We start from the raw sequence: 71632 nt of genomic DNA, 5'->3' as shown, positions 1-71632 counted from the left end.
GCTGCCTCCGGGGGCCAGTGGCAGCACTGATCTTCCCAGCACTGGGTGCAGGCTGTGCCCAGCACTGGTCTGTCATCTGGCAGGCAGATTGGGGGCCTGCACCCCTGGGAGGACTCACAGCCCTCCCAGGGGTGCAGGTGAGCCCCCAGTCTGCCGGCCTGCTGCATTTTATGTTTCCCTATAGTAACCTATGGGCAAAACAGCAAAACATTGTCAAAACAGCAAAAGTTTCGACGAAATGAAATGGCACAGTGGTTTCAAAATGAAAGAAAACTCTAAATGAAACACTGTTCTGTTGTACTGTCGAAACAGAAGTCGAATCAGAATGGTGCTGTTTTGCACAACCCTACAAAGCAGTACTATCTCACATGAGGTAGCATTGAGAGGTGAACCCCCTCCCTCCCAAAGAAAGCCAGAGGATCATTTTCTCAGCTGGTGTAAGTCTATCAGAAGATTTGACAATGCTCACTGAGAAGAGGTAGAAAATGAATATAAACATGACAATTTTGTGGCAAGGTTTGTACACTACTGTATAAATAATTCTTTTGTTCCTGCCTGATTTTGCATAATTGCAATTTTTACCTGCAGATTTACCTTTAAAATCTCATTGTTGAAGTCTGTTGAGTTTACTGGTATTTTTCTGCTCCCAGACCCACTCATGGAATACTGGCATGCATGGCAAAGGGTGCAAAATAGATTCAGTTCAGCTTAACTACCAAAGCATCTATCAAACACATCATGGTATCAAAGCATTTGAATTCCTCTCTGAATTGTCAGTGCAGATTTAATTAAAGCCAGTGGGAGTTTTATTTGAATAAACTGTACCGTTTACCTTCATATCAGTTGGGATCAAGAAGGCATATTTAAATGGTATCCAATTTTGAACCCATGCTGCAAAAATTTTTTGTTCCCAGCATGCCTCTGCTTCGAGATGTAGCAAGAGGCACATGCAGGTTCATCTAGATGCGCGCAATAGGCTCTCAGTTTGATTTTTAAGACACATTTTTTGGCAACAAGACAAAAGCATTTGATTAGTAATGTGAGAACTTTTATATACCTAAATACATTTGCTGTTATGATAACCACTGCTAATAGCATGCACAATTTGTGTCACTGAGATATAAGCATCCAAGATGAAACCCTCTGTGTACCCATCTAATAAGGGAGTTAAGGGGAACAAAGCAACTCTTCTTCAGTTATCAAAAACTTTTCTGAAGTGTCTGTGTGGTAGACCTATATAGAAAGAAGGTTTGTAGCCAAACTCTTTTTCCAGATTACGTGGTTTTAGGTGAGGAGTTTTGCACAAGAGCAGCAGTTCCCAAATTAAGGGTCATAGCCCCAAGTGGGATCATGATCCCAATGGAAATTTTATTGGAAGAGTCAATCTTATATCAGAAGTGAGATTACGAAGCCAGAAAAATTGAGAACCATTGGACTAGAGATCTCCAGACAGAAAGCCCTAGGGCTGGGGCAGAAACAAGAAAGAATGTGTTTTAGAAGTAAAACTTGAGTGAGACACCAAGAGCAGTCAACAGAAACAGAAGTTTAAAGCCTTAAACTAAATATGAAACCATCACTCCTGGCATAAAAGTATTTCCTAGGAGACTTACAATATTGGTGTAACTACTGGTATTACTTTCCTGCATAAACAAGATCACATATTCAGTTCCTTGTGCGAACAGAACCTCTTGTGAAGCTCTACTTGCAACCCTGAAGAGATTTACCCTCAAGCAGTACAGGTTCCTGAGGCAGCAGATTAACCTCACCAGTGGAAGCCACTGCGACTTCACCAGTGAACCTGAATCAGTATTGTTCTGACTTTGCTCCCTTCCTGTTAGGGTCACAGAGATTTGAACCTGGAGCCACTCAGCCAGCAACAGGCATAAGCTAAGTCCTCAGCAGGAGCCAACCCCTGACTGATGAGGAATCAAGTGACCAGGGGAAACCTATAGGAACAAGTGAGCCCCTGACAGGGGGACTATAAAACCCCTCCTATTTCCTGTGGGATTTGTCCCAACAACATTACTTGTGTGTCTGTTTTTGGATCTGTGCTTTATCCCAGCCTTGCCACAGTCCCTGCCCCTGCTTTGCTTGGGGGTCCCAGCTCTGATCTACCATCCAACCTGATCATGATGCTGCCTCAACCGTTGGCCTGACAACTCAGACTGCAACAGATAGTCTGCCTACAGTAATTTGCTAAGTGATTGTCCGTGGCCTGGTCCTGCTTTTCACTATGCCATTCTGGGACTCTACAGTCCCCCACAACAGGGCAGCATGCAGCAACTTCGAGCTACAGCATCCAGATTTTCTAGAAAACTCTGCTGCCACAGGGAAACTTTACGGTTAGGGCTGCCAGGCTCTGGAATGGGCTCCCAAGGGAGTTGGTGCTCTCCCCTACCTTGACGGGTCTTCAAGAGGAGGTTGGATAGATATCTGGCTGGGGTATTATGATTCCAGCACTCGTTCCTGCCCAGGGCAGGGGGTTGGACTTAATGATCTGTTCAGGTCCCTTCGGACCCTAGAAACTATGAAACCTCCACCATGGTTTAAACTGGCATATGTAAGTGCAGGAGCAGATCTAGGGGTGGTGTGGCTGCACTCCCCTTTGGCTGTGCCCCTCATGAACAGTAATCTCTGCTCACTGGCAGTTCAGCACTGCTTCCGCTGTGAGCTCCACGGGTATGTCTACACATGCATTAACACGCTTTAGTTAATGCATATGACATCTAGTACCTCAATTGTGAGCTAGGAAAATGCACATTTGTCTTAATGCACATTAACTAAAGTTAAAGCACGGTTTTTAAGTGATGCTTAATGTACAATAGCCTAGTTTAATGTGCATTAACTAAATAGCATGTTTTTCAGTGACATTTTAATGCGTATTAAACTAGGCTAATGAGCATTAAAGCACACCTGCAGTCATGCCCCACACCGATGGCCAACCGGGGGGGTTTCCCCCAGCGGCCAGTTGTCGAGCCAGCTTCCAAGGGGTGCTTGGCTGATCTCAGGGGGTAGCACTTCCAGGGGGGTGGCACTCAGGGGGTGGCGCTCAGGGGTTTGGTGCTTAGGGGTGGCACTTCCAGGGGTGCACGACTGATCTCAGGTGGTGCACGTGCACCCATGTGCACCCCTACACGTCGCCAATGCTCTTCAGCTGTGTGGCACATACACAATGCAGTTTCTTCACTGCACACCCTCAAACAGGCATGGTCACACCCCATTGGCTGCCATCCTAGATACACCTATGTACAAGTGTAAAATCCCCCACTTGTATGTAGCCCCACACTTGTACACTTTACAAGTGTATGTAGCCCCACACTTGTAAAACAGGTGAACTGTCTCTGTGAATGGCAGCCTGTTGTCAGTGGGAGAAGAAAGGTGGGGGAACAAGTGGGCACTACTGGCTCTTCTGTAGCCTAAGCCTGAGGAAGAACTAGCTGTGAGTTCCTGCTGGTATGGGAGCAAGGACTGCCAAAGGGTGCCTGTAGATGTGTGGGATGCCTGGTCCAACGTGATGTAATTACAGTACATCAGAGCAGACTTGATTAATCCTGAGAGCCGCTCAAATTAAAGCATCCCCCCAACCCCAGAGCATGTGTAGAGGCACCCAAAGAGCCTTGCCATGGGGAAACCAGAGGCCAAGGCTTAAGAACCGGGGAATTTCCTGACCTGATAGAAAAAAACACTAATCAGCTCAGGCTTAAGAGTGAGAAAGCTCAAAAGGTAAATTTTCCTGTACTGCATTAGTAATGAGTGAAACCACAGGAGGGGAGACTGTGTTAAACTGGAGAGCATAAGGTGTGTTTATAGGCAGATAGGACTGGAAGAGGTCTCCTGGGCCACTGAGTTCAGCCCCCTGTATCTGCAGGCAACTATTTACCTAAAGATTGTTAAAAAAAACAACATTTCAAACACTCACACATCCCTACAAGGCACACAACTAGAAATGCTGGGAAGACCCTATAACAGGGGCAGGCAATTATTTTGGGCAGAGGGCCGCTTACCCAGTTTTGGCAGGCTGTTGAGGGCCGCATGGGTAGCCCCGACCCGTGACAAGTGGCCCACCCCTTGACAGGTGCCCGGCCCCCTGGTCACCAACTTGGGACTAACGTCCCAAGGTCTTGGGACCATTGTCCCAGGGCCAGCACCGGTGGGACCCAAAGCGGGGCACAGGCTGGCAAGGGTCTGTGCAGCCGGGTTGGGCTGCATCAGCAGGAAGTGAGGAGCTGGCCTGGTTCCATAGAACCCCTGCCAGCCGGGACCCCATGCTCCTGCCACCCTGCTCTGGGCCCTGCTGGCACTGGCCCCGGGACATTGGTACGGGCCCCATGCTCCCGCTGGATCCCTGCCAACTCACATCCAATGCCCCCCAGCCCTGTGGCACAGGCGGGGGACAGCACTCAGCCCTGACCCTTGCTCGCCAGCAGGGAAGAAGCTGGTGCTGAGCATGGGGAAAAGTGGCCCCTCACCAGCCCCATGGCCAGCATTCCCTGCTGCAGGCACTCGCAGCCCATGCAGGGCTGTCCGGAGCAGGCACAGGCAGCCCCAGGCAGGCTGCGAGCAGCTGCAGCATGGGGCACTGGCCATGGGGTGGGCGAGGAGACACTTTTCCCCGTGCTCAGCACCAGCTTGTAACCTGCCCCACTGCCCGCCTGGCAATGAGGCCAGGTTACAAGGTGGTGTTGAACATGGGGGTGAGAATGCAGCCCCTCCCCAACCCATGCCCGGCGCCCCATGCTGCAGCTGCTCGCAGCCAGCCTGGGGCTGCCTGTGTCTGTGCCGTGCAGGCTGTGAGTGCCTGCAGCACGGGGCACCGGGCATGGGGTGGGCGAGGGCATACTTTAAGAGCCCAGGGAAATGCTGAGTGCAGGGGGGGAAGCGGCCCCTCATCTGTCCCACGCCTAGTGCTCCATGCTGCAGGCACAGACAGCCCCACGTGGGCTGTGAGCAGCTGCAGCGCGGGGCACCGGACATGGGGCAGGGAGGGGCCGCTTCCCACCCTCACTGCATCCTTCCTTGCCTAGGGTCCTCTCCCCCACTTATCTGAGGTTCCCGTGCTGCCGGGCAGCCACCTGCTCCCAGCCCAGAAACCCCAGCAGGGGGGTGAGGCCGGGTAGGCCCCACTGTTGTGGGAGCCCGCCGGGCTTCCCCTGGGTCCTACTGCCCTTGGCTCCTGTCATTTTTTTACAGGAATCAAGGGCAGAGAAATATTATTTTTCTACATTTTTAGGGGCCCCACAGGCTGGATAGAATGGTCTTGCAGGCCGTATTTTGCCCAACCCTGCCCTATAACATACCATGGGTAAAAGCAGGGGAGACAAGGGTGCTGACAGTGCCCTGCCACTGCAATGGCAAAAGCAACTGGTTAATATGTACATTTGTATACGCAAATGTTTATGTCTATCTGGTAAAGACCCAAATCATTAGAATGAAAGAATGATTAACGCATGCATTCAGGTTCTGGCATTATGAATGCCCCTGTAAATGCTATTAAGTGATCTGATGTTCAAAAACAATCATAAAAACAGTTCCAGCTGGGACCTATTCTGGTTTGGTTTACACTGGAGTAATTTAAAAATCCATAATTATTCTGAATGGAGTCTGGTGATTCACAGCAGCATTTGGACAATTTCTTTGTAATCAAGTCCCAGTCACTTGCCTTCCACATTCACAAAGCAAATTAAATTATAGAAAGGTAGGCAGATTGCCAGCCCTGCTCAGTTCTCTTTGTACTGCTCTGTTGACACATTTGGAGCATGGATTGTCCCTTAATCCCCTGCTGGGGAGGTCCCAAGCACACAGTTACTGTAACTGTCTCCATACAGCTGCTGGCACAGAAAACAAGTTAAGGACAGGAAAGAGTGAGAAGGAGCAATGATCAAACTGTGGGAAAATGTTGGCAACTGCCATGACTTAGAGCGGCATCCAGGAAGATTTACATAAAATGCTCATATTAAGCTGTGGTCACCTATTTCTAAATACTGTAAGGGTGCTTATACACGAGTAGCGAGGCTGCTCCTACATGCTGTAATTACAGCACATTGGAGCAGATTTGATTAGTCAAGTCTGCAGGAGTGTGGGAATTACCATGCTCCAGCACCTCATGTAGCAATGTCCCCACGCTTAAAAATGATGGCAGGGGCACTTTAACTAAAGCTCATTTTAGCTAAAGCACCCCCGCTGCCATTTTTAAGCATGTGGATGCCAATACACAAGCTGCTCTAATTAAAGCACCCTCCCACCCTACTCCTGTATCATGTGTATAAATGCCCTAAGTTCTTTTACATTAAGATGAAATAAGTATCTGAGGCACTTAAGGTTTCTACAACTATGTAGTCTTGCTTGTAGAGCAGGAGTGGGCAAAATACGGCCCACGGGCCAGATCTGGCCTGCAAAGCCATTCTATCCAGCCTGCAGGGCCCCTAAAAAAATGTAGAAAATTAATATTTCTCTGCCCTTGGTTCCTGTCAAAAATGACAGGGACCAAAGGCAGTAGTACCCAGGGGAAGCCCAGCAGGCTCCCATAACAGCGGGGCCCCCTCCGGCTCTGCCCCCCAGCTGGAAGCCCCTACAGGGGTTTCTGGGCTGGGAGCACATGGCTACCCAGCAGCACAGGAACCTCAGGTAAGTGGGGGGGACCCCGGGCAAAAAAGGAGCGTGGGGTAGGGGGGGAAGCAGCCCCTCCCTGCCCCACGCCCGGTGCCCCACACTGCAGCTGCTCGTAGCCCGCATGGGGCTGCCTGTGCCTGTGGGGCTGCCTGCGCCCACCCCTGTTGTAGAGTTTCTACCAGTGGGGCATCTGAAGCACAAATCAGCATAACCGTGGAGTGAGTCTGGCCCTTTGTTCCTTGTCCACTACAAGTCTTAATTCCTCAGAAGCACCAAACTTTACAAGAAACTATTGTACTATAGTGCTAAATTCCATAAGCCCATTCCTTAGTATGCCAAATCCAAAATAGGTTTTGAATACTGGTACCAACTTCTGTGTTATCATCCTATTCCAGGGGTTTTCAATCTCTTTTCATTTGCATACCCCTAAAAAAATTCAAATGGAGGTGCAGAGCCCTTCAAATTGTAACTGTGGATATTCACATACTTTTAGTTGATCATGAGAACTGCATCCGAGAAACCAACTGGCGGCTTCGGCAGTGGTGTCTCGAGGCAGGCTTCGGCTTCCTGGACAATGACCCGCACATCACGACGAGGGACATGATCAGCTGGGATGGGCTTCACCTGTCCCCCAAAGGTAAGCGTGTGTTTTCTTCTAGGTTAGCAGATCTCCTCCGGCGGGCTTTAAACTAGGCTCGTCGGGGGGAGGGGAGTATGAGGGCAGGGGAAGCTGTGGACCACCAAACCATGTGGCACCCACAAGGACAGCCCAGCCTGAAGAAAGAGAGCATTGGAAACCTGAAAGCCATGGGGAGACCAGCACTACAGCACAGGTAAGAAACAAGAAGGTAAGAATCAAAGGGCCCCTTGGGACTCGGAGCGGGGGGGCGGCAAAGGCACCAGTCGCAGGGCTCAAGTGCCTATATACTAATGCTAGGAGCATGGGGAACAAGCAGGATGAACTAGCGCTCCTGCTTGCACTAAACACCTATGACTTAGTGGGGCTAACAGAGACCTGGTGGGATTCATCCCACGACTGGGCGGTACATATTGAGGGCTATAGATTGTACAGAAAGGACAGGTCGGGGAAGAAAGGGGGGGGGTTGCACTTTATGTCAGTGAGCAATATACATCGACCCTCATCAAGACAGAATCCAAGGTTGAGGAAGTAGAAGGATTGTGGGTTAGGCTACATGGGGGGCAAGGAGAAAGGGATTTGGTGGTAGGGGTCTGCTACAGACCCCCATATCAAGGGGAAGAAATAGATGCGGGGCTCCTGAGGCAACTCTCAGAGACCATAAAAGCTAAAGAGGCAGTAGTCATGGGGGACCTAAACTACCCGGACATCTGCTGGGAGTTACAGACAGCAAAGTCCCACCGCTCACGTAGGTTTCTAACCTGTGTACAGGACTTCCACCTGACACAGGAGGTACACGGTCCCACTAGGGGGAATGCCATACTGGATCTGGTATTGGCAACAGGGGATGACATGATAGGGGACCTCCAGATCGGTAGCCATTTGGGGGCAGTGATCACCTAATAATAGAATTCAACATAAGACATTGAGTGGGTAAGGTAACTAGTAGGGTGAAAGTGCTAGACTTTAGGAAAGCTGATCTCAATGAACTCAGGTGATTAGTCAAGGACACACTGCAGAGTAGGAGTTTTGAAGGGATGGGAGCCCAAGAAGGGTGGCTGTGCCTTAAGGAAACGATCCTTCAGGCACAAAGCAAGACGATCCCCGAGCGAGACAAAAGAGGGAAAGGGGCCAGGAGGCTTCCATGGCTGACCAGAGAAATCTAGGGCAGCCTAAGGGACAAAAGGGGAGCACATAAAAAGTGGAAACAAGGTGAGATCACTAAAGACGAATATACCTCCTCTGCTCGTGCTTGTAGGGAGGCAGTTAGGCGGGCCAAAGCTACCAGGGAGCTGAGGATGGTAACCCAAGTAAAAGACAATAAGAAATTGTTTTTTAGATATATAGGGAGTAAAAGGAAGGCCCAGGGAGGAATAGGACCCCTGCAAAATGGGCAGAAACAATTGGTGACGGACAGGGGGGACAAGGCTGAACTCCTCAACTAGTTCTTTGCCTCAGTGTTCCTAAGTGAGGGACACGACAAGTCTCTCACTGGGGTTGTAGAGAGGCAGCAGCAAGGCGCCAGACTTCTGTGCGCAGATCCTGAGATGGTGCAGAGTCACTTGGAAGAACTGGATGCCTTTAAGTCGGCAGGCCCGGATGAGCTCCATCCGAGGGTGCTGAAGGCACTGGCCGACATCATTGCAGAGCCACTGGCGGGAATATTTGAACGCTTGTGGCGCACAGGCCAAGTCCCGGAGGACTGGACAAGGGCTAACGTGGTCCCCATTTTCAAAAAGGGGACGAAGGAGGACCCGGGCAACTATAGGCCAGTCAGTCTCACCTCCATCCTTGGTAAAGTATTTGAAAAAATTATCAAGGCTCACATTTGTGAGAGCCCGGCAGGGCAAATTATGCTGAAGGGAAACCAGCACGGGTTTGTGGCGGGCAGATCGTGCCTGACCAATCTAGTCTCTTTCTATGACCAGGTTACGAAACGCCTGGACACAGGAGGAGGGGTGGATGTCGTATATTTAGACTTCAGGAAGGCCTTCGATACGGTATCCCACCCCATACTGGTGAACAAGTTAAGAGGCTGTGACGTGGATGACTGCACAGTCCGGTGGGTGGCAAATTGGCTAGAGGGTCGCACCCAGAGAGTCGTGGTGGATGGGTCGGTCTCGACCTGGAAGGGTGTGGGCAGTGGGGTCCCGCAGGGTTCGGTCCTTGGACCGATACTCTTTAATGTCTTCATCGGTGACTTGGACGAGGGAGTGAAATGTACTCTGTCCAAGTTTCCAGATGACACAAAGCTATGGGGAGATGTGGACACACCGGAGGGCAGGGAACAGCTGCAGGCAGACCTGGATAGGTTGCACAAGTGGGCAGAAAACAACAGGATGCAGTTCAACAGGGAGAAATGCAAAGTGCTGCACCTAGGGAGGAAAAATGTCCAGCACACCTACAGCCTAGGGAATGACCTGCTGGGTGGCACAGAGGTGGAAAGGGATCTTGGAGTCCTAGTGGACTCCAAGATGAACATGAGTCGGCAGCGTGACGAAGCCATCAAAAAAGCCAATGTCACTTTATCGTGCATCAGCAGATGCATGACGAATAGGTCCAAGGAGGTGATACTTCCCCTCTATCGGGCGCTGGTCAGACTGCAGTTGGCGTACTGCGTGCAATTCTGGGCGTCACACTTCAAGAAGGATGCGGATAACCTGGGCCAGGGTCCAGAGAAGGGCAACTCATATGGTCAAGGGCCTGCAGACCAAGCCCTACAAGGAGAGACTAGAGAAACTGGACCTTTTCAGCCTCTGCAAGAGAAGGTTGAGAGGCGACCTTGTGGCTGCCTATAAGTTCATCATGGGGGCACAGAAGGGAATTGGTGAGTATTTATTCACCAAGGCGCCCCCGAGGGTTACAAGAAACAATGGCCACAAGCTAGCAGAGAGCAGATTTAGATTGGACATTAGGAAGAACTTCTTCACAGTTAGAGTGGCCAAGGTCTGGAATGGGCTCCCAAGGGAGGTGGTACTCTCCCCTACCCTGGGGGTCTTCAAGAGGAGGTTGGATGAGTATCTAGCTGGGGTCATCTAGACCCAGCACTCTTTCCTGCTTATGCAGGGGGTCGGACTCGATGATCTATTGAGGTCCCTTCCGACCCTAACATCTATGAATCTATGAATCATAGTCATCTTTCACAGACCCCTTAGAGATAGTCCATGGACCCTCAGGAGACAGCGGACCACAGGTTGAAAACCACAGTCATATTCTCTACTGGTTATTTTAAGAAACAGATTCAGAGCCTGAATCTCATTTTACTTGTGTTATTGTTACTCCATTATCTTCAGTAAAAACTGTCCTGATTTATGCTGGTGTAAGAATGCAGACTTCTGGTTCTCCACCAACTGGATTCTCCACTTCTCAATAATGAATTTGCTTACATTACAACACATAAACCTTTACAACAGGGTTGGGCAAAATACAGCTTGTGGGCTGGACCCACCATTCTATCCGGCCCACAGGGCCCCTAAAAAATTTAGAAAATTAATATTGATCTGTCCTTGGTTCCTGTCAAAAATGACGAAGGGCAGTAGGACCCAGGGGAAGCCCGGCAGGCTCGCACAACAGCAGGGCTTGCCTGGCCCCACCCCACCAGCTGGAAGCCCCAGCATGGGCTTCTGGCCTGGGACCATGTGAGTGCACCGCGCCGGAACCTCAGACAAGGTTTCAGCACGGTGCACTCACATCCGGGGAGAGCAGGGGAGGACCCCGGGGGAAAGCAGCCCCTCCCCAGCCCCATGGCCAACACTCCCTGCTGCACCAGCGCAGGGCTGTCCTGAGCAGGCACAGGCAGCCCCAAGCGGGCTGTGAGTGGCTGCAGTGTGGGGTGCCAGCCATGGGGCAGGGGAGGGGCTGCTTCCCCCACCCCCATGCTCAGCACCAGCTTCTAACCCACCCCCGCTGCCAGCCTGGGCTCCATGCAGCTCTGGGCCCAGCTGTCAGGGCTGCACATGGCAGCAGCAGCTGCGCCCCCCCCTTCCTTCCCCCCACTTGCGGTGCCAGGCAGTATTTGCTGCTGCTGCATGCCCAGACCTCGCACACTGGGCAGCACAGGGGCAGCAGTGGGAAACACTGCCTGGCATGGCAAGTGGGGGGGCCACAGCTGCTGCCACCATGGCGCAGCCCTGACGGGTGAGCCTGGAGCCAGTGCAAGGCCCAGGCTGGCAGCAGGGGTGGGTTACAAGCTGGTACTGAGCGTGAGGGGATGGAAAATTGGCCCCTCACCCACCCCGTGGCTGGCGCCCCGCACTGCAGCAACTCGCAGCCCACCTGGTGCTGTCTGTGACTGCAGCAGTGAGCGACGGCCATGGGGTGGGGGAGGGGCCGCTTTTCCATGTGCTCTGCACCAGCTCGTTACCTACCGGTGAGCATGGGATCAGGGCTGCATGCAGCCCCCCGCCTGTACTATGGGGTTGGGTGGCACTGAGAGTGAGTGGGTGCACAGGGCCCACACTGTTGCCGTGGGGCCAGTGCCAGCAGGGCCCAGAGCAGGGTGGCAAGGGGTACAGGGCCCCGGCCGGCAGGGACTCTATGGAGCTGGGCCAGCTCCCCACTCTCCCTGCTGGTGCAGCCCACCAGCCTGTGCCCCACTCTGGGCCCCACTGGCGCTGGCCCTGAGACATTGGTCCCAAGATGGTGACCAGGGGGCGGGGCACCTGTCAAGGGGCGGGGCTACTCATGCGGCCCTGGACAGCTTGCCAAAATTGGATAAGTGGCCCTCTGCCTGAAATAATTACCAGCCCCTGCCTTATAATGATATTTGTTTCGTATATTCCTTGCCCACCTCTGACCTGGGGGAAGTCTCATAGAAAAACAATATTGGAGATACTGATTCTCTAGATTGGGTTAATTTGGGGACTTGTTTGTGCATTCCTTCCTTTGTTTTCTGGAGATCTACAGAAGCAGGCAGCCAGTTCGGGGGAGGAGGGGGAAGTGGCTGGGGGACTGTAAGCACACATGGAATAATTTGCTATCCCTACTGCCCTGCTGCACTGTCACCCCATACCTGCCCTGCTGCCACTGGGGGGCAGGGGGAGGAAATAAGTTGCTTATCCATGTCGCAGCGAGAGGGAGGAAGTGGCAGGGAAGCATGTGTCAGTGCATGCCTCCGTGTGTGTGTGTGCATGCACACATGCATGGGCAGAGTGGGGACAGGTTGGAGGCAGGTCCCTTCAGGCTCTGGCCTGGGTACAGCCCCTCACCCCTGGAGGCATGGGGGAGGAATGTGTGCCCCACTCCCAGCTGCCCCCCAATCAGACACACAAACATGCATACACAGAGTACCTGATCTCACTCATTCACACACACATACAGAGAGCCCAGTGAGGCTGAAGGTCATGGACTCCGCACCCAGGGTTGGGGGGGCAGCAGGAGTCTTCCTCTGTCCCACTTGGTGCCCCCACCCTCCCCTCCCCAGCCCCTGAGTGGAGGGCAGCTGCTTCCCCCCAGCACCCCGCTCCAGGTCTTGGTGTCATTCCTTCCTCCTTTCCTGGCTCCCCTGCAATCCCCCCACCTCGCTGCCCAAGCTCCAGTACAAAGAAATAGGAGAAGCTTGGAGCTTTTTTGGCAAGACAGGCCCTGGAGCAACAGTACTGGGGAGGAAAGGGACAGAAGAAATGGCTTGTATCACCCCCAAACAGGAGTTTTCCCCTATCCTCCCCGCCCCCCCCCCCCCTCCAGGCTCATTGCTGGTGTCCTGCTGCATGAAGGACTGCATGAAGGGCTTTCAATCAATGCTTGGGAGGGGTGGGACTTATGGTGCCCCCCAGCCAATCAGAGGCATGTGGGGGTGCTTTGCTCTGCCCTCAAAATGATGGCCCTGACCATGATACTGCCATGAAATCGGAGGCTTCGGCTGTGTTATAGGTGTGTAATCGGCCTCCAGGGCCTGTGAATTTGGAAGGTCCCTAGTCATGGTGCAGACAGACATACTCAAACCCTTTAGAGCAGAAGTCAGCACCTCTTTCTGACTGCGGATCCTAATGACCCCCTTCAGATCAGAGGCAGGAAGGTGGGTGCCAGCAAAAGCATCCACAGCCAAAGCCCCCTGCCACCAAACACTGCCAAAGGCACATGTCTACAGGTCAGATCCAATGGCTACATGGGCTAGATCCAGTCCATAAGCCATAGGTTGCCAACCCCTGCTTTAGAGCTTTCCACTTCAGGTTTTAAGATTCAAAAATAATTTCCCACAAAATATTAACAGCATTACAGGTGACTTGCTTTACTCAATATGTTTACACGCCCCTTAACATTTTTATGAAAGCCAGCAGAAGGAAAGTTGTACATGTGTTATACTTTCATATTTTAATCTCTCTTGTAACTTTTGTCTCCATTACCCTACACAATGGAATTGGAATAATAATTGCAGAGTTACTGCAGATTTGTGGTTCTGAGTTGCTGGGGAGTAGGATATAAATGTCACTTCCCTGATGCCTCTACACCAGGAGTTGGCAACATTTTTGGACAGACTGCCAAAAACACACTTTACTTGTAAGATATTGGTATGCCACTTGCTCACAGTGGGGAGGCTGCAAGGGGCCCAATCCTTGTTGTGGCAGCACAGCCCTGGCCCCTTCCAAGTCATCTGCACCAAGCAAAATGCCTTTGCGTGTCATGCTCTGGCACCCATGCTGATGCTTGCCTACCCCTGCTCTACAATGAATATACATGGAATCTGTATCACTAGACTACAGTAGGTTCCTCCAAAGTGTATTAAGGGCCAGTTCGAAGTGGAGTTCTTTTCTTCTAAGGGTTTTTCAGAGAGATGAGAGGTGTAGGTGGTAGGCCTTATCAAACACATTTTGGGAGAACATTCAAAACAAGGAATTGGAAAGGAAATGACAATAAAGATACTGATTTAAAAAAGGAAGAATAAAGGATCCTCAGCTGCTTCTCTCTTAGATGTGTTGGCTCAGTAGGATTCAAATGGGAGGTGGGGGGAGATAGTAAATATTTTTCCCCTTAAAATGAGTAGATCTGATTCTAAACACATGTACAGGAAGAAGTCCTGTTGAGTAAGAAAGTACTTTGTGTTCATGCACCCATTTTAGTGAAATATATTAGTTGAACTTTACAAGCAATTTCTCTCATATTTAAATTCATGTCTGGCATACAGAATGCTTTTAAGCCAACAATACCATATCTGATATCACCTGCAATGAATTAGCCCATAGGGTAGAAATTTTGCTGGATGTAATAAGGTATATTTCCAGAAAAGGACCTGGAGATGCTGAAAATAATTTTAGAGTGATTTCCTTTGTTTAATAATCACTATAAACCCTTTCTTCAGAAAGGAATAGTTTCCAACTGAGGGTGAAGGCAGTCTGCTATAGTGCAGCCTACCTGTTCTGTTAAGGGAATCATTACTAGTAATGATCATTTTGGAGAATTTTCATGCTTATGAATCACTTAACATATTTGGAGGGAAGGTCACACCTGGAAATGAAATACTTCTTGTTTCAAGAGACGCTTGGGACTGAAAAGTTATCACTATTGCAATCTGCTTTGGGAAAAATTGGAGTTTTTAAAATAATTTCTAATGAATGGTGATTAGCCAAATAAAATCAAAAAATGTTAAATTCTTGTTAGTAGATATAGTATATATATTCTATCTGCTTTTAATATTTTAAAATATTAAGTCATGTTTCTGAGTGCTTGCTGAAACCTCCTAAATAGCTCTTGGGCCATGAAATAAAACATTGTTATTAAAATAAATATACAACCCACAAGAATCCACAGTATTTCATATTTGAATATTTTAAATCTTTACAAATATGCTCTAAAAAGGACTAATAAATACCTTGCTGGACTAAATCATTTTTTATTCTTTTCCTTCTCCAAAATGGTAACAAACAAATGGGAGAAATGGCAGCTATTGGTCAATGGGAATTTTGTCTAAATAGCCAGTTAGATCCATAATATTCAGGGGGATCCATGATCCACCATAAAGTAACAACCTCAGTCTATACTATATTTGTTAATTATACTCAGAGTGAAATTCATCATGCATATAGGGACCTGTAGCAGGAACAGGCTGGATGTGGAAGGTTAGTGGCTCTGTGCTATGAAGACGCCAAGTCTAAGAGTTCAGAAACCAAGGGTCACAAACCAGGAGTCCCGACACTACGGCTAGGGACAGACATTACATATAAACCAGTTTAAGTGATTAGAAACTGGTTTAAACCTGTAACAGAACAGACATTCCATTCACATAAACCAGTTTCAAAATGGCTAAAACCAGTTTGAAATAAACCTGGTTGAATGTAATATCAGACTTAACTGATTTGGGTCAAACTGGTTTATGCAATATCTGTCCTAGACCCCTTGCTGGTTTAAGATAAACTAGACACCCCCAGCATCCTGGCATGCTCTCTGGTCTGGGCGGGCCTCTCTGCTCCATCTGCAGGGCTACCCCCGCCCCTTTGCTCTCTAGCTGGAGCAGGGACCGGCCCTAGCAGACACACCAGCTGGCATGACCCTGTTAAGGCAAAGTGGGCACGAACAGGGGTTAATTCTTCCCTCCTGCTTCTCCGCCCCACTGTGCAGGTCCTGCACTCTGCCAGAAGTGGAGGGAGCCCTACCCCTGCTTCCCCACAGAGTCCAGTGCAAGGTTTCCCCTTTCTGAGTGTGGAGCTGCAGGTGCGGTGAAGAGCTGTGGGGACAGAGGCAGCCAGTGCTGCACTAGGGGTGAGGAGCACAGCCCTGTATAACCTCTAGTGGGCTAGTAGGGGGTGCTCCAGCACTGAGTTGCCCACCTCACTGTGCTCAGCCAAAAACCAAGCCCCGAGTGTCTCCCTTGGGGTGCCTGTGACAGGCCAACCCACTTCCTGAAGCACACCCGCAAGCCTGGGGTAACCACTGCCACCACCCAGACTCCGGTCTCTGTCTGGGCCCTGTGCCACCCAGGATACACAGGTCCTATAGCCCTTGACATTTTGGAGTACTTCTATTAGCCTGAAGGACAGAAAGTAGCCTCCCTCAGTCAACCATGCAAAGGAAGCAAAAAGGTATGCCCAAACACTCTCAAGCATGTACCACAGGGCTTGCTAATAGATATCTTTATTGGGTAGAGAGGGCAGGCTTGGGGAGGAGTGCAAGTCAGAGAAGTATCAACAGAATAACCCTGAGCAAACAGAACCGGCCTGATAGCCATTTGATATGTTTCTAGATAACTGTAAACTACATTTCTAGTTAAGTTTCTAGTAGTTTACTCACTTCTACATCCTGAGAGAGAGAGAGAACGGCAGAGGTTCAAATTTCTGTGTAAATGTCCCAACATGTCTGCCTGTCTTCTTCCTGGAGAGACTCTCTCTTAAACAGCCCCTCTGACCTCGCCCCCTATACCCAGTCAGGGACAAGTGTTATTTGATGCCAGCCAATCAATTTTAAAAATGTTGTCTCTCACCTTGAGAAAGGGCCACCGCCTTAGGACTGCCCTTCCAGGTGAAGGACAGGAAATTTAACAATAGACCTGGCCACAGAAAGAGGGAGATTCCCCCTCCCATAGGGATTTCCTCGGCAACCAGGTTGATAGACACATGAGAGAGAGAGAGAGGAAACAGACTACCCCCAAAGAGAGGAAGGAGGCTGGACTGGGATTCTTTTACACAGCCTGGCTGACTGCTTTTATCCCCAGGGCTCCACGCCACACTACAGCTCCATACTCAGAGGGGAAGCCCCGCACTGGACTCTTCAGGGAAGCAGGGGGTGGGGCTCCCTCCACTCCTGGCAGAGTGTGGGACCTGCACAGCAGGGAAAGGGAGAAGCAGCTGGCTTCAGTGCAGGGCTTCCCCCACTGCAGGTTCAGGCTCAGAAAGCAGAGCTGCGAGGATAAGCCAGACTCCACTTCCTCCCCCTGCGCAGCGCTGGCCGGAGCTGTGCCTGCACTGGGCATGAGCACCCTGACCTCCCCATCTGCCAGGCAGCAGGGGCTGCACACCATGGGGAGGAGGGTGTGGGGGTCCCTATACCCCCTCTCTCACACCCCACACCCTGCCAAGCTGAGCTCTGCACTCCCACTACCCTTCTGGGGGAAGCAGGAGGAGGGGGAAGAGTTCCCCCCAGCATGGAACAGAGCATCCCCTGCCCTGGGGGGCAAGAGTGGGGGAAGAGCCCCCTTCTGGGCAGCATCCCATAGAGTTCCCCCTCCCCACCCCGAAGCAATGGGAGAGAAGCAGGGGGAAGAGTCCTCCTCTGGCACCAGGTAACCTCACAGAGCCCCACTCCCCCCCCCCAGCACCAAACAGGGCCCCCCTTCCAGCTTCACGGTGGTGGGGGAGAGGAAGAAGGGGGAAGAGTCCCCCTCTGGGCGCAGGCAGCCCTGTGTGCCTGGATTGCTCCCGGCTGTTAGGGAGCTGTAGAGGCGGGAATGCGTGGCCTGGCCACAAACCCCCTCCTTAGCTCAGCTTTCCTGTGGAAGGGAGGGCTTCTCTAGCGCTCCCAGGCTTCTGGCTTGAGCCACTGCAGGCATGTGCCAAATGTTTATCCACTTGCAAACCGGTTCACTCTCTGCAGGTTAGACTAACCTGCAAAGACTGAACAATCCAGACTCAGGTTTTTTGAATATCTGTCCCTAGCCTAGGGGCTAGGCAAGATTCAGACTAGGTAATGGTGCAGGCAGGAGCTAGCTAAGGCTCCAAGGCAGGAGCTAGGCAAAGGTTCAAGCTAGGAGCTGCACAGAGAGGCATCTGTAGATTGTTTGAGTAGGCAAGAAATGCTGGAAGGATGACTGCTTATATCCAGGCTGCTTGCAGCCATGCTGGTCATTGGGACAAGCTGGCAGTAACGTGAAGTCAGTTTGGCAACCTGAAGTCAGACCCAAACAGTGAACCAGGGCCAGCAGAGGTCCAACTCAGTCTGCCCATTTCTCTGATTGCTAACAGGGCCATAGTAGCCACACTGCAGCCTTATGCACCACTTTCAACCTTATGCTGCCCCACATGAGAAAGGAGTGCCACTTGGGGAGAGCTGTTTACAGTGCCGTGACAAGGAAGTTTGGCACCTGGGGCAAAGGCCACAGCAGCAGCTCAACCTCACCCCACACACAGATCTGGGGGCACAAGGCCCCCCCCCACCTTGCTTGCCTAGGAGTGCACACAGTGGCAGGAGCTGCCCTTTCTCCTTCCTAGCACCCCCCCGCCAAACAAGCCACTCACATCTCTGTCCTGTGCCCCACCCTAGGACAGGCAGATCCTGTTGGCGCCCCTTCGCTTCAGCACCTGGGGCGGTCACTCCTCTCTCCTTCCCCGCTTGCTACGGCACTGGCTGTTTAGCAGCTACACTCCACGAAGGGCCCTTGATAAAGCCACAGATAGATTAACATGGAAGGAGTTGTTGAAGGAAGCATGAATGCATATCCTACTTATACAGATCCAGTGGCAGAAGAACAAAGAGAGCATGGAGTCTTCAACCACTTTGCCAGTCAGCAAGCAAGGTTGAAATTTGCCCTCTTGATTATTTCCATGGAAATCTTTAAATAACGTCTGATAACTGTCTCTCAGAGGGGAAAGGCAATATATTTCACCCTAACTAAAAATTTACCAGTATTTTAGTTTTAATTAGGATAAATCATCATCCCAACATTTTATAACATAACCAAGGCATGTAGGGAGAAGGAAAATAGCAAAAAGCTCAGCACCACATACTTAGGAAGCTTGCAAACTCCAAGCAAGGAGACAACCTAGCAACACTAAGATTCACTGCATTTGTAGGACCTTCCTGAGCCTACCTGGCAGAACAACATGTATGTCCAGTGTGAGGAAGACCAGTTTATGCAAAGAAGCTGCATCCTACACTGAATGACAGCTCCCATTGCATTGCAGGATGTCTAAAACCAACAAATAGGAACAGCATGGATGTACTTGCTGAAATCATCCCACAGGACATCAAGAGAGCAGTCGCATTTGGAACAGAAAGATCGCAGGTTGAAGACACCGGACATTTGCTATACAGCCACCTGAAATTGTGGGAAAGTTTCTTAGCCACAATGGAACTGTTTAAAGAAAATATACCACAGGCAGCTACACAAATGGAGAGACATGTCACACACATTTTCACACACTTAAAAAGACAATAAAATGACCATAGACATTGCCAAACACCTCTCCGCTGGCTCAGAGAAGTATCAGTCAACTTGGAGACTGTTTAATTTGCCTTTAAACAAGAGTCAGCAGGTCAGCAGACAACATGCAGAATTGTGGTTATGCTAACAGAATAATTCCTATTTCTTTCTCACACATTATTTTGTGTAGATCAAACCAAAATTAAATTTCAAAAACGAGAAAAATTATTTGACAGTTCAGTTGGTGAAGAGATCTATCCTTAAATATAAAAAAGGAAGTTAAGTAGCCAATGCAACTTTTTCAGTCTTTATACCTATTTCCCAATATTTGAAGCCATTCTTAAAACAAAATCCCTAGGCAGCCTATAAGTGTATGGCTAACTATGCCAGTATTATATACAGAGGAGTCGCTGCTATTGTAAGTGTTTCATTTTTCAAATTTGATATTCACTATAAGAGTGAGGTGTGAGTGCCCTCTCCTGTTTGAAACAAAACATCTGAATGCAGATCAAGATTACAAAGCAGGGAAAACTCACCAGTTCACAAATTGTGCATTTATTACGATATATCATTTCAGTCTGTCACTTCCCTGTAAGTTTCCAATTCCAGTCTATAAAAAACACCTACCAAAGTTGGTGGCAACAGTTTATGCTAATGAACTGCAGGATCTTTGAGAGAATTTAAACAAATCAATTAACATTTCTTGTATCTGAGATACAATCCTCTTTCACGTTTACTTATGCAAAATATGTGCCTGAATAGCCCACATACATCTTGTATTCCTTGCAAAAAGCAAGGAAAGGTGACAAAACAGTAGTTACAAATTCACCATTAGCACAATGAGCTAGCATCATGGAATATTTCAAGTAGATTATTTAATTCGTGAGATAATAGAAAGCAGCCCAGCCATTACAGCATGTGCTCCCCACTCCAATAACACTCATAAACCTCTTGCTAACCTTACAAATGCAGTATCATAACAGAAGGACTTCCTAAATTCATTCAGTGCCCCAGACCTGGCCACCCATAACCTGTTGTGATGGTACTCATCATCTGTTGGACTGAATCTTACACTCGATATGACAGTTACGTATAGAAGAACAAGAAAAACGGACACAGGAAGCCTCTAATCCCATTGGGCTGTCTAGAACAAGCACAGACTTCAGAATTTTTTTAGTACTAAGGCCAGTTGTTAACTAAGCTACCCAAACAAGCTGGGGAGGGGAAAGGTATGCTTGGACCAGCTCTCATGCTCCATCAGCCAGCTGGCTGACTTCTGAGAGTGCATACTCCACCCTCTGTAATGCAGGTGCTGCCATTGCTGCAGGATGTACTAAAGATCCTCTAAAAGAACCCAGTAGAAATGTGCACGTCTGGCCCACCTCCACCACACAGCTGATCTGTCTGTGCACAAAAGTCCTGCACAAAAGTCTCAGATTTATACTCTGCTGTATCACCCCCGTGTCTTATTCTATTAGTTTTATGTAGTGCTATGTTGGGCTGTGCAAAATTTTACTGGGTGTTTTGTTTTGAAGATGTTTCGATGCATTTCGAACTTGAAACAGTGAAACTGAAACAAAAGAAAAGCCTTCGAAGCAGCTTCAAAACGAAACAAGGGCACTCAAAACATTTCGAGTTTTGAAACCGGGCTTACTTGGCTTCAGCACTGGTCCCAGCCAGCAGCAACAGCTTCCTGTCATCCGGTGCAGATCCAGGGGCCGTGTCCCCTGGAAGAATTCTGGTTCAGCTCCCAGGATCTGTGTGCCGGATGACAGTATGCTGTTGCTGCCGGCTGTAGCCAGCAGCAGCACCAATCTTCCCGGTGCTTGGCACAGGCTGCACCCAGCACCGGTCCCAGCCAGCAGGTCATCCAGCAGGCAGATCGGGGGCCTGCCTGCAACCCCAGGAGGGCTGCAGGGTTGTGCCAGACTCCTCCCAGAGGTGCGGGCCCCTGATCTGCCTAGCGGATGACAGGAGGCTGCTGCTGCTGCCTTGGACCGGCACTGGGCAAAACCCACACCCAGAGCTGGGAAGATTGGTGCTGCCACTGGCCCCAGGGGGCAGAACCAGCCTCCTGTGATCCAGCAGGCAGATCAGGGGCCCGCACCCCCAGGAGGAGTCCGGCACAGCCCCCGCAGCCCTCCTAGGGGTGCAGGCAGGCCCCGATCTACCTGCCAGATGACAGGAGGCTGCTGCTGCTGACTGGGGCCAGCAGCAGCATGAACCTTCCCGGCGCTGGGTGTGGGCTGTATATACCCACAAGTATACATTTCAAGTATACATTTCACTTGAAGTAAAATTATGAAAAGGGATGATTATACAGATCTCTGAATAAAGGAAGCATGCTCACATGGTTCCCATCCCTCAGTTTCAACTGCACCCCTTCAAAGCTCTTATCTGGTTTCAACCTGTTCAACTCACCTCTTGAAAGTAAGGTAACAAGATAACAAACAACGAAGAAGCATCATACAGCATCCAAAAGCCTTCCAGTACAGCACCATTTGTGCAAAATAATGACTTCACCAAGATGTCAACATCAACCGTGAAAGGAAGGTGCTAAATGTCTGCCAAGGAATTGCATTTATTTGTAAATATTTTACTGGGATAGTGAAATGCTATTGCAATTTAAAATAGTATCAGAAAAAATTGTCATGCACAAATGGTTAAGACTAGTCATACTTGGAGAAGCTAACTTCATGAGAGGCAAATAATGATTTTGAAAAAATCTTTTAAATATTCACTAATTTGCCTTTATCAAGACAGTTCCTTGGATAGCTTCTTTTACATAACTTTGGTTTTAGGAGACTCAGCTACATCCACCAACCATTTACACTGCAAACCCATAAGTTCAAAATCCTGACTGTGGCAGTCCACTCTGCCCATGAAAACTCTGCTAATCTTAATATAAGGTTGACCCCATCAACCTTACTAAAACCCACACAGGTTCTTCAAACAGTTAGCAGAAGTTTCCATATCATAGGTCCAAGTTCTCAATGGGGACTTCAATCACCTTGACATCTGCTGGGAGGGCAATACAGCAGTGCACAGGCAATCCAGGACATTTTGGAGTGTTGGAGACAACTCCCTTGTGTAAGTGTTGAAGAGGCTAGGTAGGAAGCCATGTTCTTCTTGACCTGCTCCTCACAAACAGGGAAGAATTGGTGGGAGATATGGAACTTGATGGCAATTTGGGCAGAAGTGACCATGAGATGATTGAGTTCAGGATCCTGACAAAAGGAAGAAAGGAGAGCAGCAGAGTAAGGATGCTGGACTTCAGAAAAGCAGACTTTGACTCACTCACAGAACTGATGGGCAGGATCCCCTGGGAGGCCAGTCTGAGGAGGGAAAGGAATCCAGGACAGCTGGTTGTATTTTAAAGAAGCCTAACTAAGGGTGCAGGAAGGAACCATCATGAAGAGTAGGAAGACTAGCAAGTATGTCAGAAGATCAGCTTGACTTATCAGGGAACTCTTCAATGAACATAAACACAAAAAGGAAATTAACAAGAAATGGAAACTTGGACAAAAGACTAGGGAAGAATATTGCTCAGGCAGGGATGAAATCAGGAAGGCGAAAGTGCATTTGGAGTTGCAGCTAGCAAGGGGTATGCGAGGTAACAAGAAGGGTTTCTACAAGTATGTCAGCAACAAGAGGAAGATCAGGAAAAGTTTGGGTCCTTTACTGAATGAGGGAGGCATCCTAGTGACAAATGATGTGGAAAAGGCTGAAGTACTCAGTAACTTTTACCTCAATCTTCACAGGCAAGGGCAGCTGCTCCCAGACTACTGCACCCACCAGCACAGTTTGGGGAGAAGGTATGCAGCCAACAGTGGCAAAGTACCTGGTTAGGGACTATTTAGAAAAGTTGAACATGTACAAGCTCATGTGTCTGGATGCAATGCACACAAGGGTGCTGAGGGAGTTAGCTGATGTGATTGCAGAGCCACTTGCCATTATCTTTAAAACTTCATGGAGACCAAGAAAGGTCCTGGATGATTGGAAAAGGGCAAATATAGTATCCATTCTGAAGAAAGGGAAGGAACATCCAGGGAACTACAGACTGGTCAGTCTCACTTCAGTCCCTGGAAAAATCATGGAACAGGTCCTCAAGGTATCCATTTTTAAGCACTCAGAGGAGAAGAGGTTGATTAGGAATAGTCAGCATGAATTCACCAAGAGCAAGTCATGCCTGACCAACCAGATTGCCTTCTATGACAAAATGACTGCACTGTAGATGTGAGAAGAGCAGTAGATGTGATATACCTTGACTTTAGCAATGCTTTTGATTTGGTTCCCCACAACATGCTTGAAAGCAAGTTAGTACAGGTTGGATAAATGGACTGTAAGGTCAATAGAAAACTGGCTCAATTGTCAGGCTCAGGTAATAATAAATGGCTTGCTGCCTATTTGGCAGCTGGTATCAAATGGAGTGCCTGAGGGGTTGGTCCTGGGGCTAGTTGTGTTCAAAATCTTCATCAGTGATCTGGAAGATGAGATGGAGTGCACCCTCAGCAAGTTTGCAGATGACACCAAACTAGCAGGGGGCAGGGAATAGTAAATATGTTGGGGAGTAGGGCTAACATTCAGAGTGACCTAGACAAATTGAAGGACTGGACTAAAAGAAATCTCTTGAAGTTCAATAAGGAGAAGTGCCAAGTCCTGCAACAGGATGGAACAACCCCATGTATAGGTATAGGCTGGGAACTTGCTGGAAAAGCAGCAGCTCTGTAGAAAAGGACCTAGGGTTTATAGTGGACAACAAACTGAATAAGCCAACAGTGTGTACTTATTGCTAAAAAAATCTAATGGCATACTGGGCTGTATTAGTAGAAGTGTTACCAGTAGATCAAGAGACATGATTATTTCCCTCTATTTGGCACTTGGGTGGTCACATCTGGAGTACTGTGTTCAGTTTTGGGGCCCCCACTATAGAAAGGGCGTGGACAAATTGGAAAGAGTCCAGTGGAAGGCAACAAAAATGACTACAGGAGTGGGACACATGACTTACAAAGAGAGGCTGAGGGAACTGGGATTATTTAGTCTGAAGAAAGGAAGACTGAGTTGCGATTTGATAGCAGCCTTCAACAACCTGAAGGCTGGTTCCCACCCCAGAGAGAATGGACCTACACTGTTCTCAGCGGTGGCAGATGACAGAACAAGGAGCAATAGTCTAAAGGTAGATCAAGGGAAGTTTAAATTAGATATCAGGAAAAACTCTCTCACTACGAGGGTAGTAAAGCAGATTACCCAAAGAGATTGTGGAATCGCCATCCTTGGAGGTTTTAAGATTCAGAGAGACAAAGCCTTGGCTGGGATGATATAGTTGAGGATGGTCCTGTTTTGAGCAGGGGGTTGGACTAGATGACCTCCTGAGGTCCCTTCCAACCCTAATTTTCTATGACTCTATCATTCTATAATATATTTGACATTGATTTGTGTGCTTCAGGGATCAACCAGAGGAAGTCTCCTTAGAAATTCCATAAAACCCTGTTTCTGTCTACCTAGCTCTTTAGCATAATACATCGTACTTCATAGATTTCATAGATTTCATAGACATTAGGGCTGGAAGGGACCTCGGAAGATCATCGAGTCCAGCCCCCCGCCCAAAGGGCAGGACGTCAGCTGGGGTCATAGGATCCCAGCAAGATAAGCATCCAGTTTCATCTTGAAGGTGTTCAATGTAGGCGCTTGAACAACCTCCGGCGGCAGGCTGTTCCAGACCTTGGGGGCTCGGACAATAAAGAAATTCTTCCTTATGTCCAGCCTGAAATGATCTTGTAGTAGTTTGTGACCATTCGTCCTCGTCATCCCTTGGGGCGCTCTGGTGAACAAACGTTCCCCTAGATACTGGTGATCACCCCTGATAAACTTGTAGGTGGCCATCAGATCACCCCTGAGCCTGCGCTTTTCCAGGCTAAAGAGCCCCAGGGCTCTCAGCCTGTCATCGTAGGGTCTGCTTCCCTGACCCCTGATCATGCGTGTGGCTCTTCTCTGGACTCTCTCAAGCTTCTCCACATCCTTTTTGAATTGTGGAGCCCAAAACTGGACGCAGTACTCCAGCTGCGGCCTCACTAAGGCCGAGTACAGGGGGAGAATGACGTCCCGGGATTTGCTTGAGAAGCATCTACGGATGCAAGCCAGCGTTTTGGTCGCTTTACTAGCCGCAGCATCGCACTGCAGGCTCATGTTCATCTTGTGGTCAATGATGACCCCCAAGTCTCTTTCTTCCATAGTGCTAGCCAACATAGCACTGCCGAGCCTATAAGGATGCTGCGGGTTTTTCTTCCCAAGGTGGAGAACCTTGCATTTATCGGCGTTGAACACCATCAGATTCTCATCCGCCCACTTGCTGAGCCTGTCCAGGTCAACCTGGATCACCCGCCTGTCTTCTGGCGTGGATGCTTTGCCCCAAAGTTTGGTGTCATCGGCGAACTTGGCCAGTCCGCTTCTGACTCCAGTGTCCACATCGTTAATGAAGATGTTGAACAGTATGGGTCCAAGGACAGAGCCCTGGGGGACCCCACTGGTCACAGGACACCACGATGAGTGACTTCCATCAATTACTACCCTCTGGGTCCACGATGAGTGACTTCCTTTCTCTGCTGTCCATAAGTAAAAATAAGCACAGGAAAGATAAATAATCCACCAACTGATTCCTAAAAGGACCCTATTTTGCATAATACAAATGAATCTGAGATAACTGGGATCTTAAGTGACCTACTTGAAAAATAAGCAGCATAGTGTAGATGGCTTTGATGTGGCCTACAATGAGATATAGATAGTGGAAGAGTAGCTTGCATGACTCAGGTTTGGTTAGGACAATCTCCAAGTCAACCTAAATAACAGTAAAGACATACATTTAGATAAGCTTTATTAATGATTTGCCCATTTATAAACTGTTTGGGTTATTCATAGTAAACCAAACAGGATTCACCTACCTAAAATAAATGTATTTTGCCCTCCTATAAACAGCTGTGGTTATGTACAATGCAGTAAGACATGACTAAACTAATTTTGAAAACAATACGCCTTAGCCTTCGCTTTTCTACAAAAGACCATCCCTGTCAAAAGCAAGCTTTTGCCAAAGGTCTAACACAGTGGTGGGCAATCATTTTGACTAGAGGACCGCTTAATGAGTTTTAGTGAGCTGTCAAGGGCCACAAGGGTACCCCTTTCCCCGCCCCCCATTGACAGGTGCCCTGCTCCCTGGTCACCATCTTAGGACCACAAGTGCCACCCCTAACTGCTGAATTTTGCTACTGGAAGTCCTTCCTCTTGCCCCTAGAAGTTCTCCTTTTGGGAAGGGGGATTGCCATCTTGGAACTGAAAAAAACCCCAAATTATATACTAAAAATCAAACATCTATTATTATGTATTTTAATTTTATTTTTTTTAATATTTTTTATCCTTATTTGTGTGCGTTTGTGTAGCATATGTAGAGGCGATTGCATAATAGCCCAAAATGAAGTCTTACTCTTATATATTATGGGAGGGATGTGGAGAGGTTATGGATGGGTAGGTATAGGGTTTGTGGGGGACTGTAGGTGTATGTTTGTGGGTGTGTGTGGATGTGGATGTGGGGGAAGGTGTGGGGAATGTGTGGAGTTTATGGGGGTGCATGGGTAGGTGTGGGTGTGTGTGGGGGTGTGGGTAGGTGGGTATGGGGTTTGTGGGGACTATGGGTGTGTGTGTATGAGGGAGGGTGTGGATGTGTGTGTGGAAGTGTGGGGTGCGAAGGGATGTGGTGATGGGGTCTGTGGGGGGCTGTGTGTGTGTGGAGGGGGAGGGTGGCTTTGGGGTGTGGCTATGGGGTGTGCGTGGGGGTGTGTGGGTGCATGTGTATGGTGTGATGTGCATGTGGGGCCCCCCCTACAAACATGCTCCCCCACTGCACACAGTCCCTGCTGCCAGGCACTCAAGGCACTCATGGCCCGTGGCAGGCAGAGCTGCCTGGCAAGCCCCAGGACTGTATGTGGCCAGGCCACTAGCTCCACTCTGTGGGTCTCATACGCCTGAGCCTCACACTTGCAGGGGGAGCCCCAGGCAAAAAAGATGGCAGTGCAAGTCATGGGGCTCAGCCAGGAAGGCAGGGAGAGGGGCAGAGCTGGCTCAGCTCCACAGTGTGAAGCTCCCTATCATTTCCCATGACCTGCGCGTGGCAGTGAGCAAGCCCAGGCCGCCAGCTCCATCATGCAGGGCTCCTCTGGAGGCATGCAGCTTGGGCGGAAAACCTAGGAACTTCATGTGAGTCCTGGAGAGCCCTGCATGGTAGACCTAGGCAGACCCTGACTCCCCACTGGCCCAGGCTCCACGCTCTTACCACCCTGCCTGGGCCTCCTATAGTTCTAGCCCAGTGGCATTGGCATGGGCCCTGCACTCCTGTCTAGCTGCTGCTTCACTCCCACCCACCCACCCACCACTGTATTTTGCCCACCCCTGGTCTAACCTGAGTACTAGCTCTCTGCAGAAAGGTGTATAAGAGGGATTAAGTGAATTAACTGTTTAGTATTTATTTTGTTTTATTTATATTGTCCTTTAATAAAAAAGTGAACAATATTTTTTTTTTAATTATTTTGCTGTTCTGTAATGGTAGTATCTGTAAGAGGTAGTCCAGAACCTCATACAATAAAAACAGTGAGGGAGTGACATCCAGAATGAACATTAAGAAAAAAATAACATTTTGCCTGCCACATCTTGTTTCTGTAGACCATACATTTCAGTAATTTTTGGAATTTAAGGGCATCTATACACATACTCCAAGGTGGAGGCAGGGTGTGCTTTAATTAGAGCAGCTCTGAGAGCCGCTCTAATTAAAGCACCCGCAGTGTCAAGTGTATTTAGCATCCCATGCTTCAAAATGGTGGCAGGGTGGTTTAATGAACTTTAGTTTGACAGGCTTTAGTTAAAGTGCCCCCGCTGCCATTTTGAAAGATAGGGATGCTAAATGCACGTGAGGCGGACGCTGCTGGAGCGCACTAATATGCAGACTCACAGCAGACTCGATTAATAGAGTCTGCTCCAAAGTATGCTAATTAGCATGCATCGGAACAAAGGTCCGTCACGTGTATAGGTGCCCTAAAACACCAATTTCTTCACTTATATCACTCTATGATTGTAAACTAGGTTGGCCAAAATTCTTCAAGCATCTGCACTAGGGTACCCCAAACACCTCCACCCTGGGAAACAGAGAGGGAAAGATATTTTTTAAACCCTTGCTATAATTCTTTTGATCGTGTGTGTGTGCATGGATCATCAAAGTTACATATGCTGGTATTGTCCCTAACACACTTCTGACAAACAGCTTATCTTGACCTATTAACTCCCTTCCTGCATATTTTTTTCCTGACAGTCCCCCATTAAATTAAAATAGCATATTCATTCAGTAAACACCACGGTAACCAGGTCAACATACAGTATGCATAAGCTATTGCAGAACAGTTCCAAATAAGCCACAGGAGAGTTCTTCTTTTAATGAAAACTGCAGAAGTTGATGGCATTCATCCAGGCAAACGTCCCACCTGCTGTGGGTGAGTGGAGTTTTTAAACCTTGATAATTAGGATTCCTGTATTTTGGGGAGGAGTGCTTTGTACTGTTCCCACAAAAAGCAAACTTAAAAAAAAATCAAGCTTCAGAGAAGTCTAATTAGATACAGAGTAATTAGATACTCAGGCAGAGATGTGGGACAAAGGGTCAATCAGGAGGCGTGAAGAGCAAAGAACAAAAGAAGAGGCATAAGAGTTGAGTGTTTGTTGAGGAATATGTTTTTCAAGTCTGCAAAGTTTTGGAAAAATATAACAAACGACTGAAAATGTATACAGTATGCCATTTCCTTAATGACATAACCACATTCTTCTCCTGATAGAGCTACGTGCACATTCATAAGCAATATGCTGACAAACTAGTTTATGGCAAGTCCCACAGCACAAAAACTACTAACAAAATTCTGTCCAATAAGCTCTCACTATAAGGTCTTCAGGCCTACACAGAGAAGACTCCTGCCTCATTCACTATTACAGGTCATCTCCCAATATATTACCTTCTTTATGAAAAAGTGTACATCTTTATCAGTGACCTGGAAGATGGAGTACACCCTCAACAGATGTGCAGATGACACCAAGCAGAGGGGAGTAGTAAATATGCTGGAGGGTAGGGCTAGGATTCAGAGTGACCTAGACAAATTGGAGGACTGGGCCAGAAGGAATCTTATGAGGTTCAGCAAGGATGAGTGCACCAGTACAGGCTGGGGACTGACTTGCTGGGCAGCAGCTCTACCGAAAAGGACCTGGGGGTTACAGTGGACGATACGCTGAATATGAAACAATGGTATGCCCTTGTTGCCAAGAGGCTAATGGCATATTGGGCTGCGTTGGTAGGACTGTTGCTAGCAGGTCAAGGGAAGTGATTATTCCCCTCTATTCAGCACTGGGGAGACCACATCTGGAGCGCTGTGTTTAGTTTTGGGCCCCCACTACAGAAAGGATGTGGGCAAATTGGAGAGAGTACAGTGGAGGGCAACAAAAATGGTGTGGGGGCTGGGGCACATGACTTATGAGGTCAGGCTCAGGGAACTGGGATTATTTAGTCTACAGAAGAGGAGACAGAGGGGATTTGATATCAGCCTTCAACTAGCTGAAGGGTAGTTCGAAAGAGGATGGAATTAAACTGCTCTCGGTGATGGCAGATGACAGAACAAGGAGCAATGATCTTAAGCTGCAGCAAGGGAAGTTTAGGTTAGATAGTGGGAAGAAATATCTCACAAGGAGGGTAGTAACAGTGGAACAGGTTACCCAGAAAGATTATGGACTCTCCATCCTTGGAGCTTTTTAAGACCCAGCTAGACAAAGCTTTGGCTGGGATGATCTAGTTGGGGATGATCCTGCTTTAAGCAGGGGGTTGGATTAGATAACCTTCTGGGGTCCCTTCCAACCTAATTTTCTATTATTTTAACTTTTGGGCAGAATATACATAACAAAAATTGAAATTATTGCATTAAACTACATATAGCCTGTTGTAGATCTGGTCTCAATCTCACTGAGACTGGTGGATCTAGGAACCACCCTTTATGCAGGATAGTTGTGAGAGATCATTAACTTATTTTATGGAAACAGGTAGTTGGAATATACAGCAAAAGAAAATCATGCCTCAATCCCAAAATAGAAATGGAGGGGCAATGCTGAGCATTGTGTTTGTGTGAGATCAAGAGAAACAGTGGCACAGAGCTCAGAAACAAACTAATAAGGAAGCCTGACTCACACAGCATTGATACGTGGGTCCTGGGAGAAACCTAGAGGGAAAGATTTTGGGTCAGAGTATGGATTAACAGAGGTTTAGAGCTCTGAACTAAGAAACTTTCTGGTTGCTTGATTCCTCCCACGTTCAAGCATGCAGGACTTTCTACATTCATGTGAACAAACAGACTGCAGAAATTGTGTGTCAAGATTAAGGTGGATTATGCTAGGGTGTAAATTTATATTAATTCCCATTGTGTGTTTAGTCTGTAAGAATAGAGTGCCCTTAGGCAGAGTGATGAATATTCTGTAAATTCACCCTCTAACTCGGTCTGCACTAACAATTTACCAATGGGTAAAAGAAGTTGGTTCTTTATAGCACCTCAGCTGCTCTACAGATAACTGCCAATGTGCACACACCTGCCCTGTGGTAAGTGGACACTAAACCATGGTAACTTAGCTCTCAATAAAAGGAGGTGTGTTACTTTGTTTAGATCACGTTATAAGTATAACAGCATGCACAAGGAGAGTTGCCTCACAGCAACAGACACACAGGAAAGCCTACCCTTCCCTATTTCCCATCCCACTCCCACATCTATGTAAATTGCTTGCATGTCCAAGCCCTAAATTTCCCATGTAGATAAGCTCAAAGCAAGCTGATTCCATTGCTAATTCCTTCCACCTCATTACTAGAATAATCTATGAGACCCCAGAAGAGGGCTCTAACCACCAAGCTATATAACACTCTGAAAAGAAGCTGAAGCTGAACCACTAGACAGTCAAGAGCATAAAAACATGGAAACAGAAGGAGAGTATGAAAGAGGGAGCCTGACTTTATAGCCTAGTGATGAGGGCAGTTCTCTGGGAAGGAAACTTGGGTTGTAGTATACAATGAACAAGACAGAAAATGAATGTATGGAGCCTTTGTGCAAGGGAGCACCATGCATGTTAGTAGTATGTGTGCATTACAAGGAATGCTTCCATTAGAAAATGCTCTCTGATAGGGAACAGGAGTTGGTATGTGTTTCTGGGAGCACAGACAGCAAGTACACAGATGGGGGCAGTAATCATGTAAAGAATCTTAGTGCCAGGAAGATTTTGCTCTGGCTCTGGAAAGAATCAAGAAGTCTGTGCCAGAGGGACATCATACTTCATTTTCTATCCTGGGATTATGGAGTGGCCACAGCCTTCTTCTCACTGAGGCAAAATTCCTGCGCAGCAAGAACTTCTGGCAAGCAATCATCCCTGTACCTTATGGGGTTGTTTTGGAGCCATTTCCACTACCTGCCCCTTGGGAAGGAGATCATGGGATGCTGATGATGTGAAACGTAATTAAGAGCAGGAAGTGGTTTTCTGTACATTGAGCCTTTAGAGTTTTTTATATCAACTGTCCTTAGTGTCATGACCCATGATTGTGTGTGTGCTTCGGCACTGCAGAATTATTTCCTGCCACATGGAGCTTTCTTTGCACGGTGCAATTCTCAGCTGCAGAGAGAAAACCACGGTGCAAAGGAGTTCCCGCCGTCCGCATGCAAATTTGTTCCCCATTATTGGCTGTTTCTAAATTATTCCCATGTGGCGGCTAGCGATTGGCTTGCTAGCCGTATAAGAGGCTTGAGCAGTTTCTGCCCAAGTCGGAGATCTCCGAGAATCTCAGGAGGATCCTGAGAACCCCGATTCCGAGAATTCCGGGAGAAATCCGAGAGAATTCCAGCAAGGAGTCCACGATTATCTCGTGGATTTCTACGTATATCTCGGACTGAATGGTGGTTTGATCAGCCATCAAGAATCTCTCCCCCTCACTGGACGATCCTGGACGTACCCCTGCCCTGAGCGCTAGTTGAGAGTCACAACACGGACTCTCGTATCAGTTTAAAGAGCTCTCATCGTTCGAGTTTTCTTCTTTTCTTCTGTCTACAACTGTAACCAAGCAAGTTTTCCTGCCTGCACCACGACCATCTACGGTGTAAGTAAAACAATCTTTAATCAACCTCCACGCGTCAGTACCTAATTCTAGTCCGCCGTGCCGACTTCCCCGGCCCACGTGCCCGGGCTGCTGGCCACAGCCCCTCGGCCCCGACACTTAGAATCCAGCTGATTGTCTCATAAAATGGAAAGTGATTTGTGGCAATATTGCTTCTCCCAAATACCAGAGGGAATGTAAGAGAAAATTATTAAGTAACCAGTTTATCTGGAAGGCTAAAGTAGTGAACTCTGACAGTTTTTTGATTTCACAGACAATTCCCTTCTGCCAGTGCATCATACAGAAATCTCTAAATATCATATTATAAAAGTGTATGTTCATAAGAAGATATTAGCCAGTTTGAAAAAAAATTCTGCTTTTGACATCTAGAGTACTTCATATAAAATATTAGTCTGGCATGGCTTTTGTTTAATATGCAAATATTTTGTGATTTTATATTTAATAGAAAACTGGAAAAAGACAAATAATAGCCTGACAGAAACACTTTGAGGAAGAGATAAAAGCTCATCAACGTGAGGCTAAAAACTCAGCCAAAGACACTGAACGTCATGAATCCAAAGTGAAGGAACTAGGAGATCAATTGTTGCAAATAAGTCATTCATCCTCACCAAATTTTAGAAGAGTGGACAAGAACACCACTCCCCTGATGCCAGATTTCTAGACCTCTGGGAAGACCTGGGCCCTACATGCTAGATCAGGCACCTGATCCCAGTGCATGTGTGTGGCACTGGACCCCAGGGCCCAGTTCTGGTTTGTGGAGCCAGGAGGGTGCAGTGCTGGGTTGCAGGGCCCAATTCTGGCATGCAGGACCAGGCCAGGGTGGCACCAGGCCCCAGGACCTGATTCTAGCACAGCTCTATTCAGGCCCACAAGGCCTAATCCACCCCACGGACTGGCCTCTTGCCACTCATCTGGGCTGTGGGGCCAAACAGCTTGAGCACTACTGGTCTAGACCACGCAAAGGACACTCCTAAGCATGCACAGCCCACACCTGCCTGCTTGCATGTGATAAACCCAGAAATGTACTAGATAAAGGCACTCAGGGGGTGCCCATCTACAACCACCTCCAACCATGGTAGACAGATTTACTGGAATGATGCAAGGAACTCAGTGCAGACAGGCACTGAGATGCATTATATAATACTTTTCCAGGCTCCCTCTACAGTGATATAATATTAGAACATATATTCTATATAATATTAGAACATGACAGTAACTTAAAGATCCAGAGCCATATTAGTAGAGGTGCACTGATCATCACAATTCAGTTTAACTGGAGTGAGTGCTCAGGAGTTTTCTTGAGTATAGACGTTCTCCAAGCAATCCTGGCTTCTGCAGTTACTTTGAAATAGTAAATCAGTAGGTGAGCTCTTTCAGCGTGCCAGTGCAATGTCATTGCTACAGTTAATTGCATTATTGCTAAATGGCTATTTTTATCTTGTGGATAAAACACTGTGGGTAGGGGATAAAAGCTATGTTACAAAAATGTTATTGCCTAAATACAGTAGCTAACAACTGTTTTGGCTGGTGGAGAATGAACCTTAGTGGTTATTGCAGATTATACCAAGGCAAATCATGTTCAACATTGTGTGAGTTAACCATGCAGTGAGACACAGCCTCATAAAACTGACAACACTGAATGAATTTCTCTTGTTTTTTCCCCAAGGGAAGCAGGAATGGTTTGATGGTATAACAAGAATAATTCAAAAATCAGATTCGTCACGAGGCATGAAGAATGAGTTTCAGATATTTTTATAAATACCATATGCTCCATGCTTTTTACCTGCCTAGTTGTCAATAAGTTAGATCAAAAGATTTTTGTAAAGGAACAAAGCAAAACAATGACACAAATAAGAGTTCTGGAAGAAACAAGGAAATCTGATTGTTGTGCAACACTGCAAATCTCTCTCTTTCTAGTCTACAATTGATTACTCTTCCCAGAAGAAGAGGATTAAGGAGTGTTTTGTACCTGGAGGAATACATAGAGTGCTTTATTTGGAAGTTGCTGCTTCTGAGTCATTGCAAACTTATGTTGTCAGGCTCTGAAAGGGAAGCTCTTATGGCTACCATAATCATGTTAGACTTTTGATAGCATACAGTTGGAAAGCCAGGGTCTGTGGTGCAGAGAGCCAGTCTATGAGTGAGTGGCTGTGGCATCCTGGGGTCCTTTGAGATCCTTCCAAGGGTGCCACATGATATTAGCACTGTTAAATATACAAACATGATTCATAAATTAAAACATGATTCACAAATGGGAGTCCACAGTGTTAAAAACAATCTGACCTGTTCTGGTCTTTCTGAATTTTGTAACAGAGAAACTGCTGTTATTTTTCCATAGTCAAAATACAAGTAAAAACTAAGATCTTGATTCTATAAAGGTTGAGAACCATTGTGCTAAGCAAATAGTGTCAAAAAACCCTTTTTGGTTTTTATTACAGAAGCATAAGGACTATAAAAATTCACTAGACTCTAGCTCTTAAAACTTCAGAATATCTTCCTCCCAGAAATCTCTGATTCTCAGGAATATGGGAACTCACCTCCTTACCTAAGAACTACTTTTTCTAAATGTTCTTATCACCACTGAGTTTATTAGTTTGGGTTCATCCTTTCATAAAGGCTTGCCCTAGTTTTCTAGTAGCTGAAAAACAAGCAGCTACTTTTCTAAGATGGTAATTATGCTTTTGACTACTGTGCCCTTTGGCTTTTCCAGTTTGTTAGCATTTTTCATGTTATACTTCCTTTCAGTTTCTCTTATTCCTAAAGAAACTTCTTTTTCCTTATTCCCAGGACGTAGTCTGGGAATCTGAGATGTAACCTTCCTGCCAGATTTGAGTGCAATGAAAAGGGTCATGAACACCTTAAAAAATGTAAACACTGGCTTGAGCCCCATGAAGAAAACTGAAAAGCAATTATTACTTCCCCAATCATGCTCCCCACCAATCCCAGTCACAAGTACCAAATTTTAAAAACAAAGGGAAAGTTAAGGAAAGAGTAGGAGATAGAGAAGGACACAAAATAAACTCAGCAATGCAGCAGTTCATAAAACAAAATTGTAAGGTAAAACTCCTACATCACCAGATGTTTTGGCAAGAATGTCAACCTCCATCCTCCTCTCTGGATTGTGAATGGGTAATAATGCAATGCCTCTTAATACTAGCTACTGCCTTCTTCCCAGCACTGAACTCACAGGCTAGGGACAGAAGTTACACATAAACTGGCTTAACTGATCAAAAACTAGTTTAAACTTGTAACAGAACAGAAGCTCAGTGCATATAAACCAGTATCAAAATGGCCAAAACCAGTTTAAGATAAACCTGGTTGAATGTATTATCAGACTTAACCAATTGAGGTCAAACCAGTTTATAAAACTTCTGTCCCAGAGCCCTTCCTGGTTCAAGTTAAATCAGAGTCCCCCAGCATCCCAGAATGCTTTGTAGCCCTGGGCTGGGCTGAGCTGAGCTGTCTTCTCCAGAGAACAGGGCTGGCCCTACTCCTCTGCTTCCTAGCTGGAGCAGTGAGGGATGGCTGACAATGGGGGGGGAAACAGGCCCAGCTAGGGATGCAGCCCAGTCTGCAGGGGAGGGACTGCCCCTCCCCACAAGTAAACACTGGCTGGGGGGCTGGGTCCAGTGTCAGGGTTTAAACACCCCTTCTCCACTCAGACTTACTGCTGGCTATAACTGTAGACTACAAATCCCAGAGGCACCTAGAAGCAGTAAAAGGAAGTGATGAGCAACCTTGCAGAGTCCTGCTGCTGAGATTTTTAGACTACAATTCCCAGAGACCTCAGGGCAACAGGAAGAAGCAGCAAACACACAGCACATGCTGGCTATGTGCCAGAGAGCTGTGCTGTAGTGCCTCTGGCTTCTGGTCTGAGCCACTGCAGGCATGTGGCTGCATTTCCTGAATCAAAAGTAAATGTCTGCTCATTTCTGTTTCAATTTAATTTGTGCATCTTAGACTAACCTGGAAATACTGAATCAATTCAGCCTTAGGCTTTTTGTCTGTCTGCACTTAGCCACAGTTTGCTGCCCAGGGTTGGCATAGTTCACAACGTAGGCAGTTCTATCTCCAGTCTCTCAGGGTAATGCTGGGTTAGCTGCTGCAGGCCTCTATCACCTCTTCCAGATGAAGTAATTTCAGCTTTGGTGCTGGATAAGGTGGTCACCATCCAAGTTCTTCCATCTGCTGCCCTCTATGGCTTCAGCCCACACCAGCTCAGATCAGTCCATAATTTCTGGGCTGGTTTCTTGTTTTTCATTTGTTTTTTTAAACAGCTTTTTAAGTGGCACATCATGATCTTAACAGATCCCTTACTACCAAGAAGTATTCCCTCACTTTTTTCCCCTTTTAGATTTTTTTTTAGACATGAGCAGTATCAGACTATAGCTAGAGTGAGGGCAATTCCTTGCTGTAGGATCATTCTACATAATTCTTCTATTATAGCACTTAAGATGGATAATATGACTCACGCATTCAAGAAAATAACTGTATTTTAGCCAAAACAGAAATGAAAATGGGTATTGCCCTCATTTGTTTTCCCTTGGTAACCAGCAGAGACTGAGGAGAGCTCCCTGTCTTATACATCCTCTGTCTATTAGATACTCTCAGACACATTTAGATTACTCTTGGTCCTGTTCAATGAAAAGATGCCATCAGCAAGCTCTTTATTCTCAAAGACTTCTGATCACAGGACTTCTGAAAATGTAAATTCTCTCAAAAAGCCATACATGAGGAAGCATGAAGCCAGCCTGTCAATCCTATAAATTTTAAATGCATCAGACAGAGAGAAGATGAGTGAATAGGTACAACAGAAACACTTTTCTCTGGAAGGGCTGATTAAGACCTAGATGACGCCTTCTAACTTTACTGTTCAAAATCACAGGATGAAAATAAACTTTGAAGACTCAAGTGGAAGAGAAAGATACCAGGCTTTGCTCCAGTTTAGAGACATTAACCAAGACCTCTTCTTCCTACTCAAAGACTCCTCTTCAAGTACTCAGGCTTTTCCTTTTATTCTTTGCCTTAGTCTGAGCTTGGCCCCCAACTGGCTGTTTTAGCTGCCTGGCTTGTTGCTAGGTCCTAGCGCTCCTTGGTTTTTTTTCTAATAATCTTTTTTTGTGTAAGGCTGAAGTCCTATCACAGCTCAAAGACTGCAGTAATATCTATATTACAGACGGATCGCACAAAGGCTGTGTGAAGGAACTCTCCAGTCCTTGGGTCTTTTAATTTATTACTACATTAGGCAGAGTTGAAATGATACTGTTGTCCTTTTTTTGCCCTGAGTAGTTAACTAATATTCAAAGCTTTGCTGAGTTGTTTCCATTAGGAGGAATGTTTGATAATACAATTCAGGTATTTCATTGCATTCCTGTTTTTTCACAAGGATGTACATGGAGCCCTGTTTCCCTAAATGCAGTGGGAACAAACAATGGAAGACAGTTTTCTCACTCCTGATTTCCAAGTGGGCACTTCCAGTCACTATATTGTTCAAAAGAAGACCTGCTCTCTCACTGTTTCCTCTTAGCACCAGGATACCAGCCCTTCTATAGCTTTCTTCTGGAATTTCTTTTTTGCTTTATCTTGGTTTTTTGCTTGTCATCTACACAGGCACACACCAATGCAGTCCATTGAGTGCTACAGTCCCTGCACTTGTAGTCACTTCCCAGAAAAACCCTTCTTATTCCCTCTGAAACTACACATTTCAGATGGAGTGTGAAGAGGTGTGCCCACGGTTGGCCCATCCTATCCTGCGAAATCTATGGCCGCAGGGGGCCCCGCAGCCAAGGAGCTTCACATCCAGCTGCTTGCTGCTGCCGCTGGCTTCCTTGGCTGCTTGCCACCCCCCCCCCCCCCCCCCGCCACTGACTTTTTCACATCACGGGGCCCCAAAACTATACTTTAAAGGGGGGCACCAAAAATTGTGGGCTGACCCTGAGTGCGCCAGTGGAAGGCCCTGATATGGGTGTGGCTCTACCAACAACACTGTACTTTCATAGGTATAGCTTACTTTGCTTGGAGGGTTGAGATATTAAGAATGTACTATAGTGGTCGAAAGCAGAGCTTTGTGGCATAACTGAGTCTATCCTAGAAGTGCTGTGCTAGATGTTATGTGCTATGTGATGTGTGTGCATGTGTGTACCCATGCATGCAAAGTGTATGTATGCATAGATGCACTCTTGCCAGTATGTGGGGCTATTTTGTGTTGTGTTTGTTTCCTGTTGCTGTCTGTTGTTATGCTTGAAGAGCATTCAGTTAACCTAGGGGTGTCAATATATGGCCCACAAGCCAGATCCAGCCTGCGGAGCCATGTGATCTGGCTCATGGAGCCTTATGATCTGGCCTGTGGGCCTTGGATTGATCCTGTGCAGTGCATGGGGTGTACGGGCTGGACTCAGCACTGTGGGTATTACATGAAGCACAAGCAGTTGGTCCAGGGCACATGCTGCATGCAACGCTCATTCTGAACCAACCTTGAGCACTGGTTAGCCAGAACAGGGCTGGTGCATACTGTAGGTGGCATACAGGGCTGAACTGACCGTATATGTTTCAACACAACACAGGGGCCACCATGGGGTGTGCAGTGCACGCGGTACCCTGCTACATTGGCCCTGCACATTGGCTCCAGTGTTTGGTCCCAATCCAAGCTGCAGACTGCCTCGGTGACCCTCATCCGGCCCATGGGACAGCATGAGTTTGGCACCCTTAAGTTAGGCCTTTTTGTCTGCACAATAAAGATGGCTGCTCTGTTGATTTCACTGGGAGACACAAACCTCTGCAGCACACTAAACTACTACTATTCCTAGACCAGTAAAGTACTCCTTTCGTTCTTGCTCAGGACTTCCTTGTGGCCAGTGCTTTGGTTAACAACTGCTATTGTTTCAACTGTCTTACTCTATAAAGGAGTTTATATCTTTTTAGCTAGAATAAAATCCAGCTAGCAAGCCTATTAGAAGTTTGTGATTGTTTAAACAGCAAAGACATGTTTATTGACAGCTACCAAAATTCTTCAATGATATATAACTAGGAAGCATTAGGAAGAACAGTGTAGACGGAAGACTAATAAAGAGATCTAGAAAGGTTAGAAATAGTTAGAAAATAAAATTACATTCACCTCAGGAAAATGTAAATTAACTTCTGGGGAATAATAATCTGAAAACTGTATTTCATAGAAGCCTCAAAATATACAAGCAGCTTTTAAGGGTGAGTAGCAGAAAGAAATGTAGACTTGAATTTGTAGTCAGTCAAAGGGGTCAATATAATGTTATGTTGCATAAGAGCTGTCATGTTGTCACGCTTGTAATATCTCCATAGATGATTCAGTTGGACATGGCCTGAGCTATTATATTCAGTCTTAAGATCCTCTTAGGTGATATCGTGAGCAAAACAACACACTGACCAATGGGAATCTTTGACAGCTGCTAACAGGCACCAGTGGCAAAACTAGGTTGAAGCCAGACATGGTACATTTTAAACAGCAACTGCGTCCCACTGAGCTAGGCAAGCATATAAGACACAAAAATTAACAGCAGCAGCAGCAAGCTGTTTTACAGGGACAGGGAAACATAAGATTTGTTGAAGAGGCTGCTTCTCATGCATTGGCCTTCTCTCTTGTGCATCCACCATGCCTCAGTAGCCTCCATGCCATGCAAAAATAGCCTCGGTACCAGGAAATGATATTGTATGGCCTAGTGAGAAAAATATCCAAATATAACAGCAGGAAAGAAGAAAAGATCTATATGAACAACACCTTGGTCAACTGACGATTAAATGGGTCTTGTATTAATCATGTACATTATATACAAAGAGTAAACACCAAGCAGAAAGGGATAATTTAGGATGGTAAATGGAGTTATCGCAAGATGAATGGATTCAAATTGAGAATTTGAAATATCAGGAACAGTACTTTGAAAGGAGCTGTACAGTGACTGAACACTTGCACAACAGGCTTCGCACAGCCAGGCGACTGGGGGGGACAGGGGGCCACATGTCCCCCCTTAGATTGGCCCCTGACTTGGCACCGCTCAGGACGGGGCCGTTCTTCTGCTGTGCGGGCCAGCAGCGTGTTGGGGGAGGGTGCTAACCATGGCACAGAAGTATAGGAGTGGATATGGGGCTTTTGGCCCACCCTCAAATGGTGCCCCCCCAGACTCAGGAGGTACCAGTTGCCCTGCATCCAGGGGATTACTTTTCGTGGCTAAATGCTTATCCACCTATAGCTTACACCAGCTAACATTTAAACAATGTCGGGACTGTTAAAGAGTAGTGATAGAGAAAAAAAGGCCCAACAACGTAAATGCCTCAAGTTACTGAGGTGTAGGTTGTAGCCGTGTTGGTCTAAGGACATAGGCAGACAAGGTTCTTTGGGTGAATCTGATATCTTTAATTAGACCAACTTAAATAGTTGGAAAACAATTATTAAGCAAGCTTTCGGGTTCAAAAACCCTTCGTCAGGCTAAGAAAGTTTCTGCAGTTGGTGTGTGCTCTTCCTGGATGGCGTGAAAAGTAGAGGCCAGAGGCTGGGCTGGTTTGCATACAAGACAGGTAGTCAGTGAAAATGTAGACTGAGGAGTCAATGGGTGAGAGACAGGCGGGGGGGGGGAAGAGAGAGAAGGGGGATGAATAGTGGAGAGATACCTGGGGAGTCAGATGTCAGGCAGGATATATATAATGTGTCATAAATCCGATGTCTATATTTAGTCCATAATTTTTAGTATAGGAGGCTGAAGAAGTGGAGTTCATAGGCTCGTCTCTGGGAAGTGTTTTGTAAGTTTCCTTTGAGGATCAGGACTGAGAGATTAGAGAAAGAGTGGTTTTCTTGTGAGAAATGTGCCCCCACAGGTAATTGGGTATTTCTGTCTTTGATAGATTTCTGGTGTGCATTCATTCTGGTGCACAGGTGTTGTTTGGTCTCTCCTACATATTTTCCATCAGGGCATTTGGTGCATTGGATGAGATATATTACATTTCTGGAGGTGCAGCTGTAAGATCCAGGAATGCTGATGGCTCTGTTTTGGGGTGTAGTAACAGGGGGGGTGGTGGAGATGTGTTGGCAGGTTTTGCATTTCTTGTCATGGCACGGTCTGGATCCTTTTGGTGTGTTCTGGGCTTAAGGAAGTTTGCTTCTGGTGATGAGGTTAGCGAGGTTCAGTGCTTGTTTGAAGGCTAGGACGGGTGGCTCTGGGAAGATCTTTTTAAGAATAGGGTCTCTGTCTAGTATGGGTTGCAATTGTTTGAGGATTTTCCATACAGGTTCAAGGGAGGGGTGATATGTCATAACCGGCGGTGTGCGATTTGTGGGGGGGTTTCTTCTGTACTGCAGCAGTTCTTCACGTGGTATCCAGGCGGCTCTTTCAAACGTGCGCGCTCTCTCTCTGGAGGAGTGTCCTTGTTGGATGAAAGCCTTTTTAAGATTGGTGAGGTGGCAATCCCAGGTGTTCTCTTCAGTGCAAATTTGGTGGTATCTGAGGGCTTGGCCTTCACATATCACAGCTTTTTTGGTGTGTTTAGGGTGATTGCTGGTTCTGTGCAGATATGTATGTTGGTCTGTGGGTTTCTTGTAAAACGTGGTCTGTATTTTATCATTTTGGATACTGATCATCATGTCTAAAAAGATGCTGGTGCTGGAGTATTCTAGAGAAAGTCGGATGAAGGGATGGTGATTGTTGAATTTCTGATGGAACTTAAGAGATTGCAGGTTTTCAGTCCAAATGATGAAGATGTCATCGATATATCTTAAGTATAACAAGGGTTTGATGGTGCAGTTCTTGAGGAAGTCTTCTTCCAGGTGGCTTATAAAAAGGTTGGCATACATTTTGGTGCCCATAGCTGTTCCCATCATCTGGAGGAAGTGTTGGTTATTAAAAGTGAAATTGTTGTGTGTGAGGATGAAGTGTACAAGGTCAGTAATATCTTTGGGTCTGTACTCTTGAGTTGTAATCTTGTTCCTGTAGATAGGTAAGGCAGGTTTGGATGCCATCCTGGTGCGGGATGTTGATATATAGGCTCATAACGTCCATGGTGGCTAGAAGGGTGTTGCTGGGAAGGTGATCTGTTTTTAATTTTCTGTAGAAAGTCTGTAGTGTCTTGTACAAAACTTGCTCTGTGGGTGATGAGCGGTTTTAGGATTGATTCAACGAAACCTGATATTTCCTCAGTTAGGGTCCCATGGTTGGATAGGATAGGTCTGCCAGGGTTCCCTTGTTTGTGGATTTTAGGGAGCATGCAAAAAGTCCCCGGGTTAGGCAGTGGGGGGAATCAAGGTCTGTAGTTTTTCTTGTAGTCTTGATGGAAATGATTTGATGGTATTGTTGAGTTTCATGGTGAAACGGGGAGTAGGATCTTCTTCTAGGTCTTTGTAGTAGGTGGGGTCAGAGAGCTGTCTGTTGGCTTCCTTTATGTAGTCTTCACGGTTTAGGATGACTATGGCTCCTCCTTTATCTGCTGGTTTTATGACACATTATAACCTGCCTGACATCTGATTCCCCAGGTATCTCTCCACTATTCATCCCCCTACTCTTTCTTTCCCTGCCCCTCCAGCCTGTCTCTCACCCACTGACTCCTCAATCTACATTTTCACTGACTACCTGTCTTGTATGCATACCAGCCCAGCCGCTGGCTTCTTCACTTTTCATTCCATCCAGGAAGAGCACGCACCAACTGCTCAAACTTCCTTAGCCTGATGAAAGCCTGCTTAATAATTGTTTTCCAACTACTTAGGTTGGTCTAATAAAAGAGATCAGATTCACCCAAAGAACCTTGTCTGCCTCGTTACTGAGCAGCCTCCTCCCAAGGCCACAGGAGGGAGAGCAATGTGCAGGCAATTCGCTGGGAGCAAAAGGAGGCAAGGAAGAGAAGACGGCCACTGGGTCCTGCTCCACCAGAGAGGCAAGGACTGCACCATCTTGTGCTGCCCCAACTGTGGTGCTGAGGCGAAGTCAGACAAGCGTTTGGAGACAAAGGTGATGACTTTACCTGGAAGAGCTCGTTTCGCTCCACCCCACTCCAGCGGCCCGCCTCCGCCACGTTTCCTCTGAGGTGAAGGCAAGCCACACCCCGCCCCGCCCCTGCGCGCTCTCGCCAATGAGCGGTGCAGCTGAGGGGCGGGGGCGGGGCCAGCCTCGATCTCGTCCCGTCGCTTCTATATAAATCCTCCGAGCAGCGAAGCTCGTTCTTTTCTTCCTTGCGGAGCGGAGGTAGCGGTAAGTTTATGCTGCGCCACGCTGCGCCCTCCCTGACCCTGGGGCAGCCCCTGAGAGGCGGTCTCCCTCCGCCCTCCCCCTCCATGGAGCCGGCCGGCCGGCCCTCGCTTCTCGCCAGCAGCCTCGGGTGTAAAAACAGCGCGGACTGCAGCTCCCGGCATGCCCCGCGGGGCGCGCAGCGCATGCTGGGAATGGCGATCGGGCCGCGAGGTGCATGCTGGGGCTGCGGAAGTGCTCGTGATCTCCTTCGCGGGCCTTGGCTGCGCCTCTGGCCCCGGCCGGGTGCAGCGGCGTGCGAGTGGCCGCCGACTCCGGGCCTTGGGCTCCCCGAAGGGCCTCGGCGGGCTCGGGCCGCTCCTGCTCGGGCCGCCGCTTTCGCGCGTGTCTCGGCTGCTGTTGGTGGCTGCGGACCCAAGCGGCTCGTCACTTTCCTGGCTCCGCTGGCTGCGATCATCTCGCGACATCCCGGGACTGGCGTCTTGGCTCCCAACCAGGATATTTAATATGGGGATTGCTGCCTGCCCTTGTCAGATCCGGCGGTTGCTTTACCAGGGACCTCCGCGTGGGCGCCTCGGTAGGAGTCATGTTACAGCTCCACCTTCCTGGAAGCGTCTGAAGCATGTGCAACTTCTCAATGACTCTTGTTCCTTATCTCAAGGACTTGCTGCTTATTTTCTTTATTCTAGGAATAAAGACAAACTTATTCTAGAAACTATGCGGAGAAAGCTTACAGTGATCTGCTGGCTGCTGCGCAGAAATGCTCAGGTACGGATCTAAGAAGTTTTTACTTGGTGTGAATGCGCCAAAGTTACCTAATTTTGTTGAATGTTTTGTGTAGAGCAGTCTTCGGATCATCTATTTGAAACTATCCTCTCAGGGTAGGTGCTAGAGGGAGAATTGGGTTGGGTGTGAAAGGAGACAAAAACAGTAAACTGCATTTAATGGATTTGTACCACATGGTCATTTTCCAGTTGTTAAACAATTCCCTGCCTTTGCTGTTTCTATTTGGCATCTACTGCAGACAAGCAAATATCTGTTGTTTACAGTCACTTTTGCTGTTACTGTTTGATTAACTACATAACTTTCCTGAGACATCTACTTAGATGGCTTTAGCCTTAGTATACCTTGTGGGGCTAGTGGTTTAGCAGCTTTGGCTTCAAACACTGCTGACCACTTTTGAGTAGTCGTAAAGGAATCTCAGACATAAGTTTGCGGCTGATCATGGTGAGTCCAATATAGATGTGCATGTTTGTAGACTTGGGGCATAAGTCTGATTTGTTTTTTGTTTTTTTTTTAAAAAGTTCCCTATCGTTACATAATACAGGGTTGACTGGTCAGTAACATGGGTGCCATGTGGCATGGGCAGCCTCCATTGCAGCACTGCTAATTGGAAAGGGAACAGGCAACAGTGGCAGATAGGGCAAGGACCTGGATGCAGGATCTTGGTGCAGGGCACAAAAAGATAAGCAGGAGATTGGGAAAGGGGAAGCACCAGGAGTGGCACTCGGAGGGTGTGGGGCTAATCCATAATAGTAAAGTGGCCTTTGGAAATTAGAAACGCGTTTTTATGCAGTTTCACTCTGAGAATTGTTTGAATCTCATCTCAAAGTAATCTATTTTTCATTCCGAGTGAGAAAAAGAAATCTGTTGGGCAATTTACAGCTCATAATGTTAAAAAACCTGCTAAAGTTCGGGGGGGTTTTTTCTTCCTCTCTCTGATGCATCAGCTGAAGCTTTGTCATGACTTGTACTCTAAATTCCCTGGGGCAAGAAACATGTCTTAAACTAGAAAATGATTATGGTGGTACATGATTGTTAAACCACAGCTGGGACAGTATAAAGTGTTCTCAGACTATATAACCTGAATTTAAAGTTTGTGTTGTTTGCGATATATGAAAGAAGTATTGCTGTTTGGTGGACTGCATCACTTTTTTTTTTCCTCTCTCAATTTTAGGTCCAGACCTTCATGAGAACATCAACAAATTTAGAAGAATATTTGTGTTATTGTAGGTGGTCCTAAATACAAAAAATTGAGAAGTATGTTATGAGTGTTTCACTGAAATATAGATAGATAAAAATAGAATACATGATTTATCAGATTTAGGTATTGATTGATCTGTTACTGATGTGTATCCATTTAAAGGGGTATAATTCTTTTTTTTGCTTTCAGCCCTGTTACATTATTCTGTATTGTAAATCCGGTAGCATAAGGATGGGTAGCTGAACTGTGAATGAGCCCCAGGTGCTGCCTGAGGGAGATGGGGGCACTGCAGCATAGCTGGAGGGGCCCTTATCCTCCCATCCACTGTTCCCTCTGCATGAAGCACTTGTAATGCAAGAGCCTGTCAGTTAAGTGGAGGATCTTGGGAGGAATGCAGTTTTGTCCAGCAGCTGGATTCTTCTGTTTGCAGTTTTCTGCCACTGAAACCAGAGGTGTTTTTGCCTGCTTAACATGGGCATCTGCAGCAAAAAAGGTGGTATTTCTCCTCAGTAGCAGCATCCTTTAGCTGTTACACTTGCATGCTCCCACTGCTAGAGCCTCCAGGGCCAGAGTCTCTGGCCAGTTAAGCCTCTACTGTAAATCTAAAATGGTCAAGAGTTTGGAGGACTTGGGGGAGAGGTGTGTTGTATGGTTTAAGGCCAGTGCTTTGGGAGGTGGTAACAAAATGTTTTGAATATTCATACTAGACTATAAAATAGTACAAGCTGTCTGTCATTTAGCAAGATAAACTAACTTAATAAAAGGCCTTAAGGATGAGATCAGACTTCATGCAGCAAAAAACTGTTTTTGGGATTTTAAACGAAGAGAATAGGCAGACAGTTGCTCATGTTTTATTAAAATATACTTGCTAATCATGTTCCTCAGGCCCCTGACATGTTACCTATGTGACCCTAAGAGTGAAAAATTGGGACCGACTTGGGTTTCTCTGGGTTTTAATAGGTGTGTAAGCTATTTCACCCCTTACCCCACCCCTTCCAGAAAACATCAGAGGTGGACTGTAAGTAATGGTTGTGTATCAACACTGTTAGCTTATATAAAATACCTATAAAAGTAATAGCCTAGATAAATGAAATTGGGTCACTTCTAAAATTAAGAATATGCAATATTGGTAGCAGATTTTAAGTGGTTGCCTTATTTCTAGTGTGACTTAGGAGCATCCAGCATATAATGAGAGTGAACACCAACAACACTGGGAGAAATACCAGCCACTCCAGTACAACTTAACTTTAAAATGGTGGATAATTTGACGGTTACAGTATGCTCATCTCCCAAGAACAAATGGCACTGTTCAGGTAATATAAAATGTAGGGCATAAGTTTTGGAGCAGAGAATGCATGTTTAGAAGCTGCAGGGGTGTAGGTTGTAGCTGTGTATGGAAGCTAAACTTTTTCATCTAATACAAAGCATTTTTTTTCTCCCCAATCCTTTCTTACCTTTATAAAAGTATATGTGATTTGTGGTCATGGTGCTGACTTAGTTTATTCAAGTAAGTGCTCCCAAGGTACTAAAGAGAAGAATGCACATAATATAGCTATTTTGAGTAGCAATCTCAACCATTATAGAAATTGTATTGCAGTGGATTTGTTTCCTTGTAATTCTCTTTGAGGTATAATTGTAGACACTGTTTTAAAGTGGTCTGTCAGTGAGGAAACTATCCCGAACCTGATTTGCTGATGAAAAACTTATTGCGGATCTGGCTTCTGAGATCAGACCACTTCTCTTTCTTTTAAAAGTTGCCTTATGGCATAAGGGTTAACCTGGTGACACCATTGTTCTGTGCAGTGTAAGAACAAGACTATATGAATATAGACTGTAAACATTCCCCCTCTCTCTCCGTCTGTATCTCTCTCTCTGAGACAACAACCTTGAGAGTCCCATAATATGTTTTGTAATATGTCCCAGAACCGTTTGTTGGCATTCGTATTTTGATTCGCTTCCAGGAGTGCAGCAGCATGTTTTCCTAATATGAGAGAACTCAGGACAGTAAATTGTACTTAACTGAAGGCAGGGGGGAGGGCCAAGTTGAGAGACTGAAATAAGATCTTCATTTCTGAATAGAGTCTACACTGGGTTTTAATGTGATGTTTAACTAATACGTATTTAGTTAATTAGGATTAATGATGCTGAGTGGTGGGTGATGTGTAGACAAACCTATGGGTAATAAATTTTGAAGTCTAACATATAGTACCCCATTCAGCACGCTAGTGTCCTGTGTGCAGTACTAGATGCATTTTTTCCCCCCCTTTTCATTCTTGATGGGGAAGGGAATAAGAAACCTTTACTTCATTACTCAGGCAAAAGTCTGCCTTTGTATTTAATGATAGTTATAGTGGAAATAAGATGCTTCTGAACAAAGTTTTAAAAATGTAAATGAATATGCTAGGCTTTGGTACTGTCATTTTTACTGAAATTTTGTGCAACTTCTCTTGTTCTAGAAATGTTCAATGGCTCATTGAACTGAAGGTACGTATTGTAGTAAGTCTCGATAATTATGAAGGTTGGTAAAAGGGTGACATATGTCTAATCTGTGATGAAACTATCCCGAACCTGATTTCTTGATGAAAAATCTTATACGGATCTGGCTTCTGAGATTAGACATCCAAAATTCATGTCTTACAAATGCTGAATGCATTTCAGATTTAAAGGGTGAATTCTTGGTAGTAGTCATATGATTTCACTGTGAAAATTGTAACCAGTTTACTCTTGCCAATTTACTACGCTTAACAATTTATGCTAATTCTTATGCAGGTAACACATGGAGTGTTGCCTGGCTTATTTGTACTAAATGGTACTAGTGTCTATATTGTCCATTTTTCTTTGCTTTTAATAGAGTATAGTGTTTCATCAGTCATGTATGACTCTTCCTAGCTAAATTGATAATCCACCTGAAATCTTTGGTCCTATTTTCCCTTTTTGTTGCAGTAATAAAGGTTAAGTGGTTTAGGTACCTGTATAATGTATTAAAAGCAGCCTGGATGCAAGTTTCTAATTTAGTAATACCTGCTAGTTTGACCTACTCACTTTGGGTTTTTTGGTTGGATTTTTTTTTTTAATGCAAGTAAGATTAATTATTCTTTTGGGTAGCATCCGCATTTCTGAGTTCAGAAGGATAGGGAAGCAGGAATCTCTTCATCTTGTGTTTCATTCATGTGCCCTGTTAAATGGCTAATTACCCAATTACAGTATACCAACAAAACCCAAATAAACTATATGTGAGCAAGGGAAGGAAGTGATAGTTCAGAATATTAAAACAAACTTCTGGTCACGTTAAATTTTCAACTTCATAAGTTTTCAGATTACTGAATCTGTTTTAATCTAACTATGAAACATTATTCTTAATTAGAACTGAATAAGTGTTAGAACACTTGTGTGCTTAAGAAGAAATTTTTTAAAATTCTTGTTTGTTCATTAATGCTATTTTCTTTAACAGTGAAATAGCCAAAAAAGTAGAGGGGAAGAAGCTTTTATTCAGGTACGTAATTAAAAAATAAATGCATCACCTCTTACTGAAAAATAGTATGGTTCTGTTTACAGTTCTGGATTTCTAGCTTTTGCTAACAAGTTACCTACTTTAGCACAGCTTTAACTTGGTAGGATAACTCTTCTGTTTTGTCCTGAATTAAGGACATTCCTTTCTTTCCAAGGCAATGCATATCACTAACCATACTTAGCCTTGGAATTAATCAAGTGTTCTTTTCTAATCTACAGAAGCCTCTTTAGAATGGCTCTGTGACTCACTACTTCCTATATGCTCTATCCTATGACATACTGTTCACGGTATAATTTCTTTAAACTTAAGTTTACAAAATGGTGATCCTATACACAATACCACATGTGATTCAGTTTACATTATTCTTACTCAGTCTCATCTGTGATGATGCTATCCCGAACCTGAATTTATTGTTGAAAAAACTCAATACGGATCTGGCTTCTGAGATGAGAGGGAGAGTATTGTATAAATTAGTCCATCAGCTGTTTGAGTATAAAAACGTGTTTTCTAAAAGCAAAAGAAATAGATGCTTTAACTTGCACTGTATTCACTATTTATGCAGCCTCATCTGGAGTGCTGTGTTCACTTCAAAGCACTTAGAGCAGATTGAAGGGACTCCACAGCAGACCAACAGAAATGATTACAGGTTTAAGCGATATGAAAAATTGTAATAATTGGGATTATTTAGTTTGGAGAAAAGAGAGCTGATAAGTATTTGATTTAGTCTAAAAAACAAAGCTGTGATATAGAGGGTGCCCATCAGTTGTTCACAGGGGACAAGACAATGAGGAATGGCTTTAAATTGCAGTGAGGAAATATTGGATATTAGGAAGAATTTTCCAGCCTGTAACTATAGAAATTGTGGAATTTCCAATATTTAAGTGCAGAATAGGCAATACTTGTCTGGGGTAGTTTAGATAGGGTTGATCCTGCCTTGAGAAGGGCCTTGGACTAAGCATCTCCTGAGGTCCCATCCAGCCTTATTTTTCTATTTTTGTGCAACTCCCTTTCTCCAGACTCAATTCCCCATCCTCAAAGCATAAAATCACTCTGGCTATGGGAATGGAAGCCAGTGGTTTAGATCTGGCTGTTCCAAAATTACTATCCAGAAACATATTAAAAACTAAAGGTTTGTCTAGTATTTAATTTCGATCTTTATGTGCCTAGGTATTCATCTTAATTTTTAACTGTTAATTTGAATACTTCTGTTTTTTCCAGATATGGTCTCTAGCTGTCATTCTTTTAAGTAAGAAGTATAGACAGCTTCCTCATATGCTTACAACAAATTTACTTGTTGCTCAGGTTAGTATCATGTAGAATATATATATATTCTGTGCGTGTGTACACATGTTCTGGAGTACTGCATCCAGTTTTGGGTTCCACAATTCAAAAAGGATGTGGAGAAGCTTGAGAGAGTTCAGAGGAGAGCCACACACATGATCAGAGGTCAGGAAAACAGACCTTATGATGAGAGGCTGAGAGCCATGGGAGTCTTCAGCCTAGAAAAGCATAGGCTCAGGAGTGATCTGGTGGCCACCTGTAAGTTTATCAGGGATGCTCATCGAGATCTGGGGGAACGTCTGTTCGCCAGAGCGCCCCAGGGGATGACAAGATCAAACGGTCACAAATTCTGCCGCAGCCGATTCAGGCTGGACATAAGGAAGAACTTCTTTACTGTCCGAGCCCCCAAGGTTTGGAATAGACTGCCACTGGAGGTGACTCAAGCACCCACTTTGAACGCCTTCAAGACATATTTGGATGCTTATCTTGCTGGGATCCTATCTATGATCCCTGCTGACTTCCTGCCCATGGGGCAGGGGGCTGGACTCGATGATCCTCCGGGGTCCCTTCTAGCCCAAGTGTCTATGAAATCTATGAAATGGTGTATCTTGATTGTTTTAGACACAATGTAAAATGTTCTGTAATAGTTTTTTTTTTTTAAGGACTTAGTTTCTCATTTCAATTGAGCCATCCTTTAGATCTTTCTTTCCTTTTTCCAGTGATGAGTTGGAACATTTGTATCAACATCATCTGACAAATGTGGATGATGTGACTGGAAAGAAATGTAACACCTGAAGAGAAATCTTTCTGTTACTTGAACATGGAGATCAAGGTTAAAAAAAGCAAACAAAAAGCCCATAACTAAGTTTCTGCTTCCAAAATAGCTATTGGAAATGTTTTACTTTTTTTGAAGCATCCTGTGCATTGGAACCTATCATTCTCTGTCGCTTCAAAATGAACAACCTTGTGGAACGCTAACTTCTAATGAAAATTTGTCCTATAAACTACATGTGAAATCAAAAAAATAAAATCTGTTTTTCTATATCAGTCAGGCTTGAAATCACTCCTGTTTTCAGACGTTCATTCAGGAGATTAGTGTGATTACAGGAAAATTTAAAAAGTATTTCAAAACAACTGAAATAGAGCTTTCTGTCTAGGGAAGTTTGCTCTCATAATAAAGAGTATATTAAAGACAATAAGCAATTCTCTATATCAAGATGCTTCCTAGCGTGTCGGCTGCATCTTGAGGTGGGTACACATTTGCTGATACTGAAAAAGTTTTTTGATTATTAATGATCAGTGACAGAAGTCACAATCACTTCATGCAGAAATTAAGTGTACAAATGAATAAAGGTCTTCAAAATGAGGTTTCTCTCTTTTTGAGCATAGCATTTCCTATGAGGTGAAAGAGGAAGTAGATGAGGTGCTGGTTTCAAATCAATGAAATTAAAAAAAATACTGAATGTTTGTAACAAAGCAAAATTTGAAACTCATGGGAGGAGTTGAGGTTAAAGAGAAAATTTGAGACCAGAGTATGGGTATGACATTCTGTATACAGTAATGGGGAAAGAAGAAGTAGGGTTTTGTGTACTACTGTCTAAATAGAATGAGAAGACCAATATTGCTTGGTCCCCCTACCCTATTGTGGAACCTCTACCCCCTAGCGATGCTGTTTGCTCTTTGTGTGGAAAAGGTCAGTAGAGGGAAAAGCAGTAGCAACATGGGAGCTTCTGCTTTAAAGCCACTTGTAAAAATAACCATGCCATAGCATGGGAGCAACATATATGCTTCATTCAGCAAGCTGTCTAATTCAATTAGGAAAGGAATGGAGGATAGAGATCAATCATCTGATAAGCTTGACTTCTCATACACTCCACTGAGTAGCATAACATGTAGTCTGCCCTGTGCTATATCCCTCACACTGCAGACAAAAAAGCTGTATGAAAGAAGGTTACAGACATCAAATGACAGAAAAAAGTCAGAATATAGGAAAAACCATCCTACATTCTGCTTAATGCAAAACTGGCAAAAATGCTAGCAGTGGATTTGGAGACCTCTTCACTTGTAGAGGTGGAGGGCTTTCAGAATCTTGCAGAATATGCTGCTCCCAAATAGTGAATACCTAGTAAAACGTAACCCATCATATTGGCACTGATAAAAGGAAAATGGACATTAGGGTTTTTGGGGGGGGGGGGTTTGGGGTTTTTTGGCTGATAATGTCACCAATGAATACTGCATGCATGTGCACAGCTGCAGCCATCCCGGCAGCATGGAGAGCAGCACCTTGCTGGTAAGTCTGTTGGGTGGGGGGGGAGCAGATCAAGGCTTCTGTGGTGAAGGAGGGAGTGGGGCTGGGGCAGGTGCTGCACAGGGTGGGCAAGGCATGGAACAGCTGTGAGTGGCTTGGGGTAGGGTGGAGCTCCCACCCCTGTGCATATCCCTGGGAGAAATGGGGGCATGTGCCCCCCAGATCATGGGGCAAGGACAAGCTGCCACGGGCTGGGGGTGCCAGGCTCTTCCTGTGTTGGGTTGGGAGTGCACTTGGTGGGCAGCAATGGGAGCCAATTCCCCCCACATACACACGCTGGCTGAAGGAATCACTCATGGCTCCATCCCATGCCCTCTCCCACTGGTACAGTCCCTGCCCCATCTCTACTCCCACCCTCACCATGGGAGCCTGGATTTACTATCCCCTGACCTTCTCCCCCTCCAGGCGTACCAGCCAGATGCTGCTCTCCAAACTGCTGGGCTGTATATCAGCAATCAGATTGGATATGGGTTGTTAATCAGATGTTGGTATTGACCCAAAAAATCTCTCTCAAAGCAATGCTCTATGGTTGTACAAAACTACATATAGCTATGTTGAAGGCACTGAGAATACAGGTGAAGAAGATCTATCTGATAACCAAAATGTGGATGAGTAATCGGACTATGGACTAAATGTATATACCAACACCTGGTATCTCCTCTTCAGTTACTTTTTAATACAGGGTACCCTAGCACTTTGGCTGCAGACAACTGCCTGTAAGCAGTTTTAAAACATGCAGTTTTAAAAAGTCCTGTAATCCCTCAAATATACTGCAGAAGTTGCAAAATGTTGTACAGTAGCACTCCCCTTGCTCACTTTCAGTGGGATTTAATACTTCTGATAATGGAACAATTGTGTGTGCACTAAAAAAGAGGTTATTTATATGTGCTACATTTTGTACATATTGATGTGATACTCTTCCTGAATACAAGTGCGTATGCAAGAAAACTGGCCTTTGCATGTCAAGTCTGCAGGTCTTTTGCAGCTTGTACTTTGCAAAAGCTGTAAAAGCAAAATGGCCTTCCAATGCACAAGATATACCAGATAACTAGAATTCCACATTCTGCTTGAGCAATGCAAGTCTATTATTGATTATGTAGTGTTTAAGAAAGCGACAATCTCTATCTAACTTTCACAATGAAGTTCTATGAAGTCTACTATTCTGAGAGCTTTTGATGAGGCTTCTCAAAGCCGGAGTCAAAGATGCCTATCTTAGCCAGGTTGTTCCACATATTTGCTTACTAAAAGAAACAAATGTATCCCATGCAAGCTCACTTTAGAGAGGTGGATGATGCAGTATTTAGAGAAGGGTTAGATCTTTGAGAAGAAGACCTGTGTATAATTTATATCCTGCAGTCTGAGGAGTAGGTTGTTGTGGCATTTTCATAGTTTCATTGTCGGTAGGGTTGGAAGGGACCTAAGTAGGTCATCAAGTCTGACCCCCTGCCACGAGCAGGAAAGGATGCTGGGGTCAAACAACCCCAGGTAGGTGATTGTCTAGCCTCCTTTCAAAGATCATCAGGGTAGGGGCGAGCACCACTTCCCTAGGAAGTTGGTTCCAGCTCCTAGCTGCCCTGACTGTGAAGTAGCGCCTCCTGAATCTACTCTCAGTCAGCTTACAGCCATTATTCCTTGTAACTCCCAGGATTGCTCGGGGGAACAGGGACTCCCGTTGCCTGCTGGTCCCCCTTGGCAAGTTTGTAGGCGGCCACCAGATCCCCTCAGCCTTCTTTTGTGTAGGCTGAACAGGTTCAAGGTCCCGTAGTCTTTCCTCATAGGGCCTACCCTCTTGCTCCCTGATCATGTGAGTGGCCCTCCTTTGGACCCTCTCAATGCTATCCACATCCCTCCTTGAAGTGTGGCACCCAGAACTGGATGCAGTACTCCAACTGTGGCCTGACCAATGTCGCATAGAGGGGAAGGGTCACCTCCTTGGACCTGTTCGTGATGCATCTATAGATGCATGACAAGGTGTGGTTAAGCTTCCTGACTGCGTCCCCACATTGGTGGCCCATGTTCATCTTGAAATCAATAGTGACTCCAAAATCCTTTTCTGCCTCTGCTGACAAGAACCGAGTTCCACGGCCTGTAGGTATGCTGCTGGTTCTTCCTCCCCAGGTGCAATACCTTGCACTTGTCTGTATTGAAACCCATCCTATTCTCATCTCCCCACCTCTAACCTGTCCAGATCTAGTTGTATGCTGTCCCTCCCTTCTAGCGTGTTCACTTCTCCCCATATCTTAGTGTCATCTGCAAACTTAAACAAGGTGCTTTTCACCCCCTTGTCCAAGTCGCTTACGAAGATATTGAACAGTGGGGGCTGAGGACCAAGCCCTGGGGAACCCCACTGCCCATGTCTCTCCAGGTAGAAAGTGACTTAGTGGGGCTAACAGAGACCTGGTGGGATTCATCCCATGACTGGGCGGTACATATTGAGGGCTATAGATTGTATAGAAAGGACAGGTCGGGGAAGAAAGCGGGGGGGGTTGCACTTTATGTCAGTGAGCAATATGCATCAACCCTCATCAAGACAGAATCTGAGGTTGAGGAAGTAGAAGGATTGTGGGTTAGGCTACATGGGGGGCAAGGAGAAAGGGATTTGGTGGTAGGGGTCTGCTACAGACCCCCACACCAAGGGGAAGAAATAGTTGCGGGGCTCCTGAGGCAACTCTCGGAGACCATAAAAGCTAAAGAGGCGGTAGTCATGGGGGACCTAAACTACCCGGACATCTGCTGGGAGACGCAGACAGCAAAGTCCCATCGCTCACGCAGGTTTCTAACCTGTGTACAGGACCTCCACCTGACACAGGAGGTGCATGGTCCCACTAGGGGGAATGCCATACTGGATCTGGTATTGGCAACGGGAGGTGACATGATAGGGGACCTCCAGATCGGTAGCCATTTGGGAGACAGTGATCACCTTATAATAGAGTTCAACATAAGACGGCGAGTGGGTAAAGTAACTAGTAGGGTGAAAGTGCTAGACTTTAGGAAAGCTGATCTCAATGCACTCAGGCGATTAGTCAAGGAAGCACTGCAGAATAGGAGTTTTGATGGGATGGGAGCCCAAGAAGGGTGGCTGTGCCTAAAGGAAACGATCCTTCGGGCACAAAGCAAGACGATCCCCGAGCGAGGCAAAAGAGGGAAAGGGGCCAGGAGGCTTCCATGGCTGACCAGAGAAATCCAGGGCAGCCTAAGGGCCAAAAGGGGAGCACATAAAAAGTGGAAACAGGGTGAGATCACTAAAGATGAATACACTTCCTCTGCTCGTGCTTGTAGGGAGGCAGTTAGGCGGGCCAAAGCTACCATGGAGCTGAGGACGGCAACCCAAGTAAAAGACAACAAGAAATTGTTTTTTAGATATATTGGGTGTAAAAGGAAGGCCCAGGGAGGAATAGGACCGCTGCTAAATGGGCAGAAACAATTGGTGACAGATAGGGGGGACAAGGCTGAACTCCTCAACGAGTTCTTTGCCTCAGTGTTCCTAAGTGAGGGGCACGACAAGTCTCTCACCGGGGTTGTAGAGAGGCAGCAGCAAGGCGCCAGACTTCCATGCGTAGACCCTGAGATGGTGCAGAGTCACTTGGAAGAACTGGATGCCTTTAAGTCGGCAGGCCTGGATGAGCTCCATCAGAGGGTGCTGAAGGCACTGGCCGACATCATTGCAGAGCCACTGGCGGGAATATTCGAATGCTCGTGGCGCACGGGCCAAGTCCCAGAAGACTGGACAAGGGCTAACGTGGTCCCCATTTTCAAAAAGGGGAGGAAGAAGGACCCGGGCAACTATAGGCCAGTCAGTCTCACCTCCATCCTTGGTAAAATCTTTGAAAAAATTATCAAGGCTCACATTTGTGAGAGCCTGGCAGGGCAAATTATGCTGAGGGGAAACCAGCACGGGTTTGTGGCGGGCAGATCGTGCCTGACCAACCTAGTCTCTTTCTATGACCAGGTTACGAAACGCCTGGACACAGGAGGAGGGGTGGATGTCGTATACTTAGACTTCAGGAAGGCCTTCGATACGGTATCCCACCCCATACTGGTGAACAAGTTAAGAGGCTGTGATGTGGATGACTGCACAGTCCAGTGGGTGGCAAATTGGCTAGAGGGTCGCACCCAAAGAGTCGTGGTAGATGGGTCAGTCTCGACCTGGAAGGGTGTGGGCAGTGGGGTTCCGCAGGGTTCGGTCCTTGGACCGATACTCTTTAATGTCTTCATCAGCGACTTGGACTAGGGAGTCAAATGTACTCTGTCCAAGTTTGCAGATGACACAAAGCTATGGGGAGAAGTGGACACGCCGGAGGGCAGGGAACAGCTGCAGGCAGACCTGGATAGGTTGCACAAGTGGGCAGAAAACAACAGGATGCAGTTCAACAAGGAGAAATGCAAAGTGCTGCACCTAGGGAGGAAAAATGTCCAGCACACCTACAGCCTAGGGAATGACCTGCTGGGTGGCACAGAGGTGGAAAGGGATCTTGGAGTCCTAGTGGACTCCAAGATGAACATGAGCCGGCAGTGTGACGAAGCCATCAGAAAAGCCAATGGCACTTTATCGTGCATCAGTAGATGCATGACGAATAGGTCCAGGGAGGTGATACTTCCCCTCTATAGGGCGTTGGTCAGACCGCAGTTGGAGTACTGCGTGCAATTCTGGGCGCCACACTTCAAGAAGGATGCGGATAACCTGGAGAGGGTACAGAGAAGGGCAACTCGTATGGTCAAGGGCCTGCAGACCAAGCCCTACGAGGAGAGACTAGAGAAACTGGACCTTTTCAGCCTCCGCAAGAGAAGGTTGAGAGGCGACCTTGTGGCTGCCTATAAGTTCATCACGGGGGCACAGAAGGGTATTGGTGAGGATTTATTCACCAAGGCGCCCCCGGGGGTTACAAGAAACAATGGCCACAAGCTAGCAGAGAGCAGATTTAGACTGGACATTAGGAAGAACTTCTTCACAGTTCGAGTGGCCAAGGTCTGGAACGGGCTCCCAAGGGAGGTGGTGCTCTCCCCTACCCTGGGGGTCTTCAAGAGGAGGTTGGATGAGTATCTAGCTGGGGTCATCTAGACCCAGCACTCTTTCCTGCTTATGCAGGGGGTCGGACTTGATCTATTGAGGTCCCTTCTGACCCTAACATGTATGAATCTATGAAAGTGACCTGTCCACCACCACTCTCTGGGTGCGGCCCTCCAGCCAACTTGTGACCCATCTGACTGTAGGCGTTGACACCACAGTTGCCTAATTTCTTAATGAGAATGGGGTGAGAGTGTCGAAGGCCTTCCTAAAGTCCAAAAAGACTACGTCCACCGCAACATCTGCGTCCAAGGCTTTTGTGACCTGGTCATAGAAGGCAACCAGGTTGGTCTGACAGGACCTGCCTCTAATGAACCCATGTTGATTGCCTCTAAGCATAATCTCCCCTGCTGGCCCCTTGCAGATGTGCTCCTGGATAATTTTCTCAAAGAGCTTCCCCAGGACCAAGGTAAGACTAACGGGCCTATAGTTTTCTAGGTCCTCTTTCCTCCCTTTTTTGAAAATGGAGACCACATTGGCCCTTTTCCAGTCCTCTGGCACCTCGCCAGAGCACCACGAGTGCTTGTAAAGCTGTGCCAGGAGTCCCACAATGACCTCTGCCAATTCCCTTAGCACTCTGGGGTGGAGATCATCGGGACCTGCTGATTTGAACACATCTAGTCCCTTCAGAAGTTCCCTGACTAGGTCTTTGCTGACCCTGGGCCTGTCTGCGCCTCCCCTGGGTCCATCCGTGTTCCCAGTGGCAAAGATGTCCCTGTCCCTACTCAGAAAAATGGAAGAAAAGAAACTCTTAAAGAGAATAGCTTTGTTGCCAGATTGCCAAGCATGTCCTGCAGAGACCCCATGTTACTTGGTACCTTCTGTTTTACCCTCTATGTATTTAAAAAATGACTTGTTATCCTTGATCCATGTCGCTAGTCCCAGTTCCATCTCTGCTTTAGCGTTCCTAACAGCCCCCCTACAGTCTTGAGCCAAGGAGGTGTAATCCTCCTTGGTGATGGCCTCTCCCTTCCATTGGGTGTACACCTCCTTTTTGGCTTTGAGACCTTCCTGGATGCTTTTGGTGAGTCTTGGGGGCTTTTGAGTGCTCTTGCCCCCTTTGAGCCGCATGGGGATTGTCACCCTTTGGGCTTGGAGGATCGTCTCCTTAAGGAACAACCACTCCTCTTAGACTCCCAACTCCCCTCCCCTCCGGGACCTCAGAGCCTCCCCATCTAGTCTCTTTACCTCATTGAAATCCACCCTCCTGAAGTCCAGGGCTGCTGCCTTGCTGCAGGCCTTCGACACCCTGCGCTGGATGGCAAATTTCAGTAGGCGATGATTGTTATTGACCAGATGGTTGAGCACCCACAGCCCCCTCACCAGATCGTCGCCTGTGGCCAGGACCAGGTCCAACAAAGCATTTCCCCTGGTGGGACTGTGCACCTCCTGGGTTAGATGGAGGTCCTGTAACTAGGCTAGGAACCTACCTGGTTGACTGCTGTTCCCAGCAGATGTCCGGATACTTTAGGCCACCCATGATGACCACGTCCCTTGACTTAACTGCCTCCGCGAGCTGACCAGAGAATTCCTGGTCCAGCTCTTGCCCCTGGTTAGGTGGCCTGTAGTAGACCCCCACTGTTAGGTCCCTTTCCCCCCGACCCCCTTGTATTCTGTATTCCCCTTGTATTCCCCAGAGCACCTCAGTCTGCCCTGCCTCAGACCCAGTGCTGTTTGCTTAGGATGTGTATTGCTGTTAGATGTAGAGCACCACACCCCCACTTTTCCTCCCCATTCTATCCCACCTATACAGCCTATAGCCCTTGATGTTTACCACCCAGTCATGCGTTGGATCCTACCAAGTTTCAGTGAGCCCCACTATGTCTGGGTTTGTGTTAGCTAGCAGGAGGGCAAGTTTCTCCTGCTTGTTCCCCATACTATGAGCATTAGTGTAGAGGCATATATGGCCTCCTGAGGGTGTATGTGCCTCCCCCTCAAGCCGAGGACTATCCAGGCCCGTGTCTCTTACCTAGGTATTTCTTGTGGCCATCGCCTGTCTTGGCTGGGCTGTTCTTGAGGGTGTCTCCTAGTTCGGTGTTCCATGGCTTCCTTGGTCGTCTTCCTCCTCCTCCCCGATGAGCCTCATTTAAAGCCTGCCGGAGGACATCAGCCAACCTGAAAGAGAACACACGCTTACCTTTGGGAGAGAGGTGAAGCCCATCCCACCTGAGCATGTCTCTTGTTCTGAAGTGTGGGTCGTGGTCCAGAAAGCCGAAGCCCGCTGCGAGACACTGTTCCCGAAGCTGCAAGTTGACATCCCAGATGCAGGTCTCACGGTGTCTTCCGCGTCTGCTCACCGGAAGCATTGATGAGAAGACAACCCAGCCTGAAGAAAGAGAGCATTGGGAACCTGAAAGCCATGGGGAGGCCAGCACTACGGCACAGGTAAGAAATGAGAAGGTAAGAATCAAAGGGCCCCTTGGGACTCGGAGCGGGGGGGCAGCAAAGGCACCAGTCGCAGGGCTCAAGTGCCTATATACTAATGCTAGGAGCATGGGAAACAAGCAGGATGAACTAGCGCTCCTGCTTGCACTAAACACCTATGACTTAGTAGGGCTAATGGAAACCTGGTGGGATTCATCCCATGACTGGGCAATACATATTGAGGGCTATAGATTGTACAGAAAGGACAGGGTGCAGAGGAAAGGGGGAGGGGTTGCGCTCTATGTCAGTGAGCAATATACATCAACCCTCATCAAGGCAGAATCCAAGGATGAAGTAGAAGGATTGTGGGTTAGGCTACATGGGGGGCAAGGAGAAAGGGATTTGGTGGTAGGGGTCTGCTACAGACCCCCACATCAAGGGCAGAAAGAGATTCGGGGCTCCTGAGGCAACTCTCGGAGACCATAAAAGCTAAAGAGGCGGTAGTCATGGGGGACCTAAACTACCCGGACATCTGCTGGGAATCACAGACAGCAAAGTCCCACCGCTCACGCAGGTTTCTAACCTGTGTACAGGACCTCCACCTGACACAGGAGGTACACAGTCCCACTAGGGGGAATGCCATACTGGATCTGGTATTGGCAACGGGAGATGACATGGTAGGGGACCTCCAGATCGGTAGCCATCTGGGGGACAGTGATCACTTAATAATAGAATACACCATAAGATGTCGAGTGGGTAAGGTAACTAGTAGGGTGAAAGTGCTAGACTTTAGGAAAGCTGATTTCAATGAACTCAGGGGATTAGTCAAGGACGCACTGCAGAGTAGGAGATTTGAAGAAATGGAAGCCCAAGAAGGGTGGCTGTGCCTTAAGGAAACGATCCTTTGGGCACAAAGCAAGACGATCCCCGAGCGAGGCAAAAGAGGGAAAGGGGCCAGGAGGCTTCCCTGGCTGACCAGAGAAATCCAGGGCAGCCTAAGGGACAAAAGGGGAGCACATAAAAAGTGGAAACAGGGAGAGATTACCAAAGATGAATATACCTCTGCTCGTGCTTGTAGGGAGGCAGTTAGACGGGCCAAAGCTACCATGGAGCTGAGGATGGCAACCCAAGTAAAAGACAACAAGAAATTGTTTTTTAGATATATAGGGAGTAAAAGGAAGGCCCAGGGAGGAATAGGACCGCTGCTAAATGGGCAGAAACAATTGGTGACGGACAGGGGGGACAAGGCTGAACTCCTCAACGAGATCTTTGCCTCAGTGTTCCTAAGTGAGGGGCACGACAAGCCTCTCACTGGGGTTGTAGAGAGGCAGCAGCAAGGCGCCAGACTTCCATGCGTAGGCCCTGAGATGGTGCAGAGTCACTTGGAAGAACTGGATGCCTTTAAGTCGGCAGGCCCGGATGAGCTCCATCCGAGGGTGCTGAAGGCACTGGCCGACATCATTGCAGAGCCACTGGCGGGAATATTTGAACGCTCGTGGCACACGGGCCAAGTCCCGGAGGACTGGACAAGGGCCAACGTGGTCCCCATTTTCAAAAAGGGGAGGAAGGAGGACCCGGGCAACTATAGGCCAGTCAGTCTCACCTCCATCCTTGGTAAAATCTTTGAAAAAATTATCAAGGCTCACATTTGTGAGAGCCTGGCAGGGCAAATTATGCTGAGGGGAAACCAGCACGGGTTCGTGGCAGGCAGGTCGTGCCTGACCAATCTGGTTTATTTTTATGACCAGGTTACGAAACGCCTGGACACAGGAGGAGGGGTGGATGTCGTATACTTAGACTTCAGGAAGGCCTTCGATACGGTATCCCACCCCATACTGGTGAACAAGTTAAGAGGCTGTGACTTGGATGAGTACACAGTCCGGTGGGTGGCGAATTGGCTGGAGGGTCGCACCCAGAGAGTCATGGTGGATGGGTCGGTATCGACCTGGAAGGGTGTGGGCAGTGGGGTCCTGCAGGGTTCGGTCCTTGGACCGTTACTCTTTAATGTCTTCATCAGTGACTTGGACGAGGGAGTGAAATGTACTCTGTCCAAGTTTCCAGATGACACAAAGCTATGGGGAGATGTAGACACGCCGGAGGGCAGGGAACAGCTGCAAGCAGATCTGGACAGGTTGGACAAGTGGGCAGAAAACAACAGAATGCAGTTCAACAAGGAGAAATGCAAAGTGCTGCACCTAGGGAGGAAAAATGTCCAGCACACCTACAGCCTAGGGAATGACCTGCTGGGTGGCACGGAAGTGGAAAGGGATCTTGGAGTCCTAGTGGACTCCAAGATGAACATGAGTCGGCAGTGTGACGAAGCCATTAAAAAAGCCAATGGCACTTTATCATGCATCAGCAGATGCATGACGAATAGGTCCAAGGAGGTGATACTTCCTCTCTGTCGGGCGCTGGTCAGACCGCAGTTGGAGTACTGCGTGCAATTCTGGGCACCGCAATTCAAGAGGGATGCGGATAACCTGGAGAGGGTCCAGAGAAGGGCCACTCGTATGGTTAAGGGCCTGCAGACCAAGCCCTACGAGGAGAGACTAGAGAAACTGGATCTTTTCAGCCTCTGCAAGAGAAGGTTGAGAGACAACCTTGTGGCCGCCTATAAGTTAATCACAGGGGCACAGAAGGGAATTGGTGAGTATTTATTCACCAAGGTGCCCCCGGGGGTTACAGGAAACAATGGCCACAAGCTAGCAGAGAGCAGATTTAGATTGGACATTAGGAAGAACTTCACAGTTAGAGTGGCCAAGGTCTGGAACGGGCTCCCAAGGGAGGTGGTGCTCTCCCCTACCTTGGGGGTCTTCAAGAGGAGGTTAGATGAGCATCTAGCTGGGGTCATCTAGACCCAGCACTCTTTCCTGCTTATGCAGGGGGTCGGACTCGATCTATTGAGGTCCCTTCCGACCCTAACATCTATGAATCTGAAACCTGTGCCCCTATCTCCTTTAGCTTGCTCCCCAGAGCTTGGTAGTCCTTCATCAGTGGCCCTGCAGTGAAAGGAAATAACCATCAATTTCATCCTCTGCTTCCCTGATCCCCGTCAGCCTGCTAACCACCTCCTGGAGCTCCCTCACCTGCCCCTCCAAGGCCCTAAGATGGGTGCCTGCGGGACAGGTGTGGGGACCCCGATTCCCTGCTCCCTTCCCCCGGGGATACCCTGCAGGCCAGGGAGCAGGGTGATTCCAGCTCCCCCATGGGCTCTATCTGGGTGGAGGCCTCAGAGAAGCCCCAAGTAGTCGATGGCCCCCGGGCAGGGGCCCTAGCAGCACTCCTCGTCCACACCATTTTTTTTTTTTTGGTGTGGTGCCTTAGCCTTACCCTTGCCGAAGTCCGCCTCCTGGCCCCTTCTGCTTGCCTGCCTGCATGAATGCCGGCACACCCTCACAGAGCGTGTCTGTTTGCACGCAGCTTGGGAGTGCAGCTCTCTGGCAGCTCAGTCAAAAGGGATCTGGGGGGCTTCCCCTCCGGATCTGCCTCAGCTGCGCCTGCTCCTACACCCCACTTACCTTAGGGGGATCAGCTTCTGCTGCCCCCTCCACTGCCTCTGCTGCATTCTCTGTCGCCACCGCTGCTGGTGCCGGTAAGTTTAGGGGGCACACGTGTAGAGGCGCATGTGTGCCCAGTTCTCCCTCCTCTCCTCGTCTGGCCCCAACCAGCAGCGTTAGATTCACATTTCAGAACTACACTAAGTTTTTCTTCTTTGGATCGAAGCTAATATGGTATATTAGAGAGATCTTAGAAAAGGTGTCTAAACCTATGTCCAGTAGTTGGTCCTTTGCTGGCATTGGGGATCAAACCAAAGGGAGCTGAGACAGCCAAAAGATTCCAAGATCTCATTTGCTGAATACTGGATCTCCTTTATACTTCACATGCATCATGCACCCTGTGTTCCAAAACATTCCTCTGGAATTTGCTTCCTGATCTATGTAGGAAAGTACCAGAACAGAGTGCGGTGGTGATGGAGTCATATTTCCAAGAGCAGTGCTATATTGCACAAAAAGATGAGCCTCTTCTACTGGCTTAGAAAGCAGAGAATATAGCTAGGACTCAGCATAGTAGCCATGGAGCATCCTAGTTGCAAACCTAGTCAATTCTCACTGAGCATTTAATGCTGCAGAGGCTACTACTAATGACAGAAAAACTTGCTTATCTACTACAAAAATGAGCAAGTACTTGCTCCCAGGCTATCCTGTAGAAGGGGTCTGAAGGCAAGGGAGAAGAAGAGGAGTTGTACTTTATCCAGAAGAGCTGTACGATTGCTCAGAGCTCCAGTATGAAACTGGAGACAGCCTTGCTGAAAGTCTCTGGGTTATGGTCAGTGGGAAAAGCAACACGGGTGATGTTCTGGTGGATGCAGAACTGTGGAAGTATCAGAGTCACAGGCCCTGGTTCTCATGGGGGACTTCAATCACCCTGACATCTGGAAGAGCAATACAGGGTGCAGGAACAAACCATCTGGATGTGCAGGAAGAATAGCAAGTATGACAAGACCAGCTTGGCTTAGCAGGGAGCTCTTCAGTAAGCTAAAACAGAAAAAGGAAGTTTATAAGTGGAACCTTGGACAAACAACTAGGGAGGAGTATTGCTCAGGCTTGCAGGGATGACATAAGGAAGGCCAAAGCACAATTGGAGTTGCAGGTAGGAAGGGTAACAAGAAGGGCTTCTACAAGTCTGTCAGCAACAAAAGGAGGATCAGGGAAAGTGGATCCTTAATAGGGAAGGCAACCTAGTAACAGAGGGCACAGAAAAGGCTGAAGTACTCAATGCCCTTTTCACCTCAGTCCACACAGGCAAGGTCAGCTCCCAGACTACTACCTGGCAGCCTAGTTTGGGGAGGAGGTGAGCAGGAGGTGATCAGCCAACTGGCAAAAGAATAGGTTAGGGGCAATTTAGAAAACCTGGATGTGTAAAAATCCATGAGGCCGGATGGGAAGCACCTGAGTGTGCTGAGAAAGTTGGCCAATGTGATTACAGAGCCACTGGCCATCATCTTTGAAAACCCTTAGTGATTGGGGAAAGTCCTGAATGATTGGAAAAGAGCAAATATAGTGCCACCTTGAAGAAAGGGAAGGAGGATCCAAGGAACTTCAGATTTGCCAGCCTCACCTCAGTTCCTAGAAAAATCATGAAACAGGTCCTCAAGGAACCCATTTCAAAGATTTCATAGATGTTAGGGTTTGGAAGGGACCTTGAAGATCATCAAGTCCAGCCCCCTGCCCCATGGGCAGGAAGTCAGTTGGGGTCAAAGGATCCCAGCAACATAAGCATCTGAACGCTTCTTGAATAAGTCCAGAATAGGTGCCTGCACCACTTCTGGAGGTCTATTCCAGGTCTTGGGGGCTCGGACAGTAAAGACATTTTTCCTTATGTCGAGCCTAAAATGTTCTTGGAGGAGTTTATGACCGGTGGTCCTTGTTTTTCCTTGGGGCACTCTGGTGAACAGATGTTCCCCCAGATCCTGATGTACACCCCTTATATACTTATAAGCAGCCACCAGGTTCCCCCCTGAGCCTGCGCTTTTCCAGGCTGAAGAGTCCCATGGCTCTCAGCCTCTCTTCATAAGGTATATTCTCTTGCCCTCTAAGCACTTGGAAAAGAAGATGATTAGGAACAGTCAGCATGGATTCACCAAGGGCAAGTCATGCCTGACCAACCTGATTGCCTTCTATGAGATGGCTGCTTGTAGATGTGGGGATACCAGTGGATGTGATATACCTTGACTTTAGCAAGGCTTTTGATATGGTCTCCTACAAAATTCTTGCAAGCAAGCTAAGGAAGTATGGGTTGGATGGATGGGCTGTCAAGTGCATAGAAAACTGACTGCATCATTGGGCTTAGAGGGTATTAGTCAATGGTCCAATGTCTAGTTGGCAGCCAGTGTCAAGTGAAGTGCCCCAGGAGTTGGTCCTGGATCTGGTTTTCAATATTTTGGTTCAAAGCTTTGTTCAGTGACCTAGAAGATGGGATAGAGTGCACTTTCAGAAATTATGCAGATGTCAACAAGCTGGGGAGAAATATATACAGTAGATATGCTGGGGGGTAGGGCTCTAGGATTCACAAAGACCTAGAAAAATTAGACGATTGGACCAAAATAAATCTCATGTGGTTCAATAAGAAGTGCGAAGTCCTGCATTTAGGATGGAACAAGCCCATGCACTGGTACAGGCTGGGGACTGATTGGCTAAGCAACAGCTCTGTAGAAAAGGACTTGTGGGGGAGGGGGAAAGGAGGTGTTACATTGGACAGTAAGCTGAATATGAGCCAACAGTGTGCCCTTGTTGAAAAGAAGTCTAACGGCATGGTTATCTATTAGTAGAAGCATTGTCAGCAGATTGAGGAAAGTGATTATTCCCTTCTATTTGACACTGGTCAGGCCACATCTGGAGTATTGTGTCCAGTTTTGGGCCCGCGCCTACAAAAAGGGTGTGGGAAAATTGGAAAGGGTCCAGTGGAGGGCAAAGCAAATGGTTAGGCAGCTGGGGCACATGACTTATGAAGAGAGGCTGAGGGAACAAGGCTTACTTAGTCTGGAGAGGAGCAGGCTGAGGTGGGGGATTTAACAGCAGCTTTCTACTATCTGAAGGGTGGTTCCAAAGAGGATCGAGTTAGACTGTTCTCAGTGGTGGCAGATGACAGAATAAGGAGAAATGGTCTCAAGTTGCAGCCAGGGAAGTTTAGGTTAGCGATTAGGAAAAATGTTATCACGAGGAGGGTAGCAAAGCAGTGGAGCAGTTACCCAGAGAGGTGGACTTTCTATCCTTGGAGGTTTTTAAGACCCAGCTGGACAAAGCCTTGGTTGGGATGATCTAGTTGGGGATGATCCTGCTTTGAGCAGGGGGTTGGACTAGATGACCTCCTGAGGTCCCTTCCAACCCTAATTTTCTATGATTCTATGAATATGTTTGTCATAATAAGGATATGTTTGTCATTAATTCAAAAACTGGGGGAAAGTGTATAGTGTTTTCAGGTTTTGGAGGGAAATTACTTGCTCTGAGCAATGTTTGTGGTTTTGAGCTTTTTTCTAAGCTTTCTTTTTTTACTTGGAGGTGCAATGTTGCTTCAGTGTTTTCTGTGGCCCTTTAATAAGGCAATCTGTCAAGTAAATAATAAGAGATGTTTGTGTGCTAAAATTGGGAATATCTACATGGCAGAAATTTGAATCTTGTGTACACAAAATCAGTTAAAGTTTTTTTTATCTATATATTTTCTATTTAACAAGATGCCAGACCTTTTCCTTTCCACTTATGTCATATTTGTTAATAATGAAGCATTAAGAACTTTAAAGAGTCTGCACTGAGCAGAATTTTTTTGCTAAGAACTTGTACTGATACTAGATTTGATCTTAGACAACTTGTTGAAGTTGGACTATGGGAGTTAGAAGCTAAAACTACACTATAATTCAAAAGCTTTCCCTTTAATGAAGGTAGGATTATAGTTGCACAATACCTTCACATTTAAATGGTATTAAGTACTGATAGTGGGAAGCATATGCTTTATACCCAAAGGAAAGCTGTAGGAGTGGGTCTGCACAATATTGTTGGTGTCTCTGAAATTCTGTGTGATGCTTTTCAAAGAAGGGTTGGAAATAAACCTCAAAAACAGACCTCTGGTCTTATCTAGAGAAACTAATAGACTTGTACTTATGTAGACCCCATGGCACAGTCTGCCTTGAAACTGATAAGGCAGCAGATGTTTTGCCATAGCCTGCTATTGTGACTTTTACGCTTTATCTATGCTGTAATTGAATGTGATAGCATAGCAGGACATATGGCTGTACCTGCTGTAGGTCTAATCTAGCTAACACAAGGAACAATAGCTGTGAAGGTGCTGTGTGGAAGCAAGGACTTCAGCATAGGCTTTGGTTGCTTGGATTACTAATCTGATTTGAAGTCTGTTTTCACTGTATTTCTTTCTCATGCTAGTTAAATTAAGCTAGAGCTAGCATTCCTTCCCCTGCTGCATTCATCCCTTCAGTTTCTGGGTAGATATATACTTAACTCCTAGTATAACTTTAATTACTTGAGCTTTGTGGCTATTAGAAAAACAGGTCTGGAATGACCTACCTCAGGTCAGGGGTGGGGGTGCTAGGACCAAACTGAAGCTGGGGCTTCTGCCTGCAACAGCATAGGGAGAGTTCCCATATCCAAATGCCACCCAGGTCCCATGTCCACAGATTGGACCAGTGGCTCTACAGGCCGTGGGTTGCAGCCCCTGCTTTAGACTAGTGAAGTAACGGACTCCAAGGGTAAAGGTATAAAACTAAAAATGGATTTTAAGAGTATGAAGAGAACACTGATGCAGTGTCTTGAGGGAGTAAGGCAGTTGCATCAAATACTGTTTTGTCATTTCTATCATTATTGAGACAGGGTTGACTGAGCAAAAGATTTTCTGTTGCAAAATTAATGAGCTTTAGAATAATGGTCCAAATCCTGTCTTCTCTCTTTCCCCCCAGGACCACCTTAGAAGAATCCATTCACACGGTTTGGTAGGACTGAATTTAATTTTCAGTTATGGACTATGATCTAAACTAAACATACTGCATACTTCCATTATCGACCACACAATCTCCACTGATGTCAATGGAAAATTTGTACAAAGATCAAGCATAGAAAAGGCCTTAATTTGTAAGTTGTTTTTTCTTGCCTGCTATTCTATGTCCAAAATCGCACAGAAAAAAATCCTTAGAATTACTATTTTAAGCATTTTTCTGCACCTTCCTCTCTTGGTTCCACCCCCAACGCCTCCAGTTCCTATACATCTGAAATTAGTCAATTGAATATTTGCATTAAAACAGTGTCAGTTAAAATAATGGAGGGTGTGAAATTCATACCTCTCAGACATTGTTTTAGGCTGCCAGGAGAATCTGGAAGACGACATGAGTATCCTATGCAAAGACAACCTTCCCGCTAGCAATGAAAGTCTATGGGTTTACTTAATGGCATTTGTTAATTCAGAATTTAAATATTTTTTGTGGACTACAAACATCAAGGGGGCTAGAAGCTGAATGCAGCTCAGTCCTGGTTTATGGGAAAGGTAAGTTTCTCCCTTAGCTTTTTCTATGGAGCTTTTCCAGCCCTGATATGTCTTCTTTCTCTTGTACTGATTAAATACCAATGGAAACAGCATAAGGTCCTCTCTGTTTGTAGAACTCAACCAGCTTTACAGTTTATTTACGTAAGTAGTACTGTGTGGGATCTGGAAAATACTAAGGTACTACAGCACAGTTTTGCCTTTTCCTCCATTTCCAGTAACCCTCTGCAGCACTTTCACAGCTTGCCTTTCACCTAACAGTGCTTGCCTATTCCATTTTCCATATAGCACTCATCCATAATGCACTTCCTTACTGAGATCTGAGTCTCTTAAGTTTGGGGAATTGTAGTCAAAGCAATTGCAGTAGATGGAGATAGGTTAATGCTTGACTAAAGGAGAGCTGAGGCTCAGTGTGGAGAGAAACATAACACAGCTAAATGTTTGAAATATAGTAATGACTCAGGTGTTTTAGCAAAGAATACTTCTTAGAATTCACTGTTTGAATTGAAACTGAAATTCTAAGGTTTTGTTTGAATCCTTCAAACTTTCAAGATACCTAAACTTGCAGATACGAGACACAGAAAGCCAAGGCAGGCATGGAGTTCAAGCTGGCTACTGGAATACAGGACAACAAAAAGTCCTTCTATAGATACATAGGGAGCAAGAAAAAATTGGGCTCCACTGTAGGGGTCCCTACTGAATACTCAGGGGCAGCCCACAGTTGATCCCCACAGAAAGTCAGAACTCCTAAATATGTACTTCACGTTGGTATTCCTTAAATCAAATGGGGGCAGTTCACTTGACCCAGAGGCCCAGGGAAAACAGGGAAGACAACAGACTGCATGAAATCAATCCCAAACAGGTAAGGGATCTCCCACAACACTTGGATGTTTTCAAGTCTGCTGGGCCAGATGACCTGCATCCTAGAGTCCTGAAAGAACTGGCTGTGCTTAAAGCAGTGCCACTGGCAAAATTGTTTGAAGAGTCGTTGAACTCAGGAGTAGTGCTAAATGACTGGAAGAGGGCCAACGTGGTGCCCATCTTTAAGAAAAGGAAGATGGATGACCCTGGAAACTAAAGACCAGTCAGTCTGACTTCAGTCCTGGGTAAAAAATTTTAAAAATTTGTTAAGGAGGACACTAATTGTAAGCTAGTAACTGATGGGGTGTTAAGAAGCAACCAGCACAGCTTTTTCGAGGGTAGATCATGCCTGACAAACCTAGCGTCCTCCTACGACCAGGTAACTAACCATCTGGATGAGGGACACTAAGTTGATATCATTTACTTAAACTTCAGTAATGCCTTTGATTCTGTTTCCCATGGGATTTTATGAACCAAACTGGAGGGTACTGGGCTGGACCAGTCTACAGTGAGGTGGGTGGGCAACTGGCTTAGAGGCTGCTCCCAGAGAGCTGTAACTGATGGAATGGGCTCATCCTGGAGGGCCATCTCCAGTGGTGTCCTCCAGGGATTGGTGCTCGGACCTATGCTCTTTAATATATTTATCAATTACTTGGATGAGGGGGTGGAGAGCTCAATGATTAAGTCTGCAGATGATACCAAGCTGTGGGGAAATGTGGGCACATCAGAGGATAGGGTAAAGATCTAGGATAACCTCGACAGATTGGATTTATGGGCAGAATGGAATCAGATGAGGTTTAACAGGGAGAAGTGCAGGGTTCTTCATCTGGGTAGGAAGAACATTCACCATAACTACATGATGGGTGGTGGCCCACTGGCTGGCACAGCATCTGGATGAGACCTGGGGGTCACAATCGACCAGAAGATGAACATGAGCCAACAGTGTGACGAGGCTGCCAGAAGGGCAAATAGAACTCTGGTGTGCGTCAGCCGATGTGTTGCCAATAGATGCAGGGAGGTGCTCCTCCATCTCTATTCGGTGTTGGTGAGGCCACAGCTGGAGTACTGTGTCCAGTTCTGGGCACCGCGCTTCAAGAAGGATGTGGATAAGCTTGATAGGGTATGAAGAAGGGCCACCCATATGATTAAGGACATGGAGGATAGGCCCTGTGAGGAGAGACTCCAGGAACTGGGTCTGTTCAGTCTGAGTAAGAGAAGGCTGAGAGGTGACTTGATAGCCACCTACAAGTATGTTAGGGGTGAGCATCAAGATCTAGGGGAGTAACTCTTCAGGAAGGCACCTCAGGGGAGGATGAGGACCAATGGGCATAAGTTGATAGGAGGCAAATTCAGGTTGGACATAAGAAACAACTTTTTTCTCTGTAAAGGTCAACACACTCCCAGCAGATGTGGCGCAGTCACCATCCTTGGAAGTGTTCAAGATGAGGCTGGACAAGCATCTTGTTGAGCTTGTGTGAGCCTAATAACTTCC

At 46.8% G+C, this 71632-nt stretch overlaps 1 long non-coding RNA gene and 3 other non-coding genes across 9 annotated transcripts; all 4 read left to right on the top strand.

The window, feature by feature from the left end:
- The first annotated feature begins 43638 nt into the window (after positions 1-43638).
- On the top strand, positions 43639-60057 carry LOC102563839 (uncharacterized). 6 transcript variants are annotated; one of them, XR_009463666.1, is made up of 9 exons: positions 43639-43727; positions 44414-44492; positions 45682-45764; positions 46871-47021; positions 48165-48192; positions 49160-49201; positions 50438-50521; positions 58238-58282; positions 59847-60057. It is a non-coding gene; the product is annotated as an uncharacterized LOC102563839 (long non-coding RNA). The 6 variants fall into 6 exon arrangements; XR_009463665.1 differs by lacking the exon at positions 58238-58282; XR_009463662.1 differs by lacking the exons at positions 58238-58282; positions 59847-60057 and adding an exon at positions 51220-51547 and having other exon boundaries at positions 45682-45733.
- On the top strand, positions 47367-47436 carry LOC132248039 (small nucleolar RNA SNORD50). The gene has a single exon (XR_009459394.1). It is a non-coding gene; the product is annotated as a small nucleolar RNA SNORD50 (small nucleolar RNA).
- Positions 48252-48321, top strand: LOC132248037 (small nucleolar RNA SNORD50). Its single transcript, XR_009459392.1, has one exon. It is a non-coding gene; the product is annotated as a small nucleolar RNA SNORD50 (small nucleolar RNA).
- Positions 49596-49667, top strand: LOC132248038 (small nucleolar RNA SNORD50). Its single transcript, XR_009459393.1, has one exon. It is a non-coding gene; the product is annotated as a small nucleolar RNA SNORD50 (small nucleolar RNA).
- Positions 60058-71632: the final 11575 nt, after the last annotated feature.

This window comes from Alligator mississippiensis, chromosome 1 (assembly GCF_030867095.1).
Source record: "Alligator mississippiensis isolate rAllMis1 chromosome 1, rAllMis1, whole genome shotgun sequence".
Lineage (NCBI taxonomy): Eukaryota > Metazoa > Chordata > Crocodylia > Alligatoridae > Alligator > Alligator mississippiensis.
This window is presented reverse-complemented; position numbering and strand designations above follow the sequence as displayed.